The 72,089-nt window shown below is 49.1% G+C and overlaps 1 protein-coding gene across 1 annotated transcript; it reads left to right on the forward strand.

The window, feature by feature from the left end:
• The first annotated feature begins 5,535 nt into the window (after positions 1 to 5,535).
• Positions 5,536 to 34,676, forward strand: desmb (desmin b). The gene is made up of 9 exons (XM_080199566.1): positions 5,536 to 6,174; positions 21,609 to 21,669; positions 22,679 to 22,774; positions 25,976 to 26,137; positions 29,777 to 29,902; positions 31,168 to 31,388; positions 33,328 to 33,371; positions 33,489 to 33,574; positions 34,534 to 34,676. The coding sequence occupies exons 1-9, from the start codon at positions 5,645 to 5,647 to the stop codon at positions 34,573 to 34,575; spliced, it is 1,368 nt and encodes a 455-aa protein (XP_080055692.1). The 5' UTR covers positions 5,536 to 5,644; the 3' UTR covers positions 34,576 to 34,676.
• Positions 34,677 to 72,089: the final 37,413 nt, after the last annotated feature.

Below are 72,089 nucleotides of genomic sequence, written 5' to 3' on the forward strand. Positions count from 1 at the left end.
TGTAGATCCATATACTTGTATCGCTAATCCTCCTAATCTACTCACCTTTGGACACTAAGGAGCAAATTAGCATGGCCAATCCACCAAACCGACACATCTTGGGACCCTAAAGGGCAATTTAGCAAAGCCAATTCACCTAATCTGCGCATCTTTGGATTGTGGGAGCAAATAGGAGCACCCAGAGGAAACCCACGTGGACACGGGGAGAATGTGCAAACTCCACATAGGCAGTGTCCTAAGCCAGGAATTGAACCTGTCCCTGGTGCTGTGAAGCAGCAGTGCTAACCACTTTGCCACTGTACCATGTAAGGCAGCAGTGCTAACCACTGAATGACTGAGGGATAAATAACTCTCCAGTTCATCGGGAAGAATGTCACTGCCCTTCTTTAAATGGTTGCCAAGGTGATCCTTTACATCCTCTGAAATGTTGTGGCAGGGTCATGGGTTTAATGATTCATCCAACAGACAGCATCTCTGACAGTGCAGCACTCCCTCAGTACTGACCCTCTGACAGTGCAGCACTCCCTCAGTACTGACCCTCTGACAGTGCGGCACTCCCTCAGCACTGACCCTCTGACAGTGCAGCACTCCCTCAGTACTGACCCTCTGACAGTGCGGCACTCCCTCAGCACTGACCCTCTGACAGTGCAGCACTCCCTCAGTACTGACCCTCTGACAGTGCGGCACTCCCTCAGTACTGACCCTCTGATAGTGCGGCACTCCCTCAGCACTGACCCTCTGACAGTGCGGCACTCCCTCAGCACTGACCCTCTGACAGTGCGGCACTCCCTCAGTACTGACCCTCTGATAGTGCAGCACTCCCTCAGTACTGACCCTCTGATAGTGCGGCACTCCCTCAGCACTGACCCTCTGACAGTGCGGCACTCCCTCAGCACTGACCCTCTGACAGTGCGGCACTCCCTCAGTACTGACCCTCTGATAGTGCAGCACTCCCTCAGCACTGACCCTCTGACAGTGCGGCACTCCCTCAGCACTGACCCGCTGACAGTGCAGCACTGCCTGAGTACTGACCCTCTGACAGTGCAACACTCCCTGAGTACTGACCCTCTGACAGTGCGGTACTCCCTCAGCACTGACCCTCTGACAGTGCGGCACTCCCTCAGTACTGACCCTCTGACACTGCATCTCTCCCTCAGCAATGACCCTCTGACAGTGCGGCACTCCCTCAGCACTGACCCTCTGACAGTGCGGTACTCCCTCAGCACTGACCCTCTGACAGTGCGGCACTCCCTCAGTACTGACCCTCTGACACTGCATCTCTCCCTCAGCAATGACCCTCTGACAGTGCGGCACTCCCTCAGCACTGACCCTCTGACAGTGCGGCACTCCCTCAGCACTGACCCTCAGACAGTGCGGCGCTCCCTCAGTACTGACCATCTGACAGTCCAGCACTCCCTCAGTACTGATCGTCTGACAGTGCAGCACTCCCTCAGCACTGACCCTCTGACAGTGCAGCACTCCCTCAGTACTGACCCTCTGACAGTGCGGCACTCCCTCAGTACTGACCCTCTGACAGTGCAGCACTCCCTCAGCACTGACCCTCTGACAGTGCAGCACTCCCTCAGTACTGACCCTCTGACAGTGCGGCACTCCCTCAGCACTGACCCTCTGACAGTGCAGCACTCCCTCAGCACTGACCCTCTGACAGTGCAGCACTCCCTCATACTGACCCTCTGACAGTGCAGCACTCCCTCAGCACTGACCTTCTGACAGTGCGGCACTCCCTCAGTACTGACCCTCTGATAGTGTAGCACTCCCTCAGCACTGACCCTCTGACAGTGTGGCACTCCCTCAGTACTGACCCCCTGACAGTGCGGCACTCCCTCCGTACTGACCCTCTGACAGTGCAGCACTCCCTCAGTACTGACCCTCAGACAGTGCGGCACTCCCTCAGTACTGACCCTCAGACAGTGCGGCACTCCCTCTGTATTGACCCTCTGACAGTGCGGCACTCCCTCAGTACTGACCCTCTGACAGTGCGGCACTCCCTCAGCACTGACCCTCTGACAGTGCGGCACTCCCTCAGTACTGACCCTCTGACAGTGTAGCACTCCCTCAGCACTGACCCTCTGACAGTGCGGCGCTCCCTCAGCACTGACCCTCTGACAGTGCGGCACTCCCTCAGTACTGACCCTCTGACAGTGCGGCACTCCCTCAGCACTGACCCTCTGACAGTGCGGCACTCCCTCAGCACTGACCCTCTGACAGTGCGGCACTCCCTCAGCACTGACCCTCTGACAGTGCGGCACTCCCTCAGTACTGACCCTCTGACAGTGCGGCACTCCCTCAGCACTGACCCTCTGACAGTGCGGCGCTCCCTCAGCACTGACCCTCTGACAGTGCAGCACTCCCTCAGCACTGACCCTCTGACAGTGCGGCACTCCCTCAGTACTGACCCTCTGACAGTGCGACACTCCCTCAGCACTGACCCTCTGACAGTGCGGCGCTCCCTCAGCACTGACCCTCTGACAGTGCAGCACTCCCTCAGTACTGACCCTCTGACAGTGCGGCACTCCCTCAGTACTGACCCTCTGACAGTGCGGCACTCCCTCAGCACTGACCCTCTGACAGTGCAGCACTCCCTCAGCACTGACCCTCTGACAGTGCGGCACTCCCTCAGTACTGACCCTCTGACAGTGCGACACTCCCTCAGCACTGACCCTCTGACAGTGCGGCACTCCCTCAGTACTGACCCTCTGACAGTGCGGCACTCCCTCAGTACTGCCCCTGTGACAGTGCGGCACTCCCTCAGTACTGACCCTCTGACAGTGCGGCACTCCCTCAGTACTGACCCTCTGACAGTGCGGCACTCCCTCAGTACTGCCCCTGTGACAGTGCGGCACTCCCTCAGTACTGACCCTCTGACAGTGCGGCACTCCCTCAGCTCTGCACTGGGAGTGTCGGTCGAGATTTTTTTGCGTGCGTGTCTTAAGTGGGGGCTTGAATTTGCGATTGGGACAGGAGTCCTGACTAGCGGAGCCAGGACTGATGGTGCCACCAGCCTGATGGCACCCTGCCCCCTGCGCCATCCTGGACAGTGGGTACTGGGAGGTTCTGAATGCTAACTTGACTTCCACGGGCCTCTCAGGGAACTTTGCCCAGGGGTACCTTTATCATTCTTCAACCTAAGGATCTGCAAATGCAATGCACCCTCTCCCATCCACAATTCTCTGAACAATCTGTGAGAAAGTGTCAGCTGGAGAAATTCCTTTCGTATTTTTAATCTTTTCCTGTGTCTCGATCAGTTTAGCAGTTTCAGGATGTAGCCAAGGCACCTTCCAGAGGTGACTGGCACCCTCTTGACAGTTGGCATCAAGATCTGGAGGGATCCACAGCACTTGTATAAATATTTACTTAGGTGACTTATAGAATAAAAACTAAAATATACAGTGACAAAATATATCATGGAAAGTGCAAGAGAGATGCAAGAGTTTTACACTAACATCTGCAAGAGAATTTCAGGGTTTTAATAAATAAAACACAGCAAGCGGTATCTCGGAGTGAGTTACAGACTGGAATCTAATCGAGGGGTTCGGGGTGGTTTATATATAGAATAACAGATACCCGGGAGTGAGTTACAGACTGGAATCTAATCGAGGGGTTCGGGGTGGTTTATATATAGAATAACAGATACCCGGGAGTGAGTTACAGACTGGAATCTAATCGAGGGGTTCGGGGTGGTTTATATATAGAATAACAGATACCCAGGAGTGAGTTACAGACTGGAATCTAATCGAGGGGTTCAGGGTGGTTTATATATAGAATAACAGATACCCAGGGGTGAATTACAGACTGGAATCTAATCGAGGGGTTCGGGGTGGTTTATATATAGAATAACAGATACCCGGGAGTGAGTTACAGACTGGAATCTAATCGAGGGGTTTGGGGTGGTTTATATATAGAATAACAGATAGCCGGGAGTGAGTTACAGACTGGAATCTAATCGAGGGGTTCGGGGTGGTTTATATATAGAATAACAGATACCCGGGAGTGAGTTACAGACTGGAATCTAATCGAGGGGTCCGGGGTGGTTTATATATAGAATAACAGATACCCAGGGGTGAATTACAGACTGGAATCTAATCGAGGGGTTCGGGGGGGTTTATATATAGAATAACAGATACCCGGGAGTGAGTTCAGACTGAATCTAATCAAGGGGTTCAGAGGGATTATGTATAGAATAACAGATACCCGGGAGTGAGTTACAGACTGGAATCTAATCGAGGGGTTCAGGGTGGTTTATATGTAGAATAACAGATACCCGGGAGTGAGTTACAGACTGGAATCTAATCGAGGGGTTCGGGGGGGTTTATATATAGAATAACAGATATCTGGGAGTGAGTTACAGACTGGAATCTAATCGAGGGGTTCGGGGGGGTTTATATATAGAATTACAGATATCCGGGAGTGAGTTCAGACTGAATCTAATCAAGGGGTTCAGAGGGATTATGTATAGAATAACAGATACCCAGGAGTGAATTACAGACTGGAATCTAATCAAGAGGTTCAGGGTGGTTTATATGTAGAATAACAGATATCCGTGGTGAGTTACAGACTAAAATATAATTGTGGGGTTCGGGGTGGTTTATATATAGAATAACAGATACTTGGGAGTGAGTTACAGACTGCAATCTAATCGAGGGGGTTCAGTGTGATTTATAAATGGAATAACTGATACCCAGGAGTGAGTTACACACTGGAATCTAATTGAGGGATTCGGGCTGGTTTGTACTTAGAATAATGGGCAGTGAGTTACAGACCAGAATCTAATTGAGGGGTTCAGGGTGCTTTATATATAGAATAACAGATACCCGATTGAGTTACAGACTGGAATCTAATCTAGGCTGGTTCATGTATAGAATAATGGATAGCCAGGAGTGAGTTACAACTGGAATATAATCGAGGGGCTCGGTGTGGTTTATATATAGAATAACAGATACTCGGGAGTGAATTACAGACTGGAATCTAATCGAGGGGCTCGGTGTGGTTTATATATAGAATAACAGATACTCGGGAGTGAATTACAGACTGGAATCTAATCGAGGGGTTCGGGGTGGTTTATATATAGAATAACAGATACCCGGGAGTGAGTTACAGACTGGAATCTAATCGAGGGGTTCGGGGTGGTTTATATATAGAATAACAGATACTCGGGAGTGAATTACAGACTGGAATCTAATCGAGGGGTTCGGGGTGGTTTATATATAGAATAACAGGTACCCGGGAGTGAGTTACAGACTGGAATCTAATAGAGGAGTTTGGGCTGGTTTATATATGGAATATCAGAAGTGTAGGCAGTGTTGTAGTGTCGGAAAAATAGCAGCTAATTTGTGCACAGCAAGCTCCCGCAAACAGCCATGTGATAATGACTAGATAATCTCATGTTACTGCTGCTGGCTGCAGGATTGAGTGTCAGGCTGGGTGGCTGGTACAACTGCTGGGGCACTAGGACCCAGGAATCGCAAGTGAGTGTGGCTCTGAGCAGTATATTTATAGTGGGAGGGTGAGACTGCAGCACTCTCAGTTCAGTAGCAGGAGGGGAGAGAAGGAGAGAGCAAGAGAGATAGAACGAGAAGGGAAGAGAAGAAGGGAAGAAGATTTGAGACGTCAGTAGCAGCACACCATGTCTTTCACCAGCTCCTCGGCCTCCAGCTCATACAGACGGACATTTGGGGGGAATATGATGGGCTCTCCCCAGATGTCCAGGGCTTCCTACTCCAGTGGCCGGTTTGGAGGAGGGGGCAGCAATCTGTCCTCCAGGGTCCTGATCACCAAGTCCACCGCCCTGCCCTCCTACTCCAGCTTCCGTGCCAAGGTGCCCAGCCGAACCTACGATGTGGTGGACTTTAACATTGCTGACGCCCTGAACCAGGAGTTTGTCCAGACCCGGACCAACGAGAAGGCGGAGATGCAGCACCTGAACGATCGCTTTGCCAGCTACATCGAGAAGGTGCGCTTCCTGGAGCAGCAGAACAAGGTGCTGGTGGCCGAGGTGAACCGGCTGAAGGGGCAGGAGCCAGGGAGGGTCAACGACCTCTACGAGCAGGAGATGAGGGAGCTCCGGCGACAGATTGACGCACTGACCAACGAGAAGGTCCGGGTGGAGGTGGAGAGGGACAATCTGGCAGATGATCTGCAGAAACTCAAGCAGAGGTAGGACAACAGCCAGCTCAGTGACCCTCACCGACCTGACGCTCCCTCACTCATACACCTCACTAGCGGTGGTTAGCACTGCTGCCTCACAGCGCCAGGGATCCGGGTTCGATTCCTAGCTTGGGTCACCGTCAGTGTGGAGTTTGCATGTTCTCCCCATATCTACATGGGTTTCCTCCGGGTGCTCCGGTTTCCTCCCACAGCCCAAAGATGTGCAGTTCAGGTGGATTGGCCATGCTAAATTGTCCCTTAGTGTTAGGGAGACCAGCTAGGGTAAATGCATAGTGTTATGGGGATAGGGGCTGGGTGGGATTGTGGTCAGTACAGACTCGATAGGCCGAATGGCCTTGTCCTGCACTGCAGGGTTCTATGATACCCTTAATCCATCATTCAGGTCTCTCCACTCTGTGCCATCATAAATACCCCCCATTCCTGTGCCTCGGTTGTGGCACATTGCGTGACACTCTTGTCTCTGCCTGAGAGGATTATTAGTTCCACAGCCACCCGGAGTATCTCCTGCAGGTTTGACAATCCCTGGGCCACACCGTCTGAGCTGTCGCTCTTTGGGCCAAACCCCAATCCCGCTCTCTCCTTCCTGCTAGCTGGGGACTAATGATCCCACGGCACTGTTTTGCGGAAGACCAGGTCTCCCCAGGGTCCACCCCGAGGTTTATCCCTCAACCAACATCACTGAGTCAGCTTATTTGGCTCAATGTCTCGTTGTTGTTTGTGGGATCTTGCTCTGCAAAAAACTGGCAGCTGAGTTTTGTGCTTTCTGGCGGTGGCTCCGTTTCAGAAGCACCTCATTGGCTGTGAAGCAGCTTGGAACGTCCGCAGGCAGGAACATTGTTTTAGAAATTAGTTTGTGGCCATCACTGACTGGGCCAGTGGTTGCGGCTCAGAAGGTGAACCACCTTTAACCGCGTCAGTCCCGTGGTGTAGGGACACCCACAGTGCTGTTAGGGAGGCAGTGCCAGGATCTTGACCCATGGCAGTGCAGGATTGGCTGATCCAAGTCAGAATGGTGAGTGACTTGGAGGGGAACCTCCAAGTGGAGGTGTTCCCAGGTCTCTGCTGCCCTCGTCCAAGGCGGTAGTGATTGTGGGTTTGGAAGATGCAGCCTAAGGAACCTTAGTTCCTACCGTACACCTTGTAGACGGTACTGACTGCTGTCACTGTGTCTCAATTATACAAATATAGGTCTTTCTTTTCTTGAGCGAGTGACTGCAGATTGAGTTTTCTATCAGCGGTTTGTAATGTTCATCGAAAGCCTTGGTGATGTGATGTTTACGATTCTCAGTAACTCTGAGATACAGAGGTCGTAATCGTGGCATGAAACTGAACCAACTCAACCCAAAAATCAGCGGGAATGTTACCAAACTCTCCTTAAATCCCCAACTGGGGCCCTAATGTCCCTTACGAGGGGGGAACCTGTAATCCCAATCCGGAATCTTGAAGCTATGGATGTGGAGCTGTGAGTGGAGGAGTGTGTCGGGGACAAAAACTTTTGGGCTGATAGTGTTGGAAAGATCTGAAAAGGCACACAATGTAGGAAAAGAGAAGAGACTGAGTTAGTGAGAGAGAGAGAGAGAGACTGGGATAGTGAGTGTGAGAGAGACTGGGATAGTGAGTGTGAGAGAGAGACTGGGATAGTGAGTGAGAGAGAGACTGGGATAGTGAGTGTGAGAGAGAGAGAGAAAAAGAGACTGGGATAGTGAGTGAGAGAGAGAGACTGGGATAGTGAGTGTGAGAGAGAGAGAGAAAAAGAGACTGGGATAGTGAGTGAGAGAGAGAGACTGGGATAGTGAGTGAGAGAGAGAGAGAGAAAAAGAGACTGGGATAGTGAGTGAGAGAGAGAGACTGGGATAGTGAGTGTGAGAGAGAGACTGGGATAGTGAGTGTGAGAGAGAGACTGGGATAGTGAGTGTGAGAGAGAGACTGGGATAGTGAGTGTGAGAGAGAGACTGGGATAGTGAGTGTGAGAGAGAGACTGGGATAGTGAGTGTGAGAGAGAGACTGGGATAGTGAGTGTGAGAGAGAGACTGGGATAGTGAGTGAGAGAGAGAGAGAGAAAAAGAGACTGGGATAGTGAGTGAGAGAGAGAGACTGGGATAGTGAGTGAGAGAGAGAGAGAGAAAAAGAGACTGGGATAGTGAGTGAGAGAGAGAGACTGGGATAGTGAGTGTGAGAGAGAGACTGGGATAGTGAGTGTGAGAGAGAGACTGGGATAGTGAGTGAGAGAGAGACTGGGATAGTGAGTGTGAGAGAGAGACTGGGATAGTGAGTGTGAGAGAGAGACTGGGATAGTGAGTGTGAGAGAGAGACTGGGATAGTGAGTGTGAGAGAGAGAGAGAAAAAGAGACTGGGATAGTGAGTGAGAGAGAGAGAGAGAAAAAGAGACTGGGATAGTGAGTGAGAGAGAGAGAGAGAAAAAGAGACTGGGATAGTGAGTGAGAGAGAGAGACTGGGATAGTGAGTGTGAGAGAGAGAGATAAAAAGAGACTGGGATAGTGAGTGAGAGAGAGAGACTGGGATAGTGAGTGTGAGAGAGAGAGATAAAAAGAGACTGGGATAGTGAGTGTGAGAGAGAGAGAGAAAAAGAGACTGGGATAGTGAGTGAGAGAGAGAGACTGGGATAGTGAGTGAGAGAGAGAGAGAGAAAAAGAGACTGGGATAGTGAGTGAGAGAGAGAGACTGGGATAGCGAGTGTGAGAGAGAGAGATAAAAAGAGACTGGGATAGTGAGTGAGAGAGAGAGAGAGACTGGGATAGTGAGTGAGAGAGAGAGAGAGACTGGGATAGTGAGTGAGAGAGAGAGAGAAAATGACACCAGGATAGTGAGTGAGAGAGAGAGACTGGGATAGTGAGTAAGAGAGAGAAAGAGAGAGACTGGGATAGTGAGTAAGAGAGAGAGAGAGAAAAAGAGAGACTGGGGTAGTGAGTGTGAGAGAGAGACTGGGATAGCGAGTGAGAAAGACAGAGAGAGAAAGAGAGAGACTGGAATAGTGAGTGTGAGAGAGTGAGGGAGAGAGACTGGGATAGGGAATGTATGAGAGAGAGAGACTGGGATAGTGAGTGAGAGAGAGACTGGGAGAGTGAGTGAGAGATACTCGGAGAGTGAGTGAGAGAGAGAGAGAGAGACTGGGATAGAGAGAGAGAGAGAGAGACTGGGATTGTGATTGAGAGAGAGAGGAAGTTTGACTGGGATAGTGAGTGAGAGAGAGAAAGATTGGAATAGTGAGGGAGAGAGAAAGAGTGACTGGGATAGTGAGACTGAGAGAGACTGGGATAGTGAGTGAAGTTGATTGGCTATGATGAATTGCTCTTTTGTGTCGAGGGATTAGGAGGGTAAATATGTAGGTTATGGGGATAGGACTTAGGTGGGATTGTTGTCAGTGCAGGCTCAATGGGCTGAATGGCCTTCTTCTGCATTGTAGGGATTCTGTGAGAGAGACGGGGATAATTTGAGAGAGAAAGAGAGGGAGAAAGAGTGGCTGGGATATTATGTGTGTGCGAGAGAGAGGGACGGGGGGGAGAGAGAGAGAGAGACTGGGATAGCGAGTAAGAGAGAGAGAGAGAAACTGGAATAGTGCTTGTGAGAGAGAGACTTGGATAGTGAGAAAGAGAGGGAGAAAAAGAGTGATTGTAATAGTGTGAGAGAGAGAAGGAAAGAGATTGAGAGACTGGGATAGTGAGAGAGGGAGAGAGAGACTTGGACAGTGAGAGAGGGAGAGAAAGAGTGACTGTGATAGTGAGTGTGAGAGAGAATGACTGGGATTGTGAGACAGAGAAGGAGAGAGAGTGAGAAACTGGGATAGTGAGAGAGGGAAGGAGAGACTGGGACAATGAGAAAGGAAGAGAAAGAGAGACTGTGATAGTGAGTGTATGAGAGAGAGAGTGACTGGGATAGTGAGAGAGAGGAGAGAGAGTGAGAAATCGGGATAGTGAGAGAGGGAAAGACTGGGACAGTGAGACAGGGAGAGAGTGAGAGACTGGGAGAGTGAAAGAGAGACTGAGAGGCTGGGATAGTGAGTGAACGAGCAAGAGAGGGAGAGAGAGAGACAGAGATAATGAGAGAGAGAGAAGAATTGGGATAATGAGAGAGGTTTTGGGATAGAGAGGGAGTGGGAGACTGGGATAGTGAGAAGGGATTGGGATAAAGAGTGAGAGGGAGAGAGAGACTAGGATAGAGAGGGAGGAACTGAGATAGTGAGAGAGAGACAGAGAGAAACTAGGATAGTGTGTGAGAGAGTGGGACAGTGAGAGACGGACCAGGACAGTGGGAGATTGAGAGATTGGAATAGTGTGTCTGAGTTAGAGAATGCCTGTGGTATTAGGTCAGTCACTGTAGCCCCTTCACTGCACTGACAGTTAAAAATAAATTGAGAATATAAATGAAAGATGTTGCTGTCACTTGGCAGAGAGTGACACTGTGTAATCTAATCAGCCTTTGATGTAGCAGTGAGTTATTTACATTTCCTCTGGACACCAGTTTCCATTTATACACTGGATTCTCGGCTTGGCAGTGTGCTGTTAGAGAGAAGTACTTCATCGGGTGAATGCCTATTAGAGGAGGTACTGACTTCTGCTTCCATTGCTGTGAGCGCTCTATAACAGGGTCTGCCATGTCACTACCTACAGGATGTAACAGTCCAAGGTGAGATCTCTGTACTGCTCCAATTCTATCCACCTGAGCATGGCTGATCTTAATCGGTCCGTTGGTCACTGTACCTTCAGCTGCCTGGAGCCCAACCCCTGGAATTCACTCTCTGCCTCACTTCATCCCTTCAAGATGCTCCTTAAAACCTACCTCGCTAACAAATCTTTTGGATATCTGCGTGAATATCTCATTTGGCCAAGCTATGAAGCTCTGTGGGATATTTTCCACACCCTTCACTCACCAACACCATTCACATCATCCACTTTAAACTGAGCGGAGGGGTTACAGCAACAAGGTGCATTTAGATAGCACCTTTAATATAATAAAACATCCCAAGCTGTTCACACAAGGATTATCAAGCAAAGAATTTGACAATGTGTGGAGATACAAGGAGATGTCAAAGAGATAGGTTTCAAATAACAGGAGAGAGAATTTAGGAGGCAGTTTTACAAGCAGGTTTGTGAATTGTCTGAACAATGTTTCCACTGTGGCGAAGCTTATCCATGGTCCTGGGAAACAGTGCAAAGCTTGCAGAGAACCCAGCCAGATTTTCGCTCACCAGAAAAATCTTATATTAACACAAAGAGAAAGATGCCACCAATGTGTACCGCAGCGAAAGGACGAGAGAATGTAACCAATGTCAAGCCAGATGATACAAGATACTTCCGTGCTCACACAGCAAGCAGCTGTGTGTGACAGCGAGCACTGGACACTCAGATACTCTCATACACACAGGGCCAATGCCATGGGAGACTAAACAGACAAGCAACTTCAGGATCGCCACATTCCCTGAAACAAGAGGTTACCAACATTTGGGGTGGCACGGTGGCACAGCGAGTTGGCACTGCTGTCTCACGGCGCCAGGGACCTGGGTTCGATTCCCAGCTTAGGTCACTGTTTGTGTGGAGTCTGCACATTCTCCCCGTGTCTGCGTGGGTTTCCCCCGGGTTCTTCGGTTCCCTCCCACAAAGATGTGCGGGATAGCTGGATTGGCCGTGCTAAATTGCCCCTTAGTGTCGGGGGCAGGGGAGGGGAGGTGTTGGCTAGCTAGAGTAAATACGCAGGGTTATAGGGATAAAGCCTGGGTGGGATTGTAGTTGGTGCAGGCTCGATGGGCCAAATGGCCTCCTTCTGCACTGTTGGGATTCTATGATTCCTTACAAGAGTGACAAAGTGATGAAAGTTCACAGGAGTTTGAAAGGCCGATCTCATTCAAAGACGTGAGAGCGGAGACTGGCTTCTGGAGATTCGAGTCGCTCGTCAGTTTTCTCACAGCAACAACTCTGATACGATTGCCGTCACGTACGTGACTGACGCACCGACCAGTCAGAGTCTCCGCTTGTACGCTGACTGCTACTTTGGTACTGCCCAAACCGAAAGGTGGAAAATGCAAGTTCATGTCGACTCCAGTCACACATCAATGGTGACGTTAGGAGGCAGACTGAGAAGGAACATTAGTGCCAACTTGAAGTTGGCGTTATCGAGAAATTTTGGGATGAGCTTCCCCTTGGTTCTCACCCACAGAGTTTAAAGTTTATTTATTAGTGTCACAAATGGAGTTACTGTGAAAATCCCCGAGTTGCCACACTCCGGTACCTGTTCGGGAACACTGAGGGAGAATTTAACACGGCCAGTGCACCCTAACCAGCACGTCTTTCGGACTGTGGGAGGAAACCGGAGCACCCGGAGGAAACCCACGCAGACACGGGGAGAATGTGCACACAGACAGTGACCCAAGGCGGGAATTGAACCCGGGTCCCTGGCGCTGCGAGGCAGCTGTGCTAACCACCGTGCCATCCAGATGTGAGACCCAAGAGTGAGATTTAGATGAGAAACTGCTTTAATGTGCAGCCTCCAAACCACGAGAAAGACACAACACCGACAATTAAAGGCAGCACAGAGAAAGTGTCTGATGGTAAACGCTTTGCTAAACTTGACCTCAAAGCAGGATAATGATCAGATCGTTAAGTATGTTGAAAGCTGAGACAGACAGGTTTTTAATCAGTATGGGAATCTGGGTTCATGGAGATAAGGCAGGAAAGTGGAGTTGAGGATGGTCAGATCACGATCGGTGGCACAGCGGGTCGGCACTGCTGCCTCACAGCGCCTGGGACCCGGGTTCGATTCCCGGCTCTGGTCCCTGTCTGTGCGGAGTTTGCACGTTCTCCCCGTGTCTGCGTGTGTTTCCTCCGGGTGCTCCAGTTTCCTCACACAGTCCAAAAGACGTGCTGGTTAGGGTGCATTGGCCATGCTAAATTCTCCCTCAGTGTACCCGAACAGGGGCCGGAGTGTGGTGACTAGGAGATTTTCACAGTAACTTCATTACAGTGTTAATGTAAGCCTACTCGTGACACTAATAAATAAACTTTAAACTAATTAACAATGTATGCACACATAACGATCGACTGAAAGTAAATGTAGAGTGAAGCGTGCAATCAGAGCTCCATGAATCCAGAGTTTGTTGACGTTTACAAACATATGGGATAGAATCAGCAGTAGGCCATTCGGCCCCCCGAGCCTGCTCTGCTAGCCAATAGGATCATGGCTGATTGGTTCATGTTTCGAATTCCCATCCATCCCCAACTGTGAAGAATCTATTCACCCCCCCCATCTTAAAAATATTCACGGACTGACCCTATCTCCGTAACTTTGTGCTGATTCGGATGAATCGGTTGCATTCAATGTGAGGATGTCAGAATTCCATTGCGCCCAATCACAGAATGGTTAGAACGCAGAAGGAGGCCATCCAGGAGGCTGCACTGACTCTCTGAACGAGCGTTTCACCTGATGACGTTCTCTATCAGCGTCCAATTCCCTCCGGAAAGCCTCACTGACCCAGTGCCCACCACACTCACAGGCAGCACATTCCAGATCTGAAACACTCGCTGTGTAAAAAAATCATTTAGATTCGGACAGTTTTCAGATTTGGCCCATCAACCTGTCAGCCTGGCGTAGTGAGATTAATGTCGAGAGAGGTTTATTATGCACCAGCCTCAGGTTATTTACAGTTGTTAATGGAACAGTGTAGAGGGAGCTTTACTCTGTATCTAACCCAGTGCTGTCCCTGTCCTGGGAGTGTTTGATGGGGACAGTGTAGAGGGAGATTTACTCTGTATCTAACCCCGTGCTGTCCCTGTCCTGGGAGTGTTTGATGGGGGACAGTGTAGAGGGAGCTTTACTCTGTATCTAACCCCGTGCTGTCCCTGTCCTGGGAGTGTTTGATGGGGACAGTGTAGAGGGAGCTTTACTCTGTATCTAACCCCGTGCTGTCCCTGTCCTGGGAGTGTTTGATGGGGGACAGTGTAGAGGGAGCTTTACTCTGTATCTAACCCCGTGCTGTCCCTGTCCTGGGAGTGTTTGATGGGGACAGTGTAGAGGGAGCTTTACTCTGTATCTAACCCTGTGCTGTACCTGTCCTGGGAGTGTTTGATGGGGGACAGTGTAGAGGGAGCTTTACTCTGTATCTAACCCCGTGCTGTACCTGTCCTGGGAGTGTTTGATGGGGACAGTGTAGAGGGAGATTCACCCAGAGAATTAAATGTGCTGTTGCAGGTGTCTCTGTTGTAATGGTGTCTCTCTATGATTAGATACTATTAAGACAGCGCAACGATGAGAAGGAAAATATTTGGTATCAATTGTGCGCACAGACTGCTCTCCTCCCTCTCTGGAGTACTTGTGTCTGAAAGTGTCAGATTATTTTACGTCAAGCCATTTAAAGGCTTTATGACCTTGTGGTTGCCCATATTTGGAGAAGTGGCAGGAGTGGTGGAGAGGGTGGAAGAGTGTTAAAGGATTCCATCAGGCAACACAGACAAGGAATAGAAAAAACAATACTGCTCAGTGATAAAGTTAATTAATAGAAGGAAAAATAGCACATCTGGACTTGTTGCAAATAATTTGTAATTTACAGAAAGTGTTAGACTTTCTCCTTCTCTTTGGGCTCTGTCCATCCCGGGTAAAGTTCAAACACTGCCAGTCCCGGTGGGATTTACATCAGTGAGAATTGTCCCGATAATTTAGTAACACCATCGTTGATTGTGTGGGCCGTGTCTCAGTCAGGGGCATTTAAACCTCGGAGCCTGAAATTCGTGCTTTCAGACCCATCTCCACATCCTTGAGCACCCAATCCTTGCTGATTCCTCCAGCGCTGGTGCTGCGGGAGTGCTGCCCTGTCAGAGGTGCCGTCTGTCAGGTAAAATGTTAAACCGAGGCCCCTAATTGCCTCTCAGATGGACGCAAAGGACTCCCACGGCCACTGTTTCAAAGCCGAGCCGGGGAATTCCGCAATCAACCAAAAGTAAACAGATTATCAAAGTTTAAAGTTTATTTATTCGTGTCACCAGTAGGCTTGCATTAACACTGCAATGGAGTTACTGTGAAAATCCCCTAGTTGCCACACTCCGGTGCCTGCTCGGGTACGCGGAGGGAGAATTTAACACGGCCAATAGTATAACCAGCACGTCTCTCAGACTGTGGGAGGAAACCGGAGCACCCGGAGGAAACCCACGCAGACATGGGGAGAATGTGCAGACACTGCACAGACACAGTGACCCAAGCCAGGAATCGAACCCGGTTCCCTGGCACTGTGAGGCAGCAATGCTAACCGCTGTACCACCGCGCGCATTAACTGCTGTTTGTGGGATCTCGCTGTGTGCAAATTCAGTGCTGCGTTTTTCCTACATTAAAACAGTGAGTAAAAGTGTTTCGGTGGCTGTGGGATCTTGCTGTGTAAAATGCAATGGAGGTGCAAACTATTAAAGACCCCAGTTATAATGGGCCTACCTGCTGGCTGAAGCCTGGGGTGGGAATCGGGCTGCGTATTGCCATGACAACCATTTCCATGTCACTCACCCCGACCTATTGTTTCACATGGAGTGGACCTGGGATGTGTGGGTTGCCATGACAACAGGATTCCTCCCCCCCACTCCCCCATTTCCAAAGGGGTGTGATTTCCCCCTTGGGGACCTGGCGATGGGGGTGGGTGGGTGCAGGGTGCGGGGGGTGGGAGGGTGCAGGGTGCGGGGGGTGGGAGGGTGCAGGGTGCGGGGGGTGGGTGGGTACGGGGGGTGGGAGGGTGCAGGGTGTGGGGGGTGGGAGGGTGCAGGGTGCGGGGGGTGGGAGGGTGCAGGGTGCGGGGGGTGGGAGGGTGCAGGGTGCGGGGTGTTGGCGGATACAAGTTGAGACCCGGGCTTTTTCCTTTGGGCAGGCAATGGTGGCACAGTGGTTAGCGCCGCTGCCTCACAGTGCCAGGGACCTGGGTTCAATCCCAGCCTTGGGCGTCAGTGGAGGCCGCACATTCTCCCCGTGTCTGCGTGGGTTTCCTCTGGGTGCTCCGGTTTCCTCCCGCAATCCAAAGATGTGCGGGTTGGGTGGATTGGCCATGCTAAATTGTCCCTTAGTGTCCCAGGATGTGTGGGTTACGGGGATTAGTGGGGTAAATCATAGTATCATAGAAACCCAACAGCGCAGAAGGAGGCCATTTGGCCCATCAAGCCTACACCAACCGCAATCTCACCCAGGCCCTATCACCATAATACCACATATTTACCTTGCTAATCCCCTGACGCTAATTGATCTAACCCGCACATCTTTGGACTGTGGAGGAAATCAAAGCACCCAGAGGAAACCCACGCAGACACGGGGAGAATGTGCAGAGAATTGAACCTGGGCCACGGCACTGTGAAGCAGCAGTGCCAACCACTGTGCTGCGGTGCTGCTCGTGGGGTAAGGCCTGGGTGGGACGCTCTGTCAGATACCCGGTGCAGACCTGATGGGCTGAATGGCCAGCTTCTGCACTGTAGGAGTTCCATGATTTTTTATGCACGCTCCAGATTTTTCCGAGTGGGTGAAGAGCGGAAGCAGATTAGCCGGATGACAGGAAGAGCCAAGGATCCAGGAACCGGATCCTGGAGTGCAGCCTGTAAAATAACCTCGACTCTGTCTGCATTGCTACTTTCATCTGCTTCCTCATCAAGTGACACCATTACACCAGTTTACATTTCTTTATGGAGATATGAAACAAGAGCTGGATTATAAACCCGCTCCAGTCTGCTCCATCGTTCAGTACAGAGCGTCTCAGTGTGAATCATGTGGAGAAGCAGGAAGCAGGGCCTGTTCCTGCTGGAGAAGCCGGCAGCACAGTGCTGAGTGAGCCACTGCACACGCGCCGATCTGTCAGTGCCGAGATCCGCACATGCGCACTGCTGGCCTCCCGCTCGCTGGCCAGCCCCATGACCCCTGCATCACCAGTCTGGCGACCCCTCCCGCCATGGCTTGATCACTGCCCCCCCCTCCCCGAACATGCCCGGGCCAGCATCGATCATGCCCCTCCCACAGCCCCAATTTCCTGATCCCACTGATTTTCCTCCACCCTGCAGCCCTGACCCCTTTCCACCCCCCCCCCCCCCACACACTCTCAATATTACCCGCCCCCTCACAATCCTCACCCCCCCAGCAAGGTGCCTCACCTTCACCAACCCAACGGCCAGCCCTGATCGCTGGCCTCCCTCCCCGACCCCCCCACCGCTCAGTCACTCAGTCTAAAGTGCAGAGGGACCCCCTGCGCCACCGACTGCCCCCCAGAGGCCCCACCCCCAACAGGCCCCGCCCCATTAGGTTCTGCCCCCGCCCCCTTTGGCATTTCCCAATACCCCAGTGGGTATTGGTGCTTTGCCCTTTGGGGGGGGAGGAGGGGTGGGGTGCCAGTGGGGCTAGGCTGGTATTACCAAGGTGGCAATGCTCAGGGGGCACCCCCACTGACACCCAACCCTTCTGGGGGGGGGGCGGGGGGCCTCAATTGTTTCCCCCCTCCCCACCACTTCACTCCAGCGAGGTCACCTACCAGCTCCCTGCAAGGGGGGAGGTAAACTAAACCCCACTGGAGTGAAACACTCCTGATGGGGGCAGGAGTGGGGGGGGGGGGGGTTGGGGGGGTGGTGGGGAGCCTGTGAAACGGCCTTGGCTCGAGTTTCCCTGCCCTGCTGGGGGGAATCACCCCCTTCTTGTTTCTGAGTAAGGCCCTTTTTATCTTTCCATTGGTTCAACGTCACCAGGAGTTCATTGGAGGCAGGCTTTGAAAGAACGGACGGATTCTCGGCCCCGTTTCCTCAGGCCCTGGCCCTCCCACTCTCTCTGTTTATGCTCCCATCTTCCACCTTCCATAACCTTGATCCAAAACTCTGCTGCCCCATCTCCAAACTCATAGAATAGAATCGTAGAATCCCCACAGTGCAGAAGGAGGCCATTTGGCCCATCAAATCTGCTCCGGCCACAATCCTACCCAGCCTCTATCCCCATACATTAACCCTAGCCAGTCCCCCTGACACTAAGGGGCAATTTACCACTAATCCGCATGTCTTTGGACTGTGGGAGGAAACCGGAGCACCCGGAGGAAACCCATGCAGACTCGGGGAGGATGTGCAAACTGCACACAGACAGGATCCAAGGTTGGATGGCGTCTAGGTCTCTGGGGCAGCAGTGCCACTCACATCGAATCCCATTCATCCAGGATCCCCTCTGCTCACTAATCCTTTGACCCTCGGCCCAGCAGCGTCTCCCAGACCCGGGCACCGTTTACAATGCACTGACGGGTTAAACCTCAGCTGTTCTGTTACGTGTTGGCCGTCAGATTTTCCCTGTTATGTTTCTGAAGGTGACTGACAGAGTTGAGAAGGAAACATGGATTTATAAATAGTAGCGTCGAGTACAAGAGCAGAGAAGTGAAGTTAGACTTTTATGGAACCGTTGGTTCGATCCCAGCTGGAGTATTGTTTAGTTCTGGGCCACACACTTTCGGAAGGATGTCACGGCCTTAGAGAGAGTGCACAGGAAATTTACAATATAGTGTCAGAGATGAGTCATAGAGAGTTTTATAGCACAGAAGAAGGCCCTTTGGCCCATTGTGTCTGAGCCTATCCATTCTAATCCTATTCCCAGCACTTGGTCTGCAGCCTTCTATCCTACTGTGTTTCAAATGCTTATCTTAAATGTTGAGAGGTTCTCCAAGACACGAGGCAAGGCAAAATTGTTCTCCTTGGAGCAGAGAAGGTTAAGGGTTGATTTATTTTAGGCGTTATGAGAGGTTTTGATAGATTAGATAGGGAAGAGCTGTTTCCAGAGGCAGGAGAGACGCAGACTGAAGGGCACAGATAAAGGAAGCCGTTACGAGATATGGTGAATGATATTTGACTCAGTGCGTTGCTCTGATCTGGAAGGCCCTGCCCGAAAAGGAAGCAGATTCAGTAAGAACTTTCAAAAAGGGAATTGAATAAGGGAAAGGATTGGCAGAGGCAAAGGGAGCGAGCAGGGGGGAGTGGGACTAATTCATAGAATCATTCAGTGCAGGAGAGGCCCTTCGGCCCATCGGGTCTGCACTGATACGTGGGAAACCCCTGACCTCCCACCTGATCCCATTCTCCAGCACTTGGCCCATAGCCTTGGAAAGGAAGGAAGTGGCCCTGGGGATAACGGACACACTCGTGGTTGTCCTCCAAAATTCTCTAGACTCTGGCGCAGTTCATACAGATTCTAGAGTAGCAAATGTAAACCCCGTGATTTCAAAAGGGAAGTTGACAGATCAGTTCATCTGACCTCAGTAGTGGGGGGGGAACAGCAGCATAGATTCCCCACAGTGCAGGAGGAGGCTATTCAGCCCATCGAGCCTGCACCGACTCTCCAAAAGAACATCCCACTCTCGCCTTTGGATCGTTTTAATTGAAGCTCTCTCCTTTCCTTCTCTATGAACGGTATGCTTTGTCTGTATAGCGTGCAAGAAATGGTACTTTTCACTGTATCCCAGTACATGTGACAATAATAAATCAAATTAAAATAATTGGATCGTTCTTTTTAAAAGCCAGCAGAGGATACTTTTCACGAGCACCATTTCCTGCACGCTTAGCTTCTTGTTTATCTCGTCCCCTCCCCTTTTTAAGTGGCAGGATTTGCTCCCTGGTACCAATGTGGCCTCGGAGTTAGACGTTTGTGCTGGGGTTCATGTCCCATGGTAAAGTCTGGTGCCTCGGTCGTGCAGTAATGCACTCCCCTGTCTGTACTCTCAAGGTGATTCCATGACCTCTGCTGTGAAGGAGGGCAGGGAAGATCTCTCCAGGTCAATAATTATCCCACAACAAGAAACCAGTGTAACCGCTCATGAACCTCACTGCTGCTTGTGGCTCTGTGTGAAGTATCTTTCAAGTCTCTGTAGGAAGGACAGCAGCTAAATTGTGTACGTGAAACTCCTCCAAGCAACAGTGAACTAAAGCTGATCTGTTTTAATGGTGTTGGCCGAGGGTTCTGGGCCAGTTTACCAGTTTGAAATTGTGCCACACAATCTGAGAGGGCAGACAGGGTCTCGGTTTATTGCCTCTTCTGGGAGAAACATAGCAGCAGAAGTAACTTAGAATCCCTACATTACAGAAGAGGCCATTCAGCCCATCAAGTCTGCACTGACTCCCTGACAGCGCATTGTATCCATTACACGTCTACCTTGGCTAATCCCGCTAACCTATACATCCTGGGACACTAAGGAGCAATTTAGCACGGCCAATCCACCTAACCTGCACATCATTGGAGTGTGGGAGGAAACCGGAGCACCCAGAGAAAACCCACGCAGACACGGGGAGAATGTGTAGGCTCCACACTGACAGTGACCCAAGGCTGGAATCGAATCCAGGTCCCTGGCGCTGAGAGGCAGTAGTGCTAACCACTGTGCCACCATGCCACCCCACCCACTCTGCCACCGTGTTGGCCCTGAAGTAACCTGAACCCCCTGTACCCCTAAGTTTAAGTTTAAAGTTTATTTATTAGTGTCACGAGTAGATTTACATTAACACTGCAATGAAGTTACTGTGAAAATCCCCGAGTCGCCACACTCTGGCGCCAGTTCGGGGGTACACTGAGGGAAAGTTTAGCACGGCCAATACACCTAACTAGCACACCTTCCAGACTGTTGACTCACTAGAATTAGTCCGCACTGTCATGATATTAATCCCAAATGGAGTTCTTGCCACCATGCTGCACCCTGCTGCCATTCCCCTCATTGGCATCGCTGACAGTGCAGCACTCCCCCAGTATTGTCACTGTCGTGATCAAAGCCTGTGGTGAGACTCGAACTATGATTTTGAGGTGAGTGTGCGCGTGCGCCCTCTAAACCATGGCTGACACCCTGAGCAGGCTGTGAACAGAGGGCCGCACGCATTGGGCCTATTGTTGGAGACAAATCTGAGCCAGAATCTGCAGACGTGCGAGACAAGGGCAGACCTGCAGATTTACTGTGGGAGCAGCTGGAAACAAGAGTTAAATTCGGATCAGCTTCAAGGGCAGTTGGAAGGACCTGAAAGCAGATTCCATTCCAGAATTGCAAGAGGAAGTTTGGACCAAGTTGGCATTGTCAATCATCAAAAATAACTGCGCATGGCTGATGCCAAGCACAAATGCGACCTGCTTTGGCATAGGATGAGGCCTGTAGCAGGCTGCTGCCTGGGACAGGGCTGCCTAGTACACCTGGTGAGGCCTAACAAGGCCTGGGATGAGACCCATGACAATTAAGGGATAGATTGAGGCCTAGAGGACAAGCTGCAGGTTAAGGCTGAGTGCGACTTGAAAAGGAGGCAATGCAGGTGCATTTCAATGTGCTGAGGGGTGTCTGGGGGGTCTCAGACTCCAGTGACCATCACTCGAGCCGTATGGTGAGAAATGGAGGGAAAATCAAGAGAGAATCTGAATGGTCAGTATCCGAAGCAGGGACTCAGACTGAGACGCTGTGTTTCTATCCACAGATTGCAAGATGAGATCCAACTGAAGGAGGAAGCTGAGAATAATCTATCTGCATTCCGGCACGTAAGTCCATCCTGTTCCCAGGATAAACATCAATGGGGGGGGGAGGGGCATTAAAAAAAGGTTCCTTTTCTAATTTTCTTCCTCTGCTTTAATGTACTGGTCGTTGAAAGGTTTAGAAATGAGGGGGGCTAAGAAACATCCAATCAGGTAAGGCAGAGTCTGTGCTCTTTCTGATTGGCTGTGATGGGTGGGGGGAGGGGCTGGCAGGATTGGGTGACCAATAGCAAGGGTGTGGGGGGGGCAGTACCGATGGAGGTGGGAGTTCATCTGATGAAACCTCCATCGGAGTTGGCAGCAACGCTCGGGTAATGTAAGTTGATGGAAGGACGGAGAGCATCCAATGATAGGAGACCGCCCCCCCCCCCAACTCTCTGCTGTTCCTCCTGTAACTGCGAGTCGGCACCATCCGGGCTCTGAGAGGGACATCATTGTTTCACATCCTGGGGGTGTTTGTCCAGGAAGCCTCACCCTGAGATCCTGCCTCCTGTTACCAACAACGCAGCGTGGCTTCTCTAGAATTCCATCTGGGGCATCGCGGGCAAGGCTGGCGTTCACTGCCCATCCCTGATTGCCCCGTGAGAAGGTGGTGGTGAGCTGCCCTCCTGAACCGCTTCCATGTGGAGTGAGGTGGCGACGTTAGGGAGGGTGTTGAACCAGCGATGATGAAGGAAGAGTGAACACATTTTGCGAAACGGTTGGTGTGAGGCACCTTCTTGACAAAGTTCTGGGGGGAAAACGGAAATGAAAGAAGGGTTTTGCTGCCAATCGGTGAGGATAAAGCAATGAAACATCCTTCCCAGCAGCCTATAATTCCAGAATTGCAAGAGGAAGTTACCATCAAGTTGGCAAAGTCAATCAATATTTCCCCCTTTGAATGATTTTTATTTAAAGATCTCCCCTCAGCTGGTGTTATTTTTAGGAGCCCTGTGGACAGCTGGCTGTAGGAATCACCTTACCGAGTGCTGGAACAATCCGTCTTAACCCCAGCAGGTGTCTTTTCCATTTCCAGGATGTGGACGCAGCCACACTAGCCCGACTCGATCTGGAGCGCAGGATCGAGGCCCTGCAGGAGGAGATTGCATTCCTCAAAAAGGTCCACGAGGAGGTGAGTGGCGAACCAATTCTTTAATTCCTCAAACCTGCCCCTCTCTCCAATTCCACAGGACTGGGAGACTTTCCAGGGCTGTGTGAAAGCATGGCTTGATTTGATTTATTATTGCCATGTGTATTCACATACAGCGAAAAGAGTTGTTTCTTGTGTGCTATACAGACAAAGTTCATAGAGAAGGAAAGGAGAGAGTGCAGAATGTAGTGTTACAGTCATAGCTAGGGTGTAGAGAAAGACCAACTCGATACAAGGTAGGTCCATTCAAAAGTCTGACAGCAGTAGGGAAGAAGCTGTTCTTGAGTCGGTTGGTACGTGATCTCAGACTTTTGTATCTTTTTCTTGATGGAAATAGGTGGAAGAGAGAATGTCCGGGGTGCATGGGGTCCTCAGAGGAGTCCTCAGTGAACACTCAAACTTAAAATTAACTTTTGTAAAAGTTTGGCACAGTGGTTAGCACTGCTGCTTCACAGCGCCCAGAACACAGGTTCGATTCCGGTCTTGGGTCACTGTCTACGTGGAGTTTGCATGTTCTCCCCATGTCTGCATGAGTTTCCCCTGAGTGCTCTGGTTTCCTCCCACACTCCAAAGATATGCAGTTTAGGCGGATTGGCCAAATTGTCCCTCAGATTGGGTGTGTGGGAGTGTGGCTACACTTGATGTGGTGTAGTGTCCCTCAAGCGATAGGCCTCTGGTAATCTGTTTCACAAATAAATAGCTGTAGAAACAGACAAATGGCTGATTGTGAACCACCAGATACAGAAAGGCTGACAGAGAGACAGTGAATAAAATTTCTGCATTTATAATTGCAGATTAATTTTGCATGGAAGAGGGGAACATTATGACACCGATAGAACATTCTCACTCGATACGTTCCACAGGATACATACTGGAAGAAATACACTTTATAATGTGTAATACAACTCACAGTGTAACGTTGCGTGTTCCTGCAATAGTTACTAGATAATTTTATATACAATTTACACAATAATAATCATTTCAATAGAGTGGACTAGACAAAATTACACAATCATTTCCTGGTTCGCAGTTTTGGAATAATCATGTACATGTACCAAACTGTAGAACTGTCACATAAACAGAATGAGGAATATGAGGACATTTTGGGGAATACTGCATCATAAACACAGGGAGATGTATCTGAGTGCCAGTATACCTGGGTGTATATCGGCAGATTCAGATCTTTCATTGCCTCAATTCTATTCTCTATGAATTATAAATGTTACAATATTATATTCTCACTGTTCCAATTCTAATCCCGCACCTATTAGCGCACTAAGGTAGACTTTCATCTCTTTCCATAGCTAGTAATTCCTGGAAGAAGTCGCCAGTCTGTCGCCAGGGGATTATAGCTCCATATGGCAGGCTGCAACCCCACACTTAGCAAGGCTGACCAGGAGTTTCTCCCAATCTCACTACTGGTGGATGGTGGAAGGATTTTGCAGGTTGATACTCAGTCTGTTTGAGCAGGTTTTGAATGCACCTTCCTTGGCCGTTAAATCCTGGGCTGGGGTTTGAACTCGGAGTTTCTGGCTCAAGAGACAGGAACGTGCGTCACGGTGGCACAGTGGTTAGCACCGCTGCCTCACAGCGCCAGGGACCCTGGTTCGATTCTGGCCTTGAGTGACCGTCTGTGTGCAGTTTGCACATTCTCCCCGTGTCTGCTTGGTTTTCCTCCAGATGCTCCAGTTTCCTCCCACAGTCCACAGATGTGCTGGTTAGGCAGTTTGGCCATGTTAAATTGCCCCTTAGTGTACCAAGACATGTAGGTTAGAGGGATTAGCGGGATAAATATGTGAGGTTCCAGAGATTGGGCCTGGGGTGGGATTGTTGTCGGTGAAGATTGATGGCCAAATGGCCTCCTTCTGCACTGTAGGGATTCCATGGTTACCCAATGCCCCATTAGACCAGTTCTATTGCAGTAACTTAAAATGTTTATGTACACTTGGGAGTTCTTTGTTAATGTGAAGGTGCCTGAAGTACTGCTCCCCTTGTAAAGCTGCAACCAAGCAATGCCACGGGAGAACCGCAACCAGCCTCCCATCCATTGACTCTGTCTACACTTCCTGCTGCCTCGGCAAAGTAGCCAGTATCATTAAAGACCCCACGCACCCCAGACATTCTCTCTCTCACCTTCTTCTGTCAGGGAAAAGGTACAAAAGTCTGAGGTCACGTACCAATCGACTCAAGAACAGACTTTTGAATGGACCTACCTTGCATTAAGTTGACCTTTCTCTACGCCCGAGCTGTGACTGTAACACTACACTCTGCACTCTGAACAATCTCACATTCTCCCATATTGAATTCCATTGGCCAATTTTCTACCCACTCATGTCATTTTCTCTCTTCTTTAACCTAATACCCTCCTTAACTTCCGTGGTTATCCTTCCCTGAGATTATAAAGTCGAACCAGGGTCCCTGGCGTTGTGAGGCAGCGGTGCTAACCACTGTGCCACCGTGACACACATTCCTGTCTCTTGAGCCAGAAACTCCGAGTTCAAACCCCAGCCCAGGATTTAACGGCCAAGGAAGGTGCATTCAAAACCTGCTCAAACAGACTGAGTATCAACCTGCAAAATCCTTCCACCATCCACCAGTAGTGAGATTGGGAGAGATTCCTGGTCAGCCTTGCTAAGTGTGGGGTTGCAGCCTGCCATATAGAGCTGTAATCCCCTGGCGACGGACTGGTGACTTCTTCCAGGAATTACTAGCTATGGAAAGAGATGAAAGTCTACCTTAGTGCGCTAATAGGTGCGGGATTAGAATTGGAACAGTGAGAATATAATATTGTAACATTTATAATTCATAAGGTTCCTCCTTCCCTGAGAGTCTTTCCACCTCATTGGGATGTATTTTTGCTGGGAGTTATGTAATATCTCCCCAATTGTCACATCAGTTTTCTTATCTACTAATCTATGTGACCAATCCACTTTGGCCATTTCCATCCTCGTGCCTTTAACTTTAACTTGAACACTGATATTGATCTTTCTCTGCACCCTCGCTATGACTGTCAGGCTACATTCTGCACTCTCTCATTTCCTTCTCTATGAACAGTATGCATTGTCTGTATAGCGCGCAAGGAACAATACTTTTCGCTGTATGTTAACACATGTGACAATAATAAATCAAATCAAATGAAATGATTCTTTCTCACTGTCTCTTTCTGTCTTTCTTCCTCTGAAGGAGATACGGGAACTTCAGGCTCAGCTGCAGGAACAGCATGTCCAGGTTGAAATGGACCTATCCAAGCCTGACCTCACGGCTGCTCTGCGCGATATCCGTGCACAGTACGAGTGCATCTCAGCCAAGAATGTCCAGGAGGCTGAGGAATGGTACAAGTCAAAGGTTCGTGGTGGGCAACCCTCTCCGTTACACGGCTTCAGCGCTGGGTTTGGGGAGGTTGCTGTTAGGAGCGGTGTGTGAGGGGGACTGTTGGGAGCGGTGTGTGAGAGGGGGACTGTTGGGAGCAGTGTGAGAGGGGGACTGTTGGGAGCAGTGTGTGAGAGGGGGACTGTTGGGAGCGGTGTGTGAGAGGGGGACTGTTGGGAGCGGTGTGTGTGAGGGGGACTGTTGGGAGCGGTGTGAGAGGGGGACTGTTGGGAGCAGTGTGAGAGGGGGACTGTTGGGAGCAGTGTGAGAGGGGGACTGTTGGGAGCGGTGTGTGAGAGGGGGACTGTTGGGAGCGGTGTGTGAGGGATGGGGATGGATGGTTAATCATACGGAATGGGGAACTAGCTCAAATATCATCGCACCCGTCTGCCATAGGGGAGCGAATGGGATTGAGGCCGGTGACCGCCTGTTTAACAATATGTGCGGCACGGTGGCACAGTGGTGGGTACTGCTGCCTCACAGCACCAGGGACTCCAGGTTCAATCCCAGCTTTGGGTCATTGTGTGGAGTTTGCACATTCTCCCCGTGTCTGCATGGGTTACCTCCAGATACTCCGGTTTCCTCCCACACTCCGAAGCTCCGTGGGTTATGTTGATTGGCCATGATAAATTGTCCCTTAGCGTCAGGCGGACGAGCAGGGTAAATGTGTAGGGTTACGGGAATAGGGCCTGGTTGGGATTGTGGTCAGTGAAGACTCGGTGGGCCGAATGGCCTTTTACTGCACGGTAGGGATTCTCTGAATGTTGCTTAGAGAATCGGATTTAATCTGAGGGTCTAGGCTTTGTGATCGTGTTTGATCGCTGCATTTCCTCATGGCCTCAGTCAGCTGAAATGGCCTCATTCAGCACTGCAAAATTCTACAAGATTGTAAAAAATGGCCAACTGGATTTGGATCCTGTCATTTCCACCAATCCGCTGCCAAAGCCGTCAGCAGCTGTTCCAATTGGATCCTTTACTTGGATCAAAACAGCCAATCAGACCACCCCGGGTAAGGAAAGTGTGTGAACCAGGTGGTCTTTTACAACAATCGACAAAGCTTTCACCAGGATCGAGATTAATTCTCAATTCCAGATTATATTAGTTGAATTTAAATTCCTCCGGCTGCCCTGCTGGGAATTGAATCCGTGTCCCCGGGATATTAGCCGGGATCTCTGGATTACTGGTACGTTGCCATTCCACCACACCACTGTGTCCCACCATGACCCCAGGTAAATCCACCCACCATTCAATGAGATCATGGCTGACCTTTTCCTGCACTGTCTCCTATCCCTTGATGTTTTAAAGATGTAGAAATCTATCGATCTCAGTCTTGGATGTCCTCGATGACTGAACCCCACACTTACAACAGAGAAGGGGGACATTCAGCCCATCTTGTCCATGCCAGCCATAGGGCATAGAAACATAGAAAATAAGAGCTGGAGGAGGCTATTTGACCTTTCGAAGCTACTCCACCATTCATCATGATCAAGGCTGATCATCCAACTCAATAGCCTCATCCTGCTTCCTCCCCGTAACCTTTCATCCCATTCATCCCAGGTGCTATATCCAGCTGCCTCTTGAATACATTCAATGTTTTGGCATCAACTACTTCCTGTGGGAATGAATTCCACAGGCTCGCCACTCTTTGGATAAAGAATGTCTCCTTATCTCCGTCCTAAATTGTCTACCCCGAATCCTCAGACTGTGACCCCTGGTTCTGGACACCCCCACCATCGGGAACATCCTCCCTGCATCTACCCTGTCTAATCCTGTTAGGATTTTATAAGTTTCTATGAGATCCCCCCCTCATTCGTCTGAACTCTGGCGAAAACAATCCTAACCGAGTCAATCTCTCCTCATACATCAGAGCCACCATCCCCAGAATCAGCCTGGTAAACCTTCACTGCTCTCCCTCGAGAGCAAGAACATCCAAGTGCTCTTTCTAACCCCACCTTCCCGCTCCTGGTCCATAGCCCTGTAGCTTACAACATTTAAGGTGCAGATCTAAATGCTTTTAAAAGAGTTTAGGGTCTCTGCCTCCAATACCAACTCGAGCAGTGAATTCCAGACACCCACCACCCTCTGCGTAACAAAAGTTCTTCCTCATGTCACCCCTACACCTACTGCCACCTATCTTGAATCGATGTACCCTGTTCTAGAATTCTCCACCAAGTGGAACAATTTTATCCTGTCCCCTCTATTTCTCCCCCTCATCGTTTTGTATACCTCTATCGAGTAAGGTAAGATGGGTGTAGAGGGGTTTGGGCCAAATGCGGGCAACTGGGACTAGCTTAGAGGTTTGAAAAAGAAAGGATGGTATGGACAAGTTGGGCCGAAGGGCCCGTTTCCATGCTGTAAACCTCTATGAGTCTATGACTCTTTGTTCCAAGGAAATTATATAACCCCAACATATCCAATCTGTCCTTGTAGCTACAATTTGAACATAGAACACTCCAGCACAAACAGGCCCTTCGGCCCACAAGTTGCGCCGATCATATCCTTAACTGCCAGGCCATAGAACTATCTGTAACTCCCAATCCCATTAAATCCCATATACTCATCCAGAAGTCTTTTAAAAGACCCCAGCGAGTTCGCCTCTACCACCACCGACGGCAGCCGATTCCACTCAGTCACCACCCTCTGAGTGAAAAACTTACCCCTGACATCTCCTCTGTACCTGCTCCCCAGCACCTTAAACCTGTGTCCTCTCGTAGCGACCATTTCAGCCCTGGGAAATAGCCTCCGATAACCCACCCTATCTACACCTCTCAACATCTTATAAACCTCTATCAGGTCACCTCTCAACCTTCGTCTCTCCAGGGAGAAGAGACCCAGCTCCCTCAACCTATCTTCATAAGGCATGCCTCCCAATCCAGGCAACATCCTTGTAAATCTGCACCCCCTCAATAGCTTCCACATCCTTCCTGTAGTGAGGTGACCAGCCTTGGCAATGTTCTTGTAAACCCCCTCTACGCTTTCTCCAGAACAATTACCTCCTTCCTGTAATGTGCGACCAGAACTGCACACAGTACCCCAGTTGTGACCTCACCGGTGTTTTATGCGACTTACATATAATTAGTAGAAACTTAAACAACCAGTGACAGCACTATGATTGTAGATGTGGAGATGCTGGTGTTGGACTGGGGTGGGGACAGTGAGAAGTCTCACAACAACGGGTTAAAGTCCAACAGGTTTATTTGGTAGCACGAGCTTTCTGAGCAGCGCTCCTTCATCAGGTGAATGGAGAGTTGGGTTCACAAACAGAGTATATATAGACACAGACTTGATTACAAGGTTGGAATGCGAGTCTGAACAGGTAATCAAGTCTTTACATAGAATCATAGAATTCCTACAGTGCGGAAGGAGGCCATTTGGCCCATTGAGTCTGCACTGACCACAATCCCACCCAGACCCTACCCCCATATCCCTACATATTTACCCACTAATCCCTCTAACCTATGCATCTCAGGACACTGAGGGGCAATTTTAGCATGGCCAATCCACCTAACCCGCACACCTTTGGACAGGTAAAGACAATGTACGTTACTGAAAGAGTGGGACTCTAAGGTCACGGAACGACCCCTGAACCCAGTGTGTTTTTCTTCCTCTCTCCAGGTTGCTGATCTGAATCAGAGCGCAGCCAAAAATAATGATGCATTGCGACAGGCCAAACAGGATGTGGTGGAGTACCGACACCAGATTCAGAGCTACACCTGCGAGATTGACGCCCTTAAAGGATCTGTGAGTGTTTGAAGCCAAGAGTTCTCCGTCTGTAACTGTAAAGGGAAGAACTTGCATTTCTGTAGCACCTTGCACAACCTCAGGACGTCACAAGGCACTTCTGTCTTTTTTAAGAAACCATGTAGTCATTGTTGTAATACTGGAAACCTCTCTGACTCTTTGTTCCAAGGAAATTATATAACCCCAACCTATCCTCGTAGTTACAATTCCCCAGCCTTGGTAATGTTCTTGTAAACCCCCTCTGCACTCCCTCCAGAGAAATTACCTCCTTCCTGTAATATGGTGACCAGAACTGCACACAGTACTCCAGCTGTGACCTCACCGGTGTTTCATATGACTTAAGATATGCACATAGCAAGATCCCACACACAGCAGTATGAATCATAGAACCCTTCGAGTCTGCACCGAACACAATCCCACCCAGGCCCTACCCCCATATCCCTACATATTATACCCACTAATCCCTCTAACCTACGCATCCCTGGACACTAAGGGGCAATTAATGGCCAATCAACCTAACCCGCACATCTTTGGACTGTGGGAGGAAACCCGGAGGAAACCCACGCAGACACAAGGAGAATGTGCAAACTCCACACAGACAGTGACCCGAGCCAGGAATCGAACCCAGGACCCTGGAGCTGTGAAACAGCAGTCCTGACCCACTGTGCTACCGTGCTGCCCGAGAAGGTTCTGGTAATCTGTTTTAGTGATGTTGATGTTGATTGGTTCCATGGTTTACTGGGTCAGCTGACTGTTTAACACCTTGTTCCCATTGGTCACATTACATCCAATACAAAGTTGTCACTGGTTCCATTCTGACAACGGATTGGTGATTAATTTGCGTATTTAATAAGACTGTGTTGTTCATTTATCCGGCACATGATGGTACAGTGGTTAGTGTTGCTGCCTCACAGCTCCAGGGACCTGGGTTCGATTCCTGGCTTGGGTCACTGTCTATGCGAAGACTGCATGTTCTCCCCGTGTCTACGTGGGTTTCCTCCAGGCGCTTCAGTTTCCTCCCACAGTCTGAAAGACGTGCTGATTAGGGTGCTAAATTCTCCGTCAGTGTATCCAAACAGGCGCCGGAGTGTGGTGACTAAGGGAATTTCACAGTAACTTCATTGCAGTGTTAATCTAAGCCTACTTGTCATTAATTAGTAGACTTTATAAAACAGTGTGAGTTAGGTTCAGTGTAACAGGTTCTCTCTGAGTTCACGCTCAGTCTTGGGCATCGCCGTGTTGACCCGTGCGTCTGTCTTTGGCAGAATGAGTCGCTGATGCGGCAGATGCGGGAAATGGAAGAGAGATTTGCGAGCGAGGCAGCAGGTTACACGGACACGATCGCACGGCTGGAGGAGGAGATCCGCCACCTGAAGGATGAGATGGCGCGACACCTGCGCGAATACCAGGACTTGCTCAACGTCAAGATGGCGCTCGATGTGGAGATCGCCACCTACAGGAAGCTGCTGGAGGGTGAAGAAAGCAGGTGCGTCTCGTATTGGATCACCCGCATGCCCTTACCCTCTGTTGGGGTAGGGGGACGGGGAAGTGTGTGAGTTCGTGTCTGACCTTTCACATCCCCACAACGATGGCCAAAATCCAGCATGCTTATACCATGGTGAAAATTCCCATTTCGCCATCCCCTGACAGTGCGGCACTCCCTCAGCACTGACCCTCTGACAGTGCAGCACTCCCTCAGTACTGACCGTCTGACAGTGCGGCACTCCCTCAGCACTGACCCCCTGACAGTGCGGCACTCCCTCAGCACTGACCCCCTGACAGTGCGGCACTCCCTCAGCACTGACCCTCTGACAGTGCGGCACTCCCTCCGCACTGACCCTCTGACAGTGCGGCACTCCCTCAGCACTGACCCCCTGACAGTGCGGCACTCCCTCAGCACTGACCCCCTGACAGTGCGGCACTCCCTCAGCACTGACCCCCTGACAGTGCGGCACTCCCTCAGCACTGACCCCCTGACAGTGCGGCACTCCCTCAGCACTGACCCTCTGACAGTGCGGCACTCCCTCAGCACTGACCCCCTGACAGTGCGGCACTCCCTCAGTACTGACCCTCTGACAGTGCGGCACTCCCTCAGCACTGACCCTCTGACAGTGCGGCACTCCCTCAGCACTGACCCCCTGACAGTGCGGCACTCCCTCAGCACTGACCCCCTGACAGTGCGGCACTCCCTCAGCACTGACCCTCTGACAGTGCGGCACTCCCTCAGCACTGACCCTCTGACAGTGCGGCACTCCCTCAGCACTGACCCTCTGACAGTGCGGCACTCCCTCAGCACTGACCCTCTGACAGTGCGGCACTCCCTCAGCACTGACCCTCTGACAGTGCGGCACTCCCTCAGCACTGACCGTCTGACAGTGCGGCACTCCCTCAGCACTGACCCTCTGACAGTGCAGCACTCCCTCAGCACTGACCGTCTGACATTACGCTACGCTGGAAATGTCAGTGTGTGTACATCTGTGTGGAGTTTGCACATTCTCTTCGTGTCTGTGTGGGTTTCCTACAGGTGCTCCGGTTTCCTCCCACAGTCCAAAGATGTGCGGGTTAGGTTGATTGGCCGTGATAAATTTCCCCTTAGTGTTCTTATGTTCTTAAATATGTGGGATTGTGGTCGGTGCAGAATCAATGGGCCGAATGGCCTCCTTCTGCACTGGAGGGATTCTGTGATTCTATATCTCTGTGGTGAGATTTGAAATCTACTGGGTCATGAACACTGACCCAACAAAGAAACATGTATATTTATATAGCACCTTTCTGAAGCACTTATTGGTCAATAGTTGTTGTCAAATGGGTAATGCAGCAGCCAATTAGTACACAGCAAGCTGCACAAACTGCAACATGATAATAACCTAATCTCAGTATTACTAACTGAAGGATAAATATTAGGGATATATTTATCCCATTCTTTTTGAAATAGCGTGCATGAGGTCTTGTTCCCCAACCTCGTGGGCAAATGGGACCTTAGATTAATGTCTCATCAAGAGATAGGTTTGTGTTTTTGGATTTAAGAAGGTTTTGAAAGGAAAGGTTCGGGTCAACTGCGATATTCTTAGGCATGACAGCATTTTTTTCTGCTCTTAAAAAATCCTGAACAAGAGTTTGGAGGGTTCGGGACAATTAAAAAACAAAATACTTGTTCAAGATCCCCATCTCTACAGAATGAAAACAGCATTTCATTGTTGACCCTGATGTAGTGTATTGAAAATTGCATTGTACATTTTGTCCACTTGAGGTTACAAAACACACATGTACCAGCAGAGGGAGTCTGACAGGAAGAGATAATAAAGAATCTGTCCTCAGCAGTTCATGCAAATCTAATTCTAAATGAAAATATAACATCTACTGTCTCAAGGACTTCAAAGACTTGACCTGCAAGTAACCACACTCTCTGATTATTTTTTCTCTAGAATTGTTATGCCGATCCAGTCATTTTCCACCCTGAGTTTCAGAGGTAGGTAAAACTTCTTCCAATGCGAAGGACTTCATTCACAATATTGTGCTAGTTCTGCAACCTCACCTCCCAGTGAGTCAGAGGTCCATGAGTAACTCTGCAATATCTTCGTTCCAGAGACCAGTCCTGAGCAGTCACACGTAGGTGAGGTACACACCAAGAAGTCAGTGACCATCAAGACCTATGAGACAAGGGATGGAGAGGTGAGAGCCGCAGAGCGAGAGAGAGTGAGAGGCAACAGAGTGGGGGCAGGGGTAGAAACTGGGTCAAATGAATGAGAGAAAGGACTCGCATTCCTCCCATATTATCCATTCGAGATTTTCTGATTATTCAGATTGAAGAGTCAATGAACATAAGAACATAAGAACATGGTACAGAAATAGGCCATTCAGTCCATCCAGCTGAAACTTGTTTGGAAATTAAAGTCATTTTCAATATAGTATCTGTCACAACTTCAGGATTTCCAACACTTCAGAGCCAGCCAAGTACTTTTGGAAATGTAATGTGTAGTGGAGTGTTATAGTTTACTCGGGGACTGGGAGTTGCTGTGGGAAGGTGTATGTCACTGCCTGGATCTGGAGACAGTGAGGGTAAACACACTGATGTGACTTCCATCACATGGTGACTAGGAATCTCCTCACTCTTACCATTGGCCAATAGCAGGCCAATGGAAGGAAGTTGCAAGTTGATTGGCCCCTTTTCATCAATGACTATCTGATTCTGGGGTGGGATATAAACATGATGTGGAGATGTCGGCGTTGGACTGGGGTGGGCACAGTAAGTCGCCTCACAACACCAGGTTAAAGTCCAACAGGTTTATTTGGTAGCACGAGCTTTTGGAGCACTGCTCCTTCATCAGGTGAATGGGCTCATCTGATGAAGGGGCAATGCTCCAAAAGCTCGTGCTACCAGATAAACCTGTTGGACTTTTACCTGGTGTCGCGAGACTACTAACTGGGATATAAACACACAGCACCTGCCTCAGAGGCAGGGACACTAACCCGCCGTTGTGTGACAAGATCTCCACTGCTCTAATGCAGGAAGAGTCACATTACTTGTCTGCTTTGCGTTACGCCCATTTCACACTCAGGAAATTCTGCTCCGATGTGGAGACGGTGAGAAGACTTCCCGCTGACAGCATCTGTTTCCTCTTCTTTACCAGGTGATCAGCGAGTCTTCACAGCACCAGCAGGAGATTTCTTAAATCCCCCACGGAGGGAGACACAGGAAGGGCACGATCCAACCCTTGACCTTAACCACGAGTTTCCCCTACCTGACCCCCACCTCCCCCCCACTTTCCCCTCCCTCTACCCCGCCCCCCCCCCCCCCCCCCCCCCCACCCCACGGCCACCCCTCCTGGTGAAATATTAACAGCGACAGTGCATGTACCAAGAACAAAGTGCCTTGGATCCCAGCCATTGGCAACCCCATCCACCTCTCGCTATCCATCGTACATCGTGTGGTGTCGGAGAGAGAGAGAGCGGGCAGAGAACTCCAACCAAAGAGAAGTGGCGGGATGTAACGATCTATCTCGCATCCTCTTGAGGACACTGATAACTCCTCTGCAACCTGACAGATGTACTGTGTAACGAGGTGGGATTCAGGGATTGTACCTGATGTATGTCTTTTTCACAGTGTGATAAATAAATGTAGAATCAACTATTGCACACGGATAGACTAGTTAATCCGCTCACAACTCAGGCTATTAGCGTTTGTTGCCTGTACAACGGGACTCTGAGGTGAGTGTGGCAAAATCAGGAAATGATTATAAATTACAACGACAGTTCTATCCCTAGACCAATAATCCCAATCGATGACCTGCAGGTGTGAATTCAGATCCCACCGGAACAAGAATTTAAATTCAATAAATAAAAATCTCACCTCGGCAATGGCAACCCTAAAACTATCATCGGTTGTCGTAAAGACCCATCTTGGTCACTATTGTCCTTTTTCGAGAAGGAAATCTGCCATCCTCACTTGGCCTGGCCTCCATGTGGTTCCAGAGGCACAGCAATGTGGTTCACTCTGAACTAACCCAGCAAACCACTCAGTTATATCAAAAAGCGCCACACAAAAAAACTACAACTTTCACGATTACAGCCATTCAATAAAGCAGCTCACCACCACTTATTCAAGGGCAACTAGGGATGGACAATAAATGTTGACCTTGCCAGCGATGCCCACGTCCCACGAATGAATTCCAGAAATCTAACACCTCCCATTCTGTTTCTGTAGTGTGGGAAATAACTGTTTTTGTCTGTGTGGAGTTTGCACGTTCTCCCCATGTCTGCGTGGGCTTCCTCCGGGTGCTCCAGTTTCCTCCCACAGTCCAAAGATGTGCGGGTTAGGTGGATTGGCCATGATAAAGTTGCCCCTTAGTGTCCTGAGATGCTTAGGTTAGAGGGATTAGCGGGTAAAATGTGTAGGATAGGGGGGTAGGGCCTGGGTGGGATTGTGGTTGGTGCAGACTCGATGGGCCGAAGGGCCTCTTTCTGCACTGTAGGGTTTCTATGATTCCATGATTTAATGGCGAGGTGAACCGTGGGGGAGGGGAGGGGTCTAAGCATCAACTAACCCGACCAATTCTTCCCTCCATTGGAGAGATTGAAACCATAGAAACCAGATTTGGGACGAGGATGCAGAGAGTGGATCCACTTTGGGTTTCATCCTGAAAGTCCTTGCCAAGAGGGTGGGTGGAAGCAGGTCGTCCCCAGGTACCCCCCCCCCCCCCCAGCCCCCACCCCCACTCATGTCCCCTGACAGTCATCCCTCGCTCTTGGCAAAGCTTCTCTCAGACTGAGGTGGATCACCGGGAGAGTGGAGGGACCAGTCACCCCCCAGATGCTGTCATTGCCCCTTGCTCCAGGTGATCCGACACATCTTGGATTGGATATTTGACCATCCTTTCAACCTCGCCCCCCGCCCCCCCCGCTTCCCCCGGTACCCTTCACACTGCTAATGCCCCCCTCCCCTCTCACAGAACCTGCGCTAAACCTGCACCCTGTGTACACTGGGTTGGAGTCACCAACATTTCGTTCCCGTTTGTCAACAAATTTGTTAGTCTAGCTTGTTGGGTGCGAATTATTTCTGGCAGTTTTGAACAAACAAAGAACGACACAGCACGGGAAACAGGCCCTTCGGCCCAACGAGCCCGCGCCGCCATTTCAACACTGTGAGTCCCCCTTTCCACCCATGACCCTTGTCTACGCTTATGGCACTCCACATTGGAAACCAGATTGAGATCATTTTGCTACCACCAATCTCAATGATTGGATTGTGACAGGAAAATTCTTTATCAGGTGGACTTTACTGTCCAGACACAGGCCTTTCACCTTAACTGGGCCACACCACAGGCTTTTACGCTCTGCACAGACCCCTCCCTGGAGCGACGGAGGTTGAGGGGCGACCTGTTAGAAGTCTACAAGATTATGAGAGGCATGGACAGAATGGATAGTCAGAGGCTTTCTCCCAGGGTGGAAGAGTCAATTACTGGGGGGCACAGGTTTAAAGTGCGAGGGGCAAGGTTTAAAGGAGACGTACGAGGCAGGGTATTTGTACGGAGGGTGGTGAGTCCCTGGAACTCGCTGCCAGGGGGAGGTTTGGGAAGCGGATACGGTAGTGACTTTTAAGGGGTGTCTTGACAAGTATGTGAATAGGATGGGAATAGAGGGATAGGGCCCCCGGAAGGGTGGGGGGTTTTAGTTTAGCGTGGTCAGTGCAGTAATTGTCTTTGTTCTTCGTTCTTCACCCTCCCCACTAAATCAGTGATATGTTCCCCCCCCGTCCCTTTCTCTCTCACGGGACCCCCCCACCCCCCCCCCCACACCCCACCCCCCCCCCCCACACCCCACCCCCCCCCACACCCCACCCCCCCCCACCCCCCCCCCAACCCCACCCCCCCCCACCCCACCCCCCCCCCCACACCCCCCCCCCCCACCCCGTCCATGTGATTTATCTCAGCGCTCCCTGTGTTAACCAGTTGTGCGTTCTCACCGCCCTCTGGGGCAAAAGTGACCCGAACCCTCCGAATGGGTCACAGAGTCTGTGGCCCTTACTCTGACAGTGTGGGGGGAGGGGGGGGGGGGGGTTCAAAGTCAAGGTGAAGCGACAACATTTCAATTCTGTCCAACCCCACCCCACCCCTTGCCCCCTCCGCCCCCTGAACCACCCCCCCCCCCCCCCCCACCCCACCCCCATCTCTCTTTCCCAATAGCTCATTCATTGCAGCCAGGTGGGATTTTACCAGCCGCGCTCGCCCCGAAACCGGAAAGTCCCGCCCACGGTTAACGGACCTTCCCGTGGCCTGCCCCTCGCCCGCTCCGATTCCCGTGGACAGGAAATCTCCCGCCCGGTGAGTTTTCAGCTCAGTGAAATAACCATCGAACTAAATATGGAGACCGGCTCAATGCACCTTCTCACCCCGTCCCTGAGCAGTTACTGAGAGAGATCGACAGCTCCCGATCTGTGTGCGTCTCTGTGATATTTCAACCTTCCATTTAAATTGTCTGGGATTAAAGACACAAAACCGGAATCCTTTCTGTGTTACGATTCTTTCTCACTGACGCATTCTTATGTGGAACCAATCATATCCCTGCTCTCAGGATTCATAAGAATAAAGGTGTCTGAATAAAATAGATGGATTGAAGTGTCCTTTCTTTCTCCTTTTTTTGAGGGAACTGGTCTCAAAATGTACTTTTTTTTAAGTTCATTTGTCGCTGTCACAAGTTGGCTTACGCTGCGATGACGTTACTGTGCATGGTGGGTTAGCACTGCCGTCTCGCAACACCAGGGGCCCGGGTTTGATTCCCGGCTCGGGTCACTGTCTGTGTGGACTCTGCACGTTCTCCTCGTGTCTGCATGGGTTTCCTCCGGGTGCTCCGGTTTCCTCCCACAGTCTGAAAGACGTGCTGGTTAGGATGCATTGGCCGTGCTAAATTCTCCCTCAGTGTACCCGAACAGGTGCTGCACCGTGGTGACTAGGGGATTTTTACAGTAACTTCATTGCGGAGTTAACGTAAGCCTACTTGTGACACTAATAAATAAACTTTTAGTTTTTAAAATCCCCTAGTTGCCACACTCTGGCGCCTGTTCGGGTTACACTGAGGGAGAATTTAACATGGTTGATGCCCCTAACCAGCACACCTTTCAGACTGTGGGAGGAAACTGGAGCACCCGGAGGAAACTCACGCAGACACGGGGAGAATGTTCAAAACTCCACACAGACAGTGACCCGAGCCAGGAATCGAACCCAGAACCCTGGCACTGTGAAGCAGCAGTGTTATCCACTTTGCCACTGTGCTGCCCCACAGCAACTAAACAAATAGGAAAGCATTTTCAAGCCAATACCAAGAGCCATTTATTATTCACTCAGCATTCTCTACAGCCCTGAAGGAGGCCATTCAGCCCATCATGGCTATACTGGCTCTCTATGAGCTATCCAATCAGTCCTGCTTTCTTTCCCTCACAGCTCTGCCACTTTTTCCTTTTGGAAGATGTGCAGATTGGGTGGATTGGCCATGCCCAATTGTCCCTTAGTGTTCGGAGATGTGCAGGTGAGGGGGATTAGCTGGGTAAATATGTGGGGTAGGGGGATAAGGCCTGGCTCTGTCGGAAAGTTGTTGCAGATTTGTTGGGCCGAATGACCTCCTGCTACACCACAGGGTCTCTATGATCTTATGACACATTTATCTAATTCCCTTTTGAAAGTTCTCATCGAATCTGCTTTCCCCTCTCAGGCAGCACCTTCCAGATCACAAAACGCTCAATAAGAAATCATTTCTCCTCCTCCTCTCTGGTCCTTTTGCCGGTTATTTTAAATCCAGTCTCTCTACTTACCAACCTTACTGCCATTGATCACAGTTCCTCTTCACTTATTCCATCAAAACCCTTCACAGTTTTGAACACCCCCATTACATTTTCACCGTGACCATCTCTCTTTTCCTTTTCCCTGTAAGTTTATTTATACATATTATTTCATTAGTGCCGCAAGTAAGGCTTACATTAACACTGCAATGAAGTTACTGTGAAAATCCCCTAGTTGCCATACTCCAGCGCCTGTTCGGGTTACACTGAGGGAGAATTTAGCAAGGCCAATGCACCCTAACCAGCACGTCTATTGGACTGTGGGAGGAAACCGGAGCGCCCGGAGGAAATCCACGCAGACACGGGGAGAATGTGCAAACGCTGCACAGACAGTGACCCAAGCTGGGAATCGAAACCGGGTCCTTAGTGCTGTGAAGCAGCAGTAATAACTTCTGTGCTGCACTTGACCTGGATTAAGTAAGACTGTAAAATTAGTGACACCAAGAAAAGGTGGCGAACACAAAATCTGTTTTGTGTTATGGGCTGTGTAAATGCAGAAATGTAACAGTTCTTAACTGCTAACCTATCTCTACAAGTTCCCATTCAAGCAATATTCCTCTTTAGACGTAAATCCCGCTTTAAAATCAGTTAGTAACACACAGGCTTATATATCTGTATTGGGCCTCTGGAGACAGAGAGAGAGAGAGAGATACTGTCTCCTGACAGCCCCAAACAGCAGCCTTGAGAGAGAGAGGGACAGAGAGAGACGTCTCTTAGAATACAATCATAGAATTCCTACAGTGCAGAAAGAGGCCATTTAGCCCATCGAGTCTGCACCAAGCACAATCCCATCCAGACCCTATTCCTGTAACCCTACATATTTACCCTGCTATAATTCTCCTGAAGCAAGGGTCAATTTAGCATGGCTAATGCATCTAACCAGCGTGTCTTTCAGACTGCGGGAGGAAACCAGAGCACCCGGAGGAAGCCCACACAGACACGCGGAGAATGTGTAAACTTTACACAGTCAGTGACCCAAGCTGGGAATTGAACCCAGGTCCCTGCTGCTGTGAGACAGCAGTGCTAACCACAGTGCCACTGTGTCACCCCAGGACTAGGACCAGGCAAAAACTGACTGTTTTTCCCTGCAGGCTTAGTTCTGCCTATTAACACGTAACGGTCTCTGCCAATCAACCTAATCAAAATCCTACTCTGAAACCCCAGGAGAAGAACCAAAGTAAACAAAAATGCATCCACTCAAATTAAAGCAATCACATCGCTTGCTAAAATCAATCATTAGCCTGCATTCTCAGCATGTGAGCTGCCCAGTGCAGACAAATAGGCACCGTGTAAAGCAGAGTTGAATTTTAAACACACCCCTTACAAGAAACTTGATAGAAATACATTTCTTAAAGATACAGAAGCATCACAGTTTGATACGGTGGACCAAGGGATGTTTCCATTCAAGGACAGGTGACCAGGACTAGGGACCATCAATATACGATGGTCCCATCAGGAATTCAGGAGAATGTGGAAGTCGCTATCGCAGGAAGTGAATAACATAGAAACACATACAGAGTAAATTTATAAACAGGTGAAGAATTAGCAGGATAAGCTGGAAGGTGTTGGGGGGCGCGGGGGGGGGGGGGTGGTGGGAGGTGGGGTGACCCATGTGGAGTATAAATACCGGCATGGAGCAGTTGGGTCAGTTAAAATCCAGATCAGAAACTCCAAGATATTTTATGAAGTCAGCTTAGACCATAGTTTTTGAATTTGGCAAAGGTAAACATAAGATCATTCACTCCAGGTATGATGCAAGTAGCTCGGGACATTAGGAAGCTTTTATCAAACAATCATTGATAAAAAAAATTAGCAATAACTTTTACCAATTATACAAACACAAATATAAGATTGTACAGACCTTAACAGCTTAGGATACTTTTCCAAACCAAAATTCCTGGCAAACGTACTCTTGTTCTAGGCTTAGCACAGAAAACAAGTGTGCTCACATGATGCTGGACCTTGCAACTTTGCAACACCCACTGTGAATTAGTCCTTTGGATATTGAATTGAAACTCTGAGGCTTTTCTCCCTGGAACTTTTGACACACTTTGAGAGACAGAGATACTTGTCTCTAGCCAGCCACCTGGAGCCACATTTTAATCCCTGGGAGAGAGTCAGAAACACTGTTTACAGCCAGAGTTCCAACAGCTGCTGCCAAACTGGGAGCAAAGACCTTTGGATTTCACTTGTGGAAAAAAATCCAAGGGTAGCACCTAACCTATCAATGAGTCGCAAATCAACAATTCCCAAAAGGATCATAAAACTCTAGAACACTGCATTAGGCCCAGATCAAAAAGAAACAAGAGATCCAGTAAACGGTTTCAGCAACAGTAAAAAATACCGATACAGACACCACGGTGCCAACAACAAGAAATCCAGGCCTGCTTACAAACTGCAGAGAACATGATTTAAACCAAAATCATAAAGGCACAGTATTGGGCAGGTCAAATAGCCTCTCCTCTGTGTGTACATTTTCTGAGCCACAAACCCAAAATGTTCAGATATAGAAGGAAAAGCAGCCAGCATAACCAAGGACCCCACACACCCTGGACAAACTGGGCAAAACTTTACTGCCTCACCTGCACCAGAATTCCTCTGTTGGCCTCAGGCAGGATTTTACAAGCTTCACCCAAGCAAAGTCATAAAATTCCTCTGCACACTCTCTTCCACCTTCTTCCATCAGGAAAAACATACAAAAGTCTAAGGCCACATACCAACTGACTCAAGAACAGCTTCTTCCCTGCTGCAGTCAGACTTTTAAATGGACCTACCCTGCATTAAGTTGATCTTTCTCTCCACCCTCGCTATGACTGTAACACTACATTCTGTACTGTCTCCTTTCCTTCTCTATGAATGGTATGCTTTGTCTGCATAGTGCGCAAGAAACAATACTTTTCAGTGTATGCTAATACAGGTGACAATAACAAATCAAATCAAATCACATCAGAAAACATTGAAGGTGCCAGAAATCTGATATAAAAACAGGAAATGTTGGAAATACTCAGCTGGTCTGGCAGCCTCTGAGGAGGGAGAGACAGAGAGAGAGGATGAATGTTTCAGGTCAATGATGTTTTGTCGGAACTGGGAATAATTTGCGATGCAATAGGTTCTGAAGATGTAGTGAGAGAGGGAAAGGTCAGAGTGTGGGAGAATAAGCAGGAAACTCAGTGATAGGGTGGAAAGCAGGAGAAATTAAATGTGGTGCAGGTATGTTGAGAGGGTGTTGGTTATAGGACAGTGTTTCTTAAAGTAGATTTTACTGTCTTCAGTAGGTTAACTGTCAGCCTTTTTTATCTGTTAGAATTAGTTATACAGTTAAGGGGTAAGGCCTTAGAGCTATCTCCACATTTAGAATTTTTACCCACCTCTGCTGGACACCAGACTGGCCAAACTAAATTCTCCCTCAGTCACCCAAACAAGCACCGGAGTGTAGTGACGAGAGAATCATAGAATCCCTACAGTGCAGAAGGAGGCCATTTGGCCCATTGAGTCTGCACCAACCACAATCCCACCCAGGCCCTACTCCCATAACCCCACATATTTACCTTGCTAATCCCCCTGACACTAGGGTCAATCTAACAAGGCCAATCAACCTAATCAGCATGTCTTTAGACTGTGGGAGGAAACCAGAGCACCCGGAGGAAACCCACGCAGACATGGGGAGAACGTGCAAACTCCACACAGACAGTGACCCGAGGCTGGAATTGAAGCCGGGTCCCTGGCGCTGTGAGGCAACTGTGCCACCATGCTGCCATCATAGTAACTTCATTGTAGTGTTAATGTAAGTCTACTTGTGACACTAATAAATAAACTTAAATTTATCTTTGCTAGGCACCATACTGAAATCTAAGTCTGGGTGGACACAGTGATTAGCACTGCTGCCTCGCAGCGCGAGGGATCCGGGTTCAATTCAGGCTTTAGAACAAAGAACAACACAGCACAGGAAACAGGCCCTTCGGCCCTACAAACCCGTGCCAACCATTTTAACACTCAGTGAGTGGCTCACTCCCATCCTTCTTCTACCTACAACTTTTGTCTACGTCTCTTGGACTCCAAAATAAGGGGTGCGCCAGATTAAGGGAGGTCTAATTTAGAGACAATTTGTTAACACCAATCAGCCTAAAAGCACTTTTTTGGGGTGTGGGATGAAACCGGAGCACCCGGAGAAAACCCACGCAAGCACGGGGAGAATGTGCAAACTCCCACAGACACCGACCCAAGCTGGAGATCCGACCCGGGTCCCTGTAACTGCACAGCAGACAGTGATAGTCACTGAGCTGTCGTGTTGCCCGTCAGTTGGTCCAGTTTAAGTGTACACTAACGACGTGAAGGACTAGGCAACTCTCGAAGCAACATCCAAGAGCAGCCCTCGTACGACCCACCGCGTGTATGCCCCTTGTTGGCCAACCTTTAGCTGATTGTCTGTGTGGAGTTTGCACATTCTCCCCATGTCTGCATGGGTTTCCTCCGGGTGCTCTGGTTTCCTCCGCAGTCCAAAGATGTGCAGGTTGAATGGCCATGCTAAATTGCCCCTTAGTGTCCCAAGTTGTGTAGGTTAGGTGGATTATATTTACAGGGATTGGGCAGATGGGCAGGCTGGTGTTCGGGGGGAGGGGGGGAGGTGCAGAGTGTGTGGGCTGAGTCATTGCAGACTCGATGGGCCGAATAGCCTCCCTCTGCACTGTAGTGATTCTATGACTCTTAAATTGCTGTGCTATGCTCAGTCCCACGTTAACCCTGTATGTGCCAAACTCATATACTACAGCAAAAACAAAAAGCTGCATTAAGTGAGTGGGAAAAGATGCAGTATAAAGTGAAATTGCCCATTTTGGCAGAAATGTTTTTTTAAAAAAGCTTGTTCTCTAAACGGTGAGAGATTGCTGAGCTCGAATACAGAGGGATCTGGGTGTCCTAGTGCATGAATCACAAGTATGCAGGTACGGAGAACAATTAGCCCTGGCGACAGACTAACAACCTGTTCCAAAAATAGCTAGCTCTGGAAACAGGTAAATGTCTGTGTTAAGCACCACTCAGGGTGGGAAGAGAATTAGAATTTAAGACGGAGATTAGGAGAATTAATTCTCTCAGAGGGCGGTAAGTCTCTTCCTCAAAGGGCAGTGAGGAAGCAGAACCTTGGGATATTTTTAAGGCAGAGCGAGATAGACTCTTAATTAACACGGGGGTGAAAGGTTATCGGGGGGTCAGCAGGAATGTGGGGTTAAGGTTACAGTCAGATCAGCTACGGTCTTACTGTATGAGGTGGAGATGCCAGTGTACGGGGACATAACACCTGCTGTGTTATATCTCCCCCTCCTGACAAATATCAGAACTGCGTCTCAGTCAACCCCAGGAACAGCCAAACCCTTTCCAGCACTGAGCTTTTGGAGCCTCAAGCTCCTTCATCAGGTGAGTGTTGAAGGGCTGGTAAAGGAGCTTGAGGCTCCACAAGCTCAGTGCTGGCAAATAAACCTGTTGGACTTTAACCTGGTGCTGCAAGGCTTCTTACTGATCTTACTGAGTGACAGGGCAGGCTCGAGGGGCCGAATGGCCTCATTCCTGCTCCCCGTTTATTGTGAAAAAGGGAGACAGTAATGGGTCAAATAAAGGAAAATAAAGATAGGTTTGGAGAAGGTGTAAATGGGAATAGCTCCAACAGGCCAGTGTTAGTGATGGGAAATTGTTGGAAAGGTTTCCTGGGGTTGACTGAGGCGCAGTTCTGATATTTGTCAGGAGGGGGAGATATAAGACAGCAGGTGGATACTTGGTGCCAAACTGGTGCTGGACTGTAAGGATGTGACGGGCACAGCATCTCAATGTTATTGACATCTCCGAGCGTTCAACTCAACATCAGCCCCTTCACAATCCCACACACCGGACACAGCAGTGAAATATTTGGATCTTATTTTCACCCTTGTTTTGCATAAAACATTTTTATTTTTGTTTCATTTATGGGTCACAAGTTAGGCTTACATTAACACTGCAATGAAGTTACTGTGAAAATCCCCTAGTCGCCACAGTCCGGTGCCTGTTCGGGTACACCGAGGGGCAATTTAGAATGGCCAATGCAATCTAACCAGCACATCTTTCGGACTGTGGGAGGAAACTGGAGCACCCGGAGGAAACCCACACAGACACGGGGAGAATGTGCAGACTCCACACAAACAGTGACCCATGCCAGGATTCGAACCCAGGTCCCTGGCACTGTGAGAGAGCTGTGCTAATCACTGTGCCACCAAAGGCTATTCGGCCCCTCAAACCGGCACTGCCTTTCAAAAGGACCATGGCTGATCTGATTGTGGCCTTAACTCTACATTCCTGTCCGTCCCCCACAACCCTCGACTCCTCCCCCCCCGCCACCAATCAAAAGTTTGTCCAATTTGGCCTTAAACATATTCACAAGGGGGCAGCACTGTGGCACAGTGGTTAGCGCTGTTGCTTCACAGCACCAGGAACCCGGGTTCGATTCCCAGCCTGGGTCACTGTCTGTGTGGAGTCTGCACATTCTCCCCATGTCTGCGTGGGTTTCCTCCGGTTGCTCCAGTTTCCTCCCACAGTCTGAAAGACGTGCTGGTTAGGTTGCATTGTCCATGCTAAATTCTCCCTCGGTGTACCCGAACAGGCGCCGGAGCGTGGCGACTGAGGGATTTTCACAGCAACTTCATTGCGGTGTTAATGTAAGCCTACTTGTGACACTAATAAATAAAATTTAAATTCACTGACCCACGGTCTCCACCACCCTCTGGGGGGAGAGAATTCCAAACACTAACACGCCTCTGAGAGAAGAAATCCCTCCTCATCTCCGTTTTAAATAGATGCCCCATCACGCAAACCAGCCTCCCATCCATCGACTCCGTCTACACTTCCCGCTGTCTCAGCAAAGCAGCCAGCATAATTAATGACCCCACACACCCGGGCATTCTCTCTTCCACCTTCTTCCGTCGGGAAAAAGATACAAAAGTCTGAGGTCACGTTCCAACCAACTCAAGAACAGCTTCTTCCCTGCTGCTGTCAGACTTTTGAATGGACCTACCTCGCATTGAGTTGATCTTTCTCTACACCCTCGCTGTGACTGTAACACTACATTCTGCACCCTCTCCTTTCCTTCTCTATGAACGGTATGCTTTGTTTGTACAGCTTGCAAGAAACAATACTTTTCACTGTATGTTACACATGTGACAATAATAAATCAAATCAAATGAATTAAATAATAAAACCCCTATTTTGAATCTGTGGTCTCCCTGTCTCAGTCCTAGACAACCCCCTCCCCAAGGGGAACCACCCTCCTACCCTGTCAGCCCCCTCAGAATCTTCAACATTTCAATAAGTTCACCCTCATCATTCTAAACTCCAGTTGGTACAGATCCGACCTGCCCAAACTTGTCCAGGATTCAGCCGAGTGAACCTTCTCTGACCTGCCTGCGATGCAAGAATACCCGTCCATGAATAAGGAGAATAAAATGGAACTGGGGTTTGGGGTTGTCGAACTGATATTGCCCAGTTCCCAATGCTTATCTATTTGGGGTGGCACGGTGGCACAGTGGTTAACACTGCTGTCTCACAGCTCCAGGGACACGGGTTCGATTCCGACCTCTGGTCCCTGTCTTGTGTGGAGTTTGCACATTCTCCCCGTGTCTGCGTGGGTTTCCTCCCACAGTCCACAAGAGGTTAGGTTGATTGGCCGTGCTAAAATTGACACTAGTGTCAGGGGGATTAGCAGGGTAAATATGAGGGGTTGCAGGAATAGGGCCTGAGTGGGATCGTGGTCGGTGCAGACCCGACGGGCCAAATGGTCTCCTTTTGCAACGTAGGGATTCTATAATTTCTATGATGTCCTTTTAAAAGGTTCTATTCAAATCAAATCAGTAGTGGGGAGGGGTGTGGGGGGGTGAAGGGGATTGGTGCGGGCTGGAGTTGACGTTCCAAGCTGTACAGAAGATTTCCGATGGTAAGCTGTGTGTCCCGTTGTATCCTCTCCATGGGTACGTGATGTCGGGCAGCTGGATCAGCAGCTGTTATAGGACTACCCCTGGGCTTTACTACAGTTACAGGGCAGCCTCATTCCGTCACTGATTCCATCACTCGTGTTCTCATCTCCAAGATAAAGGATTGTGGGTTCAAGTCCCATTCCAGAGATTCGAGATGACACTCCGATTGCAGTACAGGGGGAGTGCTGCACGGTCAGAGGAGCTGTCCCTCAGTGAGGCATTAAACCGAGTCCCTGTCTCAATGTTCCCATCGCATATCCCTCAAACACTGAAATCAAAGGACAGGAAGGGGCCATTCAGCCCTTAAGACTGTTCTGTCTTAGGTAAGGACGGCAGATTTCCTTCCCTAAAGGACATGAGTGACCCAGATGGGTTTTTCCGACAATCGGCAACGGTTTCATGGTCATCAGTAGAATCTTAATTCCAGATATGCTTTATTGAATTCAAATTCCACCTTCTGCCGTGGTGGGATTCGAACCCAAGTCTCCAGGACATTAGCTGAGTTTCTGGGTTCATAGTCTAGCGATAATACCACTGGGCCATCGCCTCCCCGGGGATCTTGCAGCATTTATTTGTTCGTCTGTCTGAGATTTGTGATCCGTATTTTAACTCCATCCACCCGTCTCGGTTCTGTAACACGTCGTTAGCTTATCGAGCCAAGGTCTATCAGTCTGAATCCTGAAATTTTCCGTAGCCCCTCCACCCTCCCACCCCCCCCCCCCCAAAAACCCTCCACAAGTCTTAATGGATGTTTTGTGGGACAGGATTCCACATTTCAACCCCAAACACAACACCCCCCCCTCCCGCTCTATGTGAGGAAGTGCTTCCTGATCGTGCTCCCCCCCCCAACAAAGAACGGCCTGGCTCCAGTTTGAAGATTCTGCCTCCCAGACTCCCCCATTCCACCCTCCCAAATAAATCCTTTAATTATCTTAAGCACCTCGATTGGATCCCAGTCTTCTCTGCTCGAAGGAATACAACCCCAGCCTGAACAACCTGCGCCCCTGGTTTCTCCCACGTATCCCCTGACCTCACTCTGCACCTGTCTCAAGGCCTTCCTGAGCTGTGGGCCGGAACGTTCCCACCCGGCCCGCCGTGATGGGCGGGACAGAAAGTTTGGTGGGACCATTTGAAGGTCCGTTGACCTCCAGTGGGGAATTCCGGCCTTGGGTTGCACATGACCAGGAAATCCCACCCGTGGTGTCCAGGACTGAACACAATTTCTCCACACGATGTCTAACCAGAGCCTTGTACAGCTGCAGTATAACTTCCATCCCTTTCTGATGCAGCACCCTTCACATAAATTCCACCGTTCTATCAGCTGTTTTTTGTTTTTGTCCCTGTTTTCTAGATCATAGCTTTTTAGTTTATTCTTCCATATGTTGTGGGTATCACTAATTGCCTTTATTGCCTGTCCCTAATTGCCCTTGAACTGAGTGTCTCGCTCAGAGGGGGATGGTTCAGAGTCAACCACATTGCTGTGGCTCTGGACTCACATGTAGGCCAGACCGGGTAAGGATGGCAGATTTCCTTCCCTAAAGGACATTAGTGAGCCAGATGGGTTATTCCGGCAATTGACAATGATTTTATGGTCATCAGTGGATTCTTAATTCCAGATTTTTTTTATTGAATTCAAATTCCACCATCTGCCGTGGTGGGATTCGAACCCGGGTCCTCCAGAACGTTAGAACAAAGAATAACACAGCATGGGAAACAGGCCCTGCGGCCCAATGAGCCCGCGCCACCATTTTAACATGATGAGCCCCCTCTCCACCCATGACCCTTGTCCATGTTTATGGCATTCCACATTGAGGGGAGACTAATTTAGGGACAACTTGTTACCCCAATCAGCCTAAGAGCACATCCCTGGGGTTCTGAGTTAACATTCTGGCGATGATTCCACTCGGCCATCGCCTCCCCCGGTTCCTCGCAGCATTTATTTGTTTGTTTGTTTGAGATTTGGTTGGCAGCCGAGAGTCACAGCGATTTGAGTGGGGTGGGTGGCACACAACATACCCAGACACACCGCCCACAGGCTGGAGACAAAAATCCTGAGGCCGTAACACCCAGCGTGTCGCTCAAGCTTTTCTCCGTTCTGGTGGACGCCCGGGGTGAAAGGTCAGCGCCGGATTTCAACTGCCTCAGCTAACAGGCTGGAAGCTCTGACACTGAGGGTCAAAGTTCACCCCCCCCCCCCCCCCCCCCCCCCGGGGTCGGTTCTGGGCAGCTTCGTTGGCCTTTGGTCACCGGGGAGCTCGCTGGACAGTTACTGGCTTTCTGGCTCCAATTCAGTTACAAGAAAAGTGCACCAGAGCGGGCACACACACACTTGCGCGCCCAACCATTCCAGTTACCCTCCTTCGTAAAAGCAAAACAGATCTCCCTTCGACAGGGAGGTGGAAAGATCAACTAGTCTTTCTCCTCCCTCCTCCCTGCCCTCCCCTCCAGCCTGCATCCCACCCATCCCTTCGGAGCAGTTCAGAGAAGGGTCGCTGGGCTGATTCTGGAGGTGAGGGGATTGTCTCATGGGGAAAGTTTAAAGCTTATTTATTAGTGTCACAAGTCAGTTTACATTATCCTAGCATCCATACAGTGCAGACGGAGGCCATTTGGCCCATCGAGTCTATACCGACCACACTCCCACCAAACCCTATTCCTGTAACCCTCGTCTACCCTGCTAATCCCCTGACACTAAGGGGCAATGAAGCATGGTCAGTCCACCTAATCCGCACATTTTCGGACTGTGGGAGGAAACCGGAGCACCCAAAGGAAACTCATGCAAGAGACAGGGAGAATGTGCAAACTCCACACAGACAGTGGCCCGAGGCTGGAACTGAACCTCGGTCCCAGGCGCTGTGAGACAGCAGTGCTAGCCACTGCACCACTGTGCCGCCCTGCGCTAACGCTGCAATGAAGTTACTGTGAAAATCCCCTGGTTGCCACACCCTGGCGCCTGCTCGGGTACACTGAGGGAGAATTTAGCACGACCAATGCACCCTAACCAGCACGTCTTTCAGACTGTAGGAGGAAACTGGAGCACCTGGAGAAAACCCACGCAGATACGGGGAGAGCATGCAAACTCTACACAGACAAGTGACCCAAGGTTAGAATGGAACCTGGGTGGGATTGTTGTCAGTGCAGGTTTGATGGAGCGAATGGCCTCCTTCTGCACTGTAGGGATTCTATGATTTTATCCTATTAACTGTTTAATCCCGGGTATCACTAGAGCTGCTACATTTCTTGTTATAAGCATTGGTAAGATACTGGCATCGAGTCCCGTGAGCTGCAAGTTTGCGAGACTGGCATAACAAGATTTTCAGATAATCAGTCCAAAACTATCTCCTGCTCACGGTTCCCATATCAGCAATGTGTCAGGAATAACATGCCTCGGAAAAAAATACAGGAAAATAGTCCCTATTCCACCTGGCAGCCTCAAAGAGGTAGCGGCAGCTTTCTCACTAAATCACTTCTATCCAAGTTTCTATTCCGCAATGAATATTTTATCATTAATTAGCATTTAAGAATACTGACTCTCGTGTGTGTGGCCCCTCTGACACCTACTTATAGAGTCTTAGAACCTGACAGCTCAGAGGGAGGCCATTCAGCCCATTGTGTCCATATCGGCTCCTTATTTTCCAGTCAATCTCACTCTCCTGCTCTTATCCCATGGCCCCAACAATCAGGAGCTTAAACTCTGGACAAATGTGAGGTAATGCATTTTGGAAGGTCTAATACAAATAGGAAATAATCAGTAAATGGCAGAGCCCTTAAGAGTATTGGTAGGCAGAGGGATCTGGGCGTACAGGTACACAGGTCACTGAAAGTGGCAATGCAGGTGGAGAAGGTAGTCAAGCAGGCATACGGCAATGTTTGCCTTCACCGGCCAGGGTATTGAGTTTAAAATTGGCAAGTCATTTTGCAGCTTTATATAGAACCTTAGTTAGGCCACACTTGGAATATAGTGCTTTATCGAGATCACTTGGTCCACGTTCTCATTGGCCCACATGCAGAGGGAAGAAGGGAATTGTGAAATGACAGGAAAGGGTTTGAGAACCCGGAGGGGGTAAAGGAAGCTGAGAAGGAACTGGGAAAGTGGAGGAGTGAGTGAGAGGCAAAGGGGGAAAGGAATGAGGAAGGAAGAATGAAGGAGAAAGAGGGAAAGGAACAGAGAGTTGAATCACACTGGGGCAGCTTAGTGGTACAGTAGTTAGCACTGCTGCCTCACAGCACTAGGGACCCAGGTTCAATTCTCGGCTTGGATCACTGTCTGAGTGGAGTCTGCACATTCTCCCCATGTCTGCATGGGCTCCTCCGGGTGCTCCGGTTTCCTCCCACAGTCCAAAAGACATGTTGGTTAGGTGCATTGGCCGTGGTAAATTGTCCTTTAATGTACCCGAAAAGGCACTGGAGTGTGGTAACTAGAGGATTTTCACAGTAACTTCATTGCAGTGTTAATGTAAACTTACCTGTGACAGTAAATAAAACTTTAAACTTAGAATTCCTACAGTACAGAGGGAGGCCATTCAGCCCATCAAGTCTGTACCAACTGTAATTGCACCCAGGGCCTATCTCTGCAGCCCTACTCACCCTGCTAATCCCCCGACACTAGGGTCAATTTAGAATAACCAATCAACCTAACCCGCACATCTTTGGAGCGCAGGAGGAAACGGGAGTACCCGGAGGAAACCCAGGCAGACATGGAGAGAACGTGCAGACTCTACACAGACAGTGACCCGAGCTGGGAATCGAACCCGGGTCCCTGGCTCTGGGAGGCAGCAGCTCTGACCACTGTGCCACCGTGCCGCCCACTAACTCTGACAGGGCAGCACTCCTTCAGTGCTGCACTGGGCGGATCAGCCCAGACTGTGGGTGTCATACCTCTGGAGTGGCGTTTGAAGCTACAAGATTCTGATGGGAGGGTGTCACTAACTGGAGAGGGCGGTGATCAGTTAATCATGACCCGGATAGACGTGTCTCTGATGTGGCCGCACAGATTTTTAAAAATATTTGTCTGTGGGAGGTGGCTGTCATTGGCTTGGCCAGCACTAATCGGGAAGGCAGTGGTGAGCTAGCTGCCTTCTCAAACCCTCTGCAGCCCGTGTGGTGTAGGAACACTGGATTTGCGATCAAATCTCCTGCCATTTTTCACGAGGAGATGTTTTAACAATTGCATCTTCTTCTTCTGAATAAAAGGCATCTTTTCCCGGTGCTTTGTGTCGATTTCTTGCCACTCAGATTGACAGGTCAATTGTCTATTCAGTAAGCCAGCAATGGACAACAATACATGAACTGATTATTTTCATGCACAGTTTATCAGGTTCTCCGGAGCAGTCGATGATCAGCCAGCTAATTGGTTTTTGCTATTAGTTTACGGGCATTGAATGCCACCCCCAGATGCCAGCTGAGATTTACCCTGGGAAAATCCCCACCCTATCTCCACACCAACTCATTTACACTTGACACTCTTTCAGCCTTTGTTCTCTGGATTGCTCACACGCCCTTTTCTCTCAGTAAAGTGAGCGACACAATGGAGTCTAAATGAGACTGATGTATTTTGTATTCATCGAGATCAGTATGCCTTTTATATCTGAGTGCCAAACATCCCAAGCAACGAATAGCACAGGCTAAAGTGTAAAATCCTGGACACCGTCCCCATCAAACACTCCCAGGACAGGTACAGCACGGGGTTAGATACAGAGTAAAGCTCCCTCTACACTGTCCCCATCAAACACTCCCAGGACAGGTACAGCACGGGGTTAGATACAGAGTAAAGCTCCCTCTATACTGTCTCCATCAAACACTCCCAGGACAGGTACAGCACGGGGTTAGATACAGAGTAAAGCTCCTTCTACACTGTCCCCCCATCAAACACTCCCAGGACAGGTACAGCACGGGGTTAGATACAGAGTAAAGCTCCCTCTACACTGTCCCCCCATCAAACACTCCCAGGACAGGTACAGCACGGGGTTAGATACAGAGTAAAGCTCCCTCTACACTGTCCCCCCATCAATAAGAACATAAGAAATAGGAGCAGGAGTAGGCCATCTAGCCCTTCGAGCCTGCCCCGCCAATCAATATAATCATGGCTGATCTGTCGTGGCTCAGTTCCACATTCCCGCCCTCTCCCCATAACCCTTAATCCCCTCTCTCATCAAAAACCCATCAACCCGCGTCTTAAAAATATTTAGCGAGGCAGCCTCCACCACTTCAACGGGCAGAGAATTCCAGAGATCCACCACCCTTTGAGTGAAAAAGTTCCTCCTCAACTCTGTTCTAAACCGCCCCCCCTTTATCTTGAGGCTATGCCCCCTAGTCCTACTATCCTTTCTGAGCGGGAAGAGTCTCTCCACCTCTATCCTATCCATCCCATTCATCATCTTATACGTCTCAATGAGATCTCCCCTCATTCTTCTAAACTCTAACGAGTACAAGCCTAATCTATTCAGCCTCTCCTCATAGCTCAACCCCCTCAACTCCGGCAACAGCCTAGTAAACCTCCTCTGCACTCCCTCCAAGGCCAAAATATCCTTGCGTAAGTACGACGCCCAAAACTGCACACAGTACTCCAGTTGCGGCCTCACCAATGCCCTAAACAGCCGCAGCAAGACCTCCCTACTTTTATATTCAATCCCCCTCACTATGAAGGCCAGCATCCCATTTGCCTTCCTGACCACCTGCTGCACCTGCAAGCTGGGTTTTTGCGACTCATGCACAAGGACCCTGAGGTCCCTCTGCACCGTCGCCTGCTGCAGTTTTTCGCCACGTAAGTAATAGTCCTTCCTACCATTCTTCCTACCAAAGTGGACCACCTCACACTTGCCAACATTAAATTCCATTTGCCATTTCCTGGCCCATTCGCCCAGCCTATCTAGATCCTTCTGTAGACTCTCCCCACCCTCCGCACAATTTGCCTTTCCACCAATTTTGGTGTCATCAGCAAATTTCAACACCCTACACTCAGTTCCCTCCTCCAGATCATCTATATAAATGGTAAATAGCTGAGGCCCCAGCACCGACCCCTGGAAACACAGTAAAAAGTCTGACAACACTAGGTTTTAGTCCAACCGATTTATTTGATAGTAAACGCACAAGCTTTCGGGGTTTGTCCCTTCATCAGGTGAATGGAGAGTCATTCAACTGACGAAGGGACTAACCCAAAAGCTTGTGCGTTTACTATCAAATAAATCGGTTGGACTAAAACCTGGTGTTGTCAGACTTTTTACTGTGTTTACCCCAGTCCAACGCCGGCACATCCACATCATGCCCATCAAACATTCCCAGGACAGGTACAGCACGGGGTTAGATACAGAGTAAAGCTCCCTCTACACTGTCCCCATCAAATACTCCCAGGACAGGTACAGCAAGGGGTTAGATACAGAGTAAAGCTCACTCTACACTGTCCCCCATCAAACACTCCCAGGACGAGTACAGCAAGGGGTTAGATACAGAGTAAAGCTTCCTCTACACTGTCCCCCATCAAACACTCCCAGGACAGGTACAGCACAGGGTTAGATACAGAGAGAGGCAAGGGAGGAAATTGCTGGGCTCTTGAGAGAAATCTTTGTATCCTCATTGGCTACAGGGGAGGTCCCAGAGGATTGGAGAATACCCAGTGTTGTTCCTTTGTTTAAGAAGAGTAGCAAGAATAATCCAGGTAGAACAAAGGACAAAGAAAATTCCAGCACAGGAACAGGCCCTTCAGCCCTCTAAGCCTGCACCGACCATGCTGCCCGACTGAACTAAAATCCCCTACCCTTCCGGGGACCATATCCCTCTATTCCCATCCTATTCATTTTTTTTGTCAAGACGCCTTTTAAAAGTCAGTACCGCATTCGCTTCCACTACCTCCTCCATCAATGAATTCTAGGCACCCACTACTGTGTGTAAAATATCTGCCTCGTACACCTCCTTTAAACCTTGCCCCTCGCACCTTAAACCTATGCCTGCTAGTAATTGACTCTTCCACCCTGGGAAAAAGCTTCTGACTATCTACTCTGTCCATGTCTTTCATGATCTTGTAGACTTCTATCAGGTCTCCCTTCAACTCTGTCACTCCAGTGAGAACAGATCAAGTTTATCCAACCTCTCCTCATAGCTAATGCCCTCCATACCAGGCAACATTCTGGTAAATCTTTTCTGTACCCTTTCCAAAGCGTCCACATCCTTCTGGTAGTGTGGCGACCAGAACTGAACACTATATTCCAAACGTAGCTTAACTAAGGCTCTATAAAGCTGCAACGTGACTTGACAATTTTTATACTCAATGCCCCGGCTGATGAAGGCAAGCATGCCGTATGCCTTCTTGACTACCTTCTCCACCTGCATTGCCACTTTCAGTGACCTGTGTACCTGTACACCCAGATCCCTCTGCCTATCAATACTCTTAGGGGTTCTGTCATTTACTGTATATTTCCTATCTGTATTAGACCTTCCAAAATGCATTACCTCACATTTGTCCAGATTAAACTCCATCTGCCACCTCTCCGCCTAAGTCTCCAACTAACCTTTATCCTGCTGTATCCTCTGATGGTCCTCATTGTTATCCGCAAATCAGGCTGGTAAATCAGGTAATTACAAACCAGTGAGCCTTCCATCAGTGATAGGGAAATTATTGGAGAGGATTCTTCAAGACAGGATTTACTCCCACTTGGAAATAAGTGGACGTTTTATTGAGAGACAACATGGTTTTGTGAAGGGGAGGTCATGTCTCACAAACTTGATTGAGTGTTTTGAGGAAGTGACAAAGATGATCGATGAGGGTAGGGCAGTGGATGTTGTCTACATGGACTTCAGTAAGGCTTTTGACAAGGTCCCTCATGGCAGACTAGTGCAGAAGGTGAAGTTGCATGGGATTAGAGGTGAGCTGGCAAGGTGGGTACAGAACTGGCTCAGTCAAAGAAGTCATGATGTGGAGATGCCGGCGTTGGACTGGGGTAAACACAGTAAGAAGTCTCACAACACCAGGTTAAAGTCCAACAGGTTTATTTGATAGTAAACCCTCTAGCTTTCAGGGTCTGCCCCTTCGCCAGGTGAGTGGAGAGTTAATTCACCTGACGAGGGGACAGACTCTGAAAGCGAGTGGGTTGACTATCAAATAAACTTGTTAGACTTGAACCTGGTGTTGTGAGACTTCTTACTCAGTCATAGAAGGCAGAGGGTAGCAGTGGAAGGGTGCATTTCTGAATGGAGGGCTGTGACAAGTGGCTTTCCTCAGGGATCAGTGCTGGGGCCTTTGCTGTTTGTAATATATATATAAATGATTTGGAGGAAAATGTAAATGGATTGATTAGTAAGTCTGCGGATGACACAAAGGTTGGTGGATTTGCAGATAGCGATGAGGACCATCAGAGGATACAGCAGGATTTAGATCGGTCGGAGGCTTGGGCGGAGAGATGGCAGATGGAATTTAATCTGGACAAATGTGAGGTAATGCATTTTGGTAATGCATGAAGGTCTAACACAGATAGGAAATATACAGCAAATGGCAGAACCCTTAAGAGTATTGATAGGCAGAGGGATCTGGGTGTGCAGGTACGCAGGTCACTGAGAGTGGCAATGCAGGTGGAGAAGGTAGTCAAGAGGCATACGGCATACTTGCCTTCATCAGCCGGGGCATTGAGTTTAAAAATTGGCAAGTCACGTTTCAGCTTTACAGAACTTTAGTTAGCCACACTTGGAATATAGTGTTCAATTCTGGTCACCACACTACCAGACGGATGTGGAGGCTTTGGAGAGGGTACAGGAAAGATTTACCAGGATGTTGCCTGGAGGGCATTAGCTATGAGGAGAGGTTGGAGAAACTTGATTTGTTCTCACTGGAACGACAGAGGTTGAGGGGAGACCTGATGGAAGTCTACAAGATTATGAGAAGCATGGACAGAGTGGATAGTCAGAAACTTATTCCCAGATTGGAAGAGGGGGCACAGGTTTAAGGTGCGAGAGGCAAGGTTTAAAGGAGATATACAAGGCAGATGTTTTATACAGAGAATGGTGGGTCCTGGAACTCGTTGCTGGGGGAGGTAGTGGAAGTGGATACGTTAGTGACTTTTAAGGGGCATCTTGACAAATACATGAATAGGATGGGGATAGAGGGATATGGTCCCCGGAAAGGTAGGGAGTTTTAATTCAGTTGGGCAGCGTGGTCGTTGCAGGCTTGGAGGGCTGAAGGGCCTGTTCCAGTGCTGTAATTCTCTTTGTTCTTCGAAACCAGAGCATCTGGAGGAAACCCACCGGACATGGGGAGAATGTGCAAACTCCACACAGACGGTGAACCAAGCCAGGAATCGAACCCTGGTCCCTGGCGCTGTGAAGCAGCAGTGTTAACCGCTGTGCCACCGTGCCGACTTGGCCAGGGGGGTCAACTGAATAGGGAGTTGTACTGTCCCGCTGCAATGGGAATCGCTGTGGGCGAGGGGTGGAATCTGGAAAAGTCTGCTGATCTTGGGTGGGATTTTATGGTTTTGGAATGAGTGAGGCCATAAAATCCTGTCCCAAGCATTTGGAGACCGCAGTCTGGTGGAGGGTATTCTGATGAGCGCGTATGTATTTACTACTGAATATGACTTTTCCATCGCAAATGATATTCAAAGAGTCAAAAGCTTTCAGATATTTAACATTTGCAGTTTTGATGAGATGAGAAAACAGTACCCAGCAGCTGCTCCTGTTACAGGAAGCAGGCGGAAAGCTCCTCGATAATGTTTGATATTTCTGACAAGTTAGAAGGTGTCTCAATGGGAAACTTCCCTAAGGCATCGTTTGATGGTGGCTTCTCTCCATTTAACTGGGAAGCAGTAAGGTTTAATCCGCTTACTGCGCGCACTGAGAAATTTTTCCCTGTGCTCGAGGAACGCTTTATCCAGCAGTTCACCCTCTTCCTTTTTAATTCACAGAATCCCTACAGAAGGAGGCCATTCAGCCCATTGACTCTCTGACAGAGCACCTTACTCAGGCCCCCTCCCCACCCCATCCCCGTTTCCCACGGCTAATCCATCTAACCTGCACTAAGGGGCAACTTAGCACGGCCAATCCAGCTAACCCGCACATCTTTGGAGCGTGGGGAGGAAACCGGAGCACCCGGAGGAAACCCATGCAGACATGGAGAGAACGCGCAAACTCCGCACAGGCAGCGACTTAAGCTGGGAATCAGAACCCGTGTCCCTGACACCACGAGGCAGCGGTGCTAGCCACTGTGCCACCGTGTTGCCATGATCACGAATACAGGTTGTAAATCGCTGAGGTTCCAGCACTTCATTCCCCTTTTTTTTAAATTAGTTAGAAACCGGAAGTCGTCACTAGGACGCTTGCTGGTAGTTGTAGTTTTTTTTTTCTCGAGCCCCTAACCCTATAAATTAGTGTAGAGAGGATACCCGATCCTCTACACTGGTAGAGAATCCCACCCTCCCACCTCCTCTAACCTAAATTATAAGTGTGGGTAAGTTTTCTTTTTAATATTTTTTATTTTTTCTGCTGGTAATTGTTTCAGGGATGGCAGTTCAGGCAGTGTGCTGCATCTCCTGTGGGATGTATGTGGTGAGGGACTCCAGTAGTGTTTCAGGGGATTTTACTTGTAAGAAGTGTGTTAGATTGCAGCTTCTGGAGGAGCGTGTAAAGGAGCTGGAGGTGGAATTAGAGGAACTCCGCATAATTCGGGAGGCAGAGGTGGACATTGATAGGAGTTATAAGGAGATAGTCACTCCTAGAAACCAGTCTTGGGTCACTGCCACGAGGAGGGGAAAGAAGAATGTGGTGGGACAATCCCCTGGGGCTGTTCCCCTCCAAAATAGGTTTTCGGTCCTGGAGGCTACAGTTGAGGAGGAATCAACTGGGGATAGCCAAAGGGAGCAGGTCTCTGGGGATGAGCCTATTGTAAAAGCTCAGGTGGTTAGGGGTTGCAAAAGATTGGGACTCGTGATTGGGGACTCCACCGTTAAAGGGACGGATAGGAGAGTCGGTAGCAATGATAGGGACTCAGGGCTGGTGTGTTGCCTACCAGGGGCTGGGGTCCGGGATGTATCAGAGAGGATATTCAAGACTCTCAGGGGAGAGGGAGATCGACCCCAAGTTATAATTCATGTGGGGACGCATGATATAGGGAGGCTAAGGGAAGGGGATATTAAGCAGAGATTCATGGAGTTGGGGTGGAAGCTAAAGGCCAAGTCAGACAGAGTGGTTATCTCTGGACTCTTGCCTGTGCCACGGGATAGTTTAGAGAGGAATAGAGAGAGGGAAAGTTTGAACTCGTGGCTGAGGGGATGGTGCAGGAGGGAGGGGTTCAAGTACTTGAGCAATTGGGGCTCGTTCTGGGGAAGGTGGGACCTCTATAAGAGGGATGGGCTACACCTGAACCAGAGGGGAACAAATATCCTGGGGGGTAAATTTGTGAAGGTTATGCGGAGTGGTTTAAACTGATTCAGAGGGGGGGTGGGATCCTGAGTAGAGGGGGTGAAAGTGAGGGGGGCATAGATGGGGACTGCAATGCACGGCATTGTGGGGGTGGGGCGGAGCAGGGTTTGAAATGCGTATACTTTAATGCGAGGAGTATTCGCAATAATGTGGATGAACTTGCAGCGTGGATCAGTGCCTGGGACTTTGATGTTGTGGCCATTTCAATAGGAAAAAAAAATAGATTAGTAAGTTTGCTGATGACACCAAAGTCGGAGGTGTGGTAGATTGTGAGGAAGGGTGTCATAGTTTGCAGGGTGACTTAGAAAGGTTGCAGAGCTGGGCCGCGAGGTGGCGGATGGAGTTTAATGTGGAGAAGTGTGAGGTAATTCATTTCGGTAGGAATAACAGATGTGTTGAGTATAGGGCTAACGGGAGGACTTTGAATAGTGTGGAGGAGCAGAGGGATCTAGGTGTATGTGTACATAGATCCCTGAAAGTTGGGAATCAAGTAGATAAGGTTGTTAAGAAGGCATACGGTGTCTTGGCGTTTATTGGTAGGGGGATTGAATTTAGGAGTCGCAGCGTCATGTTGCAACTGTACACAACTCTGGTGCGGCCGCACTTGGAGTATTGTGTGCAGTTCTGGTCCCCACATTACAGGAAGGATGTGGAGGCTTTGGAGAGGGTGCAGAGGAGGTTTACCAGGATGTTGCCTGGTATGGAGGGGAGATCCTATGAGGAGAGACTGAGAGATTTGGGGTTGTTTTCGCTGGAAAGAAGGCGGCTAAGAGGGGACCTTATTGAAACAGATAAGATGATTAGAAGTTTAGATAGGGTGGATAGTGATAGCCTTTTTCCTAGGATGAAGAAAGCTAGCACGAGGGGGCACGGCTTTAAATTAAGGGGGGGTAGTTATAGGACTGATGTCAGGGGTAGGTTCTTTACCCAGAGGGTGGTGAGGGACTGGAATGCCCTGCCAGCTGCAGTTGTAAATGCGCCTAGTTTGGGGGCGTTTAAGAGATCTGTGGATAGGTTTATGGACGAAATGGGATTGGTTTAGATTAGTGGGTTAGTGTTGTTTTTTTTTAAAAGCTGGTCGGCGCAACATCGTGGGCCGAAGGGCCTGTTCTGCGTTGTAATGTTCTATGTTCTATGTTCAGGCATTGAAGAACTCAGGGGAGGGGTGGGGAAAACGCAGTAAGAAGTCTCACAACACCAGGTTTAAGTCCATCCAGTTTATTTGATAGTAATCCCACAAGCTTTTGGAAACGGTGTTCCTTCATCAGGTGTGTGGAAGGTTCTGATCAGAGAAGGGCGTATAAAGTCACACTCAGTTTACAGAATACTGATTAGAATGTGAGTCTTTACAGCTAAGGGTGGGGGAGGGCAGGGGCATTAACTGGATAGGTCTTTCAGAGGTACAATAGACCAAGTGCCCCCTTTCTGTGCTGTAAGATTTGACCAAAGCGGGGGGTGTGACCAGCTGAGCCATGCTGATACCCAATATCGATGGTGAAACCCAAACAGGGTTTGTTTTGCCAGGTGTTTTAGTGACTAACATGAGTTCCTATTGCAGGGTTGACACTGAGCTACACTTTAAGCCTTTTAAATCCCCACATTGCCGTTAGGCTTCATGTATGTCTGTAATATTGCTAATGGTTTCCTTGCAGTGAATAAACCAACTAAGCAAGGTTCACAAATACAAATAGCGATTCATCCCACAATCACGTGAACTTTCAATAAAATAACTCATAGCTGACACTGGGCTCTCTGAAATGCTGCCACCGAGATCAGGTCTGAGGGTGAGACCAGTCACTGGGTGGGAAATAAACACAATTCTAACTGGGACAGAAATGAAAGGGAATCTTGGTTTATCCAGGGACTCGCTTATCCAGAGTTTCCAGAGCTGACTGCTACCCAGGCAACCAGAGTCTGAATCAACATTGTGTGGGGCTAGGATCAAGTTTGCCTAAGATGCAGTCCGCAGTCAGATAGCCTGCCTGTGTTCACAGTTTCAGCTCACCCCGAACTGCCGATCCCCCCCGAATATGCAGCAGCCCTCAGAGAGGCAGAAGGGAAGGAACTGCATTTCTGTAGCACCTTCCACGACTACCCCAGACACCCAATGAAACAGCTTCTCCTTATTCAGCCAATCAAAACATGATTCTGAACACCATGCTCCGGTTTCCTCCTACACCCCAAAGGTGTGCTCTTAGGCTGATTGGTGTAACAAATTGTCCCTAAATTATTCTCCCCTTAATCTGGTTTCCAATGGGGGTACCATAAGCATAGACATGGGTCAAGGGTGGAGGGGGAAAAATACATTGTTAAGATGGCGGCGCGGGCTCGTTGGGCCGAAGGGCCTGTTTCCCGTGCTGTGTTGTTCTTTGTTCCTTGTGTAAAAATCGGAAAGTGACAAGAGGAAAGAACAGTACCACACAGGAACATGCCCTTCGGCCCACCAAGTCTGTGCTGACACAGATGCTTCTCTAATCTAATATTTTCTTGCCTCTATGTGGTCCATATCCCTCTATTTCCTGCCTATTCGTGTATCTATCCAGATGTCTCTTGAATATTGTTATAGAATCCACTTCCACCACCTCCTCCAGCAGCGCGATCCAGGCATCCCCTACCCTCTGTGTGAAAAACTTGCCCCTTACATCTCTTTTAAACCTTCCCCCTCTCATTTTTAACCTATGCCACTGAGTAATTGACCCTTCGACCCTGGAAAAAAGACTCTGACTATCCACTCTATCCAAGCCTGTGATCATCTTGTAAACCTCTGTCAGGTTCCTCCCTCATCCTCCGACGCTCCAATGAAAACAATCCAAGTTCAACCTTTCCTCATAGTCCATATCCTCCAAACCAGACAAGACCCTGATAAATCTCTTCTGCACCCTTTCCAATGCATCAACATCCTTCCGGTAATGTGGCGACCAGAATTGTACACAATACCCCAAATGTGGACTAACCAAAGTTTTATACAGCAGCAACGTGACTTTCCAATTCCGAAATTCAATGCCCTGACTAATGAAGGCCAGCATGCCACTGTTGGGAATTTTCCTGTTCCACCCACCATGGGAATCGGAGTGGGTGACGGGTGGACCATGGAAAGGTCTGCTGAGCTTGGGTGAGATTTTATGGTTTTGAGTCACGCGAGGCCATAAAATCCCATCCATCATATCTGATTGCATGGAGCATTCTCAATCAGGTGGATGAATTAACAGCGCATACCGATGTATCATAGAATCACAGAATCCCGACAGTGCAGAAGGAGGCCATTCGATCCATCAAATCTGCACCAACAATGATCCACCTAGGCCTTATCCCCCGTAACACCACATATTTACCCTGTTAATCCCTCCAACCTATGCAGGGGCCAATGCACCTAACCTCCGCATCTTTGGACAGTGGGAGGAAACCGCAGCACCTGGAGGAAAACCACGCAGACACGGGGAGAATGTGCAAACTCCACAGGGAGAGTGACCCAAGCCGGGAATCAAACCTGGGACCCTGGAACAGTGAGGCAGCAGTGCTAACCACTGTGCCAGTGTGCTGCCCCAGAATAGAATAGAATAGAAAGCTGCCAATTTCTTTCTTTGATATATTCAGTATTTTGGCCTCCATGGCCTTCTGTGGTCGAGAATTCCACATTTCCACCATCCTCTGAATGAAGAAGTTTCTCCTCATCTCAGTCCTAAATGGCCAACTCTGTAACTTGAGACTGTGGCCCCTTGTTCTAGACTCCCCTCCACCTCTACAGCGAGGGAAGACAACACCCCTCCATCCAGTCTGTCCAGCCCTGTTAGAATTTTATGTTTCAAAGAGATCTCCTTTCATTCTTTTAAATTCCAGTGAATATAGGCCCAGTCAACCCAATTTCTCCTCATACAATAATCCTGCCATCCCAATAATCAGTCAAGTCACTCCCTCTTTGGCAAGTAGATCCTTTCTAAGATAAGAAGACCAAAATTGCACATAGGTTGTGTAGGTTAGAGGGATTAACAGGGTAAATATGTGGGGTTAGGGGGATAAGGCCTAGGTGGGTCATTGTTGGTGCAGACTCGATGGATCGAATGGCCTCCTTCTGCACTGTAGGGATTCAATGATTTTGGACTCTAAAGGGATTGTGAATAGCTGGGATCCAAGTACTGATCCCTGCTACCCAGGTGTAGTCCCACTAAGGCCCTATATGGCTTGCTCCTGTACTCAAGTCTTCTTGCAATGAAGGCCAACATACCATTTGCCTTCCTATCTGCTCACTGTTCCTGCATGTTAGCTGCCAGTGACTGGTGTACTAGGCAGCCTGGTCCCCTTATACATCAATATTACCCAATCTATCACCATTTAAATCAAACTCTGCCAATCTGTTGCTCTGTCTGAAGTCAATAACTTCACATTTATCCCGTATCTGCCACGTACTTACCCATTTGCTCAACTTATTGAAATGACTTTGAAGTCTCCTAACATCCTCCTCACTATTCTCACTTAGTTTTGTGTCATCAGCAAGCTTGGAAATACTACATTCCCTCATCCATATCAGTGATATGTAAAGGTGGGAGGGATATAGTATAGCCTCGAGATGGAGAATCAGACATGATCATACTGAATGGCAGAGGTGTGAGGGGCCGAATGGCCTACTCCTCTGTCTTTCCATATCTCTATGGCCTCTTTCTCTTCTTATGCCATATGTTTGACGGCGGGAGGGTGCACATTTTTGGGACGATAGAATTAATATAATATTAATACAATATAATACCATATTAATATACAATAATACAAAAGCAGGGAAGTCATGATGAGTTGTAGAGAACTTTGATGAGGCCACAGCTAGAATACTGGGTGTAGATCTGGTCACCATGTTATCGGAAGGATGTAGAACCATAGAAAATTACAGCTCAGAAACAGGCCTTTTGGTCCTTCTTGTTTGTGCCGAACCATTTTTTGCCCAGTCCCACTGACTTGCACTTGGACCATATCCCTCCAAACCCCTCTCATCCATGAACCCGTCCAAGTTTTTCTTAAATGTTAAAAGTGACCCCGCATTTACCACTTTATCCGGCAGCTCATTCCACACTCCCACCACTCTCTGCGAGAAGAAGCCCCCCTCCCCGCCAATATGATTAGGGTGTGATTGCACTGGAGGGGGAGCAGGGGAGATTCACCAGGATGCTGCCTGGGGTGGAACATTTAAGCTATGAAGAGAGGTTGGATAGGCTTGGGGTGTTTTCATTGGAGCAGAGAAGATTAAGGGGTGACCTGATCGAGATGTACAAGATTATGAGGGGCATGGACAGAGTGGATAAGGAGCAGCTGTTCCCCTTAGTTGACTCAGCCACGAGGGGACACAGGTTGAAGGTGAGGGGTGGGAGATTTAGGGAGGATGGGAAGAAAAGCTTTTTTACCCAGAGGGTCTGGAATGTGCTGCCTGGGAGGGTAGTGAACATAAGAACATAAGAAATAGGAGCAGGAGTCGGCCATCCAGCCCTTCGAGCCTGCCCCGCCATTCAATAAGATCATGGCTGATCTGAAGTGGATCAGTTCCACTTTCCCGCTTTCTCCCCATAACCCTTAATTCCCTTGTCTATCAGAAACCTATCTACCCGTGACTTAAATATATTTAGCGAGGCAGCCTCCACCACTTCAACGGGCAGAGAATTCCAGAGATTCACCACCCTTTGAGTGAAGAAGTTCCTCCTCAACTCCGTTCTAAACTGCGCTCCCCCCCCCCCCCCCCCGTTATCTTGAGGCTGTGAAGGCGGGATGCCTCACATCCTTTAAAAAGCATCCGGATGAACATTTGGCACGTCAAAACATTCAGGGCCAAATGATGGCGAATGGGATTAGGTGGGAGTTCAGGTGTTTCGAATGTGTTGGTGTGGACTTGATGGGCAAAGGCCCTCTGCTGCGCTGTGTGATTCTATGACTCTACAACATAATCTAATCAAACCTTTCATTGAAAGAGTTAAGTTGTTGAGTGAATGAATTGTGGACTGTGAAAATGAATCATTAATGTTTTCGGAAGAGAGCTAGCAGGAATATGTCAGACTAATTACGCATTAATTCTCTCCAGTAACTCTTTATGTCGCTATCTCACTACAACACATTGATCTCTTTATTTCTCAACATATTTATATTACTGTTTCCATTGGTAATCGTTTCCACGGAGCCCAATTAACATTTGTTACTTCAGCTGGGTATTTCTTTATCCCTGGGAGTGTAGATGTGTGTGTGCGTTCTCTCAACACGCTGAGCTATGGTGGCGCAGTGAGTGTGGTGGTGCTGTTGCCAGACTGGTCGCTAAATAAGTCTGCACTAATGAGGTTGGGAAGTGATTCAAATCCTTTTGTAGAATTGTCAGAATTTGAATACTATTAAACTCAAATCTGGAACGGAGAACTTGTTGCTGGATTTTACAACCCCCTGCTGACCTCTGCTGGATGTGGTTTACCTGGAGGCCACATGGGATATGCCAAGTACCCGGCCTACCTGCTAATCAGTGGGTAAGGCACCCACTAACCTGCCAGCCCTTACACTTATTAAAGCCCAATTAAGTAGCAATTTATTTTTAGTTAATCCGTGGGACATGGGTGTCGCTGGCTGGCCAGCATTTATCGCCCATCCCTAGTTGCCCTTGAGAAGGTGGTGGTGGCCTTCCTGAAACATTCCAATCCAGACCTATTCCGAGACCTGTTGCCCCCAGGGAGGCAATGGCTTAGTAGAATTATCACTAGACTGTTAATCCAGAAACTCAGCTAATGTTCTGGGGACCCGGGTTTGAATCCTGCCACAGCAGATGGTGGAGTTTGAATTCACTAAAAAATATCCAGAATTAAGAATCTACTGATGACCATGAAATTGTTGATTGTCGGAAAAACCTACCTGATTTACTAGTGTCCTTTAGGGAAGGACATTACCCGGTGTGGCCTACATGTGAGTCCAGAGCCACAGCAATGTGGTTGACTCTCAACTGCTGTCTGGACAAGGGCAGTTAGGGATGGGCAATAAGTGCTGGCCAGCCAGCGACACCCATCTCCCATGAATTAATTTTTAAAAAAAGGCTGGTGAGGCAGGCAGGTCAGAGTGCAAAAGTCACTTTTGAAAACAGCTTCTTTGAAAAGGTTTAAAAGAAGAAAATGCTTATCTATTGTCGGCAGTGGGTAAACTATTCGAAGATATTTTGAGGATTGACAGGCTGATTAGGGACAGTCAACAAGACTTTGTGAGTGGAAAATCATGTCTCACAAATCTGACTGAGTTTTTTGAAGGGGTAACCAAGAAGGTAGATGAGGGCAGTACAGTTGATGTTGTCTACATGGACTTTAGCAAGGCCTTTGACAAGGTACTGCATGGTAAGTTGCTGCATAAGGCTAAATCTCATGGGATCCAGGGTGAGGTAGGTAAATGATTACAAAATTGGCTTGATGACAGAAACCAGAGGGCGATTGCAGAGGGTTGTTTTTCAAACTGGAAGCCTATGTCCAGCAGTGTGCCTCAGGGATCAGTGCTGGGTCCACTGTTATTTGTCATTTATATTAATGATTCGGATGAGAATTTAGGAGGCGTGGTTAGTAAGTTTGCAGATGACACTAAGATTTGTGGCGTAGTGGACAGTGAAGGTTATCGAGGATTGCAATGGGATCTTGATCAATTGGGCCAGTGGGCTGACGAATGGCAGATGGAGTTTAATTTAGATGCATTTTGGTAGATTGAACCAGGGCAGAACTTACTCAGTTAATGGTAGGGCGTTGGAGAGAGTTATAGAACAAAGCTATCTAGGGGTACATGTTCATAGTTCCTTGAAAGTGGAGTCACAGGTGGACGGGGTGGTGGAGAAGGCATTCAGCATGCTTGGTTTCATTGGTAAGAACATTGAATACAGGAGTTGGGACATCTTGTTGATGTTGTACAAGACATTGGTAAGACCACATTTGGAATATTGTGTACAGTTCTGGTCACGCTGTTATAGAATGTATATTATTAAACTAGAAAGAGTGAGGAAAAGATTTACTAGTGTGCTAACGGGACTTAATGGATTAGTTATAAGGAGAGACAGGGCAGACTGGGACTTTTTTCCCTGGAGTGTAGAATGCTGAGGGGTGACCTTTTAGTGGTCTATAAAATAATGAAGAGCATAGATAAGGTAGATAGTCAACATCTTTGCACAGAGGTAGGGGAGTATAAAATTAGAGGGCATAGGTTTAAGGTGAGAGGGGAGAGGTACAAAATGGTCCAGAGGAGCAATTTTTTCACACAGAGGGTGGTGAGTGTCTGGAACGAGCTGCCAGAGGTAGTAGTAGAGGCGGGTACAATTTTGTCTTTTAAAAAGCATTTAGACAGTTACATGGGTAAGATGGGTACAGAGGGATATGGGCCAAATGTGGGCAATTGGAACTAGCTTAGTGTAAAAACTGGGTGGCATGGACAAGATGGGCTGAAGGGCCTGTTTCCATACTGTAAACCTCTCTGACTTTATGAGAATTTTCCTCGGGGGCACTCTACCGAGGTGTTTCCCAGAAGACTGGAGGGTAGCAAATGTGGTCCCGTTGTTCAAAAAAGGTAGTAGGGATAACCCTGGGAATTATAGGCCGGTGAGTTTGACGTCGGTGGTAGGGAAGTTAATGGAAAAAATACTTAGGGGTAGGATGTATGAGCATTTGGAGCGTTGCGATCTGATTAGGGATACGCAACATGGCTTTGTTAGAGGGAGGTCTTGCCTTACGAATCTGGTGGAATTCTTTGAGGAGGTGACAAAAACGGTTGACGATGGGAGAGCCGTTGATGTCATCTATATGGATTTCAGTAAGGCGTTTGACAAAGTCCCTCACGGTAGGCTGGTAGAAAAGGTTAAGGCGCATGGGATACGAGGCCAGGTAGCTAGGTGGATTGAGAACTGGTTGGGAAATAGGAGACAGAGGGTAGTTGTGGAGGGTACCTTGTCGGGCTGGAGGCCAGTGACCAGTGGTGTGCCGCAGGGCTCGGTACTGGGACCTCTCCTCTTTGTAGTCTACATAAATGACTTAGAAGAGGGAGTAGGTGGTGTGATCAGCAAGTTTGCTGATGACACCAAGATGGCAGGGTTGGCGGGTACAGAACTGGATTGTCAGGTGATACAACAGGATATAGATAAGTTGGTGCAGTGGGCAGATAGGTGGCAGATGGCATTTAATCCTGACAAATGCGAGGTGATGCATTTTGGAAGGAATAATGCAGAGAGGAGCTATGTGATAAAAGGTAGGCCGATTAGGAGTATAGACATACAGAGGGACCTGGGAGTGCAGGTTCACAAATCCATGAAGGTTGCGTCACAAGTGGAGAACGTTGTTAGGAAGGCTTATGGGATGTTAGCCTTTATAGGAAGGGGCTTAGAGTATAAAAGCTGCCGTCTAATGCTTCAGTTATACAGAACGTTGGTTAGACCGCATTTGGAGTACTGCGTCCAGTTCTGGCCACCTTACTACCGGAAGGACGTGGAGTCTCTGGAAAGGGTGCAGAGGAGGTTTACCAGGATGTTGCCTGGCATGGGGGGACTGGGTTACGAGGAGAGATTGAAGAGACTGGGGCTATTCTCCTTGGAAAGACGGAGATTGAGAGGGGACATGATAGAGGTATATAAGATACTGAAGGGAATAGATAGAGTTAATAGTGAGAGACTGCTCCCTAGACTGGGTACGAACACAAGAGGTCATCACTTAAGGGTGAGGGGGGGGAGGTATAATTTGGAGGTAAGAGGAAGGTTCTTTACGCAGAGAGTTGTGGGGGTCTGGAATGCGCTACCGAGTAGGGTGGTGGAGGCAGGAACGTTGGACTCGTTTAAGATGCAGTTAGATAGGCATATGAGTGAAACGAGAATGGAGGGATATGGTAGGGGCTATTAAATAGGGTTAAACCTCGGGAGACACCGGAAGGGCAGGCTGTATGATTAATATTTTTTGTCTTTATTCCACAGGTGGAGGTCCACCTCGTGTCAAGCGAGGGGCATGCACACGATGGGTCGTGCGTGGGCTGCTCTTGGAAGTCCAGGAGTGGCCTAGTACTTCATGTCGGTGTGTGTGCTTGATCCTGGACCGATAGACGGGCTCCGCAACAGCTCAGTGACTAGCACTGCTAGCTGTGCAGATACATGGATTTGGGCCTGTGTCTGTGGGAGTTTGCGCATTCTCCCTGTGGTTGCGTGGGTTTCCTCCGGGCGCTCCGGTTTCCTCCCACACCCCAAAGATGTGCTCTTAGGCTAATCGGTTTCCACCAAATTGACACTATTTCTTCCCTGAATCTGACTGAGTAGGGTCCCATTCGTAGACATGCAGGGTAGAATAGGTGTAGGGCGATGCGGCGGCGCGGGCTCGTTGGGCCGAAGGGCCTGTTTCCCGTGCTGGGTTGTTCTTTGTATCTTTGTATCCCCTGCCTTGTTGCTCTAAACCCAGCCCCTCCACTCCCCTTCTCCCCCCTCTCTGGGCTCCCCAATCCCTCCGTGCCCCAGGGAATTGCCTGTCTCTGGTCACCGTGATCATCTTGGGGTCTCCTTGCAGGCTGAGCAGCAGCACCAAGATCTGAACTCTGGTGGTACCAGGACTGCTGGAACTGTTTGCTGGCAGCTCTCATGTGGGGGTGGGGAGATGGGGGAGGGGGGGTCGGGGGGGAGGTGGTGGCAAGAGGGAGGGAGGGGTTCTTTGTGCCCACTGAGGGGCAGAGGTCCAACCCTCAGCTTGGTGCTCCCAGTGCATTATTGTTACAGAGCGATTCCCATTCCCAGTTCCGCTGTGCCCCTCACGCCCCCCCCCACCCACACCCACCCCGGTGGTATCCAAATCTCTTGTTTAAGGACAGGTGGCCATTCAGGTGTTGTTTTGCTCTGAAACCCATCCGCTTCATTAACATCCATTGGTGAAAGAAATCTGCTGCCTTTCCTGGGTCTGCCCTGTATACGACTTGAAATTGACATAAAACACATGTCAATGAGGTGGCCTCGTGACCCATTCAGTTAGAAAGCACAGCATCATCGGCTCAAAGGAATGGACAATATGTGGCATTCAGACCATATAAACGCCAGACAATGATCATCTTTTAATAAGGGAGGATCCAACTCTTGATATTCAATGGTGTTACCATCACTGAATTCCCCACTCTCAACATCCTGGGGGTTACCATTGAGCAGAAACTGAACTGGACCCAGCCATATAAATACTGTGGCTACAAGAGCAGCTCAGAGGCTGGGAATCCTATGCCAGTAACTCACCTCTCTACTCCCAAAGCCTCCCCATCATCTACAAGGCACAAGTGATGGAATATTCTCCACTTGCCTGGATGGGTGCAGTTCCAACAACACTCAAGAAGCTCAACACCATCCAGGACAAAGCAATCTGTTTAATCGGCACCCCATTCACAAACACCCACTCCCTCCATCACCGATGCACAGTAGCAGCCACGCGTACCATTTACACATTGGCAACATCTACCATCTAGAAGGCCAAGAGCAGCAGATACAAAGGAACACCAGCCCTTGAAATTTCCCTCCCAGTCACTTACTATTCTGACTCGGAAATCTATCACCGTTCCTTCACAGTTACTGGGTCAAAAAGCATGGAATTTCCTCCCTAACAGCACTGTGGGTATACCTACATTGCAGCAGTATAAGAAGGTAGCTCACCACCACATCCTCAAGTACATTTAGGAATGGACAATAAAAGCTGGCCTAACCCACAACACCCACATCTCCCACAAAAAAATCAACCATATAAGGAAATATTAGAACATGTGACTAATAAATTGACTTTAAGAAGTTATTTTAAAGGATGGTGGAGGAGAGAGAGATCTCAGGATCTCTCTATGCCCAGAACTTAAAGCATTGGCAATTAAAGGCACACCCACCAATGGAAATCAAGGAGGCTGAAGAGGGTAAAATTGGTGGATTGCCGCGATCTTGGAGGATTGTGGAGATCCCAGAGCTAGGGACAAGGTGATTCCATGGAGAGATCTGGATACAAGCATGAGAATTTTAAGATTGAGCCATTATTGGACGAGGAGTCAACATCAATGTGTGTGTGGGCGATAGGTGAATGGGACTTGGAGTCATAGAGCCATAGCGTCATAGAGATTTACAGTATGGAAACAGGCCCTTCGGCCCAACCTGTCCATGCCCTCCATTTTTTTAAAACCCCTAAGCTAGTCCCAATTGCCCACGTTTGACTCATATTCCTGTGTACCCCTCTTACCCATGTAACTGTCTAAAATTTTTAGAAGACAAAATTGTACCCGCCTTTACTCCTACCTCTGGCAGTTTGTTCCAGACACTCACCACCCTCTGTGTGAAAAAATTGCTCCTCTGGACCATTTTGTATCTCTCCCCTCTCACCTTAAACCTATGCTCTCTAGTTTTAGACTCCCCTACTTTTGGGAAAAGACATTGACTATCTAGCTGATCTGTGCCCCTCATTATTTTATAGACCTCTATAACATCACCCCTCAGCCTCCTACGCACCAGAAA

The sequence above is a fragment of the Carcharhinus amblyrhynchos genome, chromosome 11, assembly GCF_965287045.1.
Source record: "Carcharhinus amblyrhynchos chromosome 11, sCarAmb.v2.hapA, whole genome shotgun sequence".
Taxonomy (NCBI): domain Eukaryota; kingdom Metazoa; phylum Chordata; class Chondrichthyes; order Carcharhiniformes; family Carcharhinidae; genus Carcharhinus; species Carcharhinus amblyrhynchos.

Bases quoted from the DNA above. Each gene is read 5' to 3' on its own strand.
- desmb (XM_080199566.1), top strand. From the start codon at position 5,645: ATGTCTTTCACCAGCTCCTCGGCCTCCAGCTCATACAGACGGACATTT. The intron at 21,670-22,678 runs GTAAGTCCATCC...TTCCATTTCCAG, and splicing joins ATCTATCTGCATTCCGGCAC to GATGTGGACGCAGCCACACT. The intron at 29,903-31,167 runs GTGAGTGTTTGA...TGTCTTTGGCAG, and splicing joins TTGACGCCCTTAAAGGATCT to AATGAGTCGCTGATGCGGCA.